The following is a 66,101-nucleotide window of genomic DNA, read 5'->3' as shown; positions in this document are numbered from 1 at the left end:
CCAAATCCAGATAGCTGATGTTCTGAAAGCGCTGCATAATCTGGACCCATACAAATCAGACAATCTGGACCCTCTCTTTCTAAAATTATCTGCCGAAAATGTTGCAACCCCTATAACTAGCCTGTTCAATCCCTCTTTAATATCGTTTGAGATTCCCATAGATTAGAAAGCTGCCGCGGTCATCCCCCTCTTCAAACGGGGAGACACTCTAGACACAAACCGCTATCTATCCTACCCTGTCTTTCTAAGGTCTTCGAAAGCCAAGTTAACAAACAGATTACCGACCATTTTGAATCCCACCGCACCTTCTCCGCTATGCAATCTTGTTTCAGAGCTGGTCATGGGTGTACCTCAGCCACGCTCAAGGTCCTAAATGACATCATAACCATCGTTAAGAGACATTACTGTGCAGCCGTATTCATCAACCTGGCCAAGGCTTTCGACTCTGTCAATCACAACATTCTTATTGGCAGACTCGACAGCCTTGGTTTCTCAAATAATTGCCTCGCCTGGTTTACCAACTACTTCTCTGATAGAGTTCAGTGTGTCAAATCGGAGGGCCTGTTGTTCACACCTCTGGCAGTCTCTTATGGGGGTGCCACAGGGTGCAATTCTCGGGCCGACTCTCTTTTCTGCATACATCAATGATGTTGCTCTTGCTGCTGGTGATTCTCTGATCCACCTCTACGCAGACGACACCATTCTGTATACTTCTGGCCCCTCTTTGGAGACTGTGTTAACTAACCTCTAGACGAGCTTCAATGCCAAACAATATGTTTACAAAAATATATATATATATTTGGCCGCAACTGTATGATTGAATTGTTGACAACACACTATATTATGCAACATAAATGGGTTAAACCCCATTTCATGCCCCATGGGGTTAATAATCAATATTCAGACTAAAGGTTGCCTAGAAAATAATCCCTGTACTAGTGATCAAAACTGCACTTGATGATTTATTATCTCAAAATGTGTTCGGAACATGTGGGAAACATGATGGAAAAACCTAGATCATTTGAAATTCAAGAGAAACATTTTGGGGGATACTGCACACTACACAACACCTGAATAAGCATTCATTTCAATGTAATTGAAAATGTATGTTTGGACACACAAAATTGCCATCGTTTTCTCAAATTCAATGTCAGTCCTCATTTAACAATGCTTACCTACCTATGAAAGCCATTGAAGCAGACCTAAAGTAATTTATGTAATATCATTTTTTACAAGCAAAAATGTTATGCAAATTGCAATTCTAATATGGCATTGCTAATGTGAACCTCTTGACTTCTCAACCGCCTGGTAGAGCTCTGTAATTTCCTGATTAAACATAAAGTTGAATTTGTTTTATATTGGAAGTTCTGATTAGAGTTTACAGTGAAATAATTTGTTCAACATGTTTTTCTAGAAGTGACAGTTAAGGGTTAAGATGTGGTTTTGTTTTTGTGCAAAAGCACAGGTGGATTGCCACTCTAACAGCTGTGTATGGGCTAAAAAACATCTTTGCCCTCCTTTCAACCCTGCCAGCTGTCTTTCTGGTAAACATCTTCAATGTATTGCCATTTCCAAGACACTGGAGAGTGTAACAGCTAGCTAGCTCCAGTCCTGCGTTTTGGGATGGATCTGTTGGAGCTCCCCACGCCGATGAATGATCATGCTGCTTCTCCCCCTTCGGAGCCCAAAGCCAAGAGCTGCGATCTGTCCCCCGCTATGAGAGCCAAGATCGAACGGAACAGACAGCGGGCTGTGATGCTGAGGCAAGCCCGCCTGGCCAACAGACCATCGGCAGGAGAAGGGGGTGGAACCTCGGCTAAAGTCGTCAAGACAGTCGACTCTGGTGGAGGGTTCTTCATTGAAGAAGAAGAGGAGAAGCAAAGGAAAGTGGTGCATCAACCAGGTATGTGGGTTTATAGTCAATGAAACATTTCCGGGGGCTTCAAGGTATCCATATCTGTTGCATTATGTCATCTCTCTCAACTGTCAATATGTCAGATGTGTAACAGAGAAAGATGCATTTGGTGGTTCATGTGCGCTCTCTTGTGGATTCATGTCATACCACATGCCAGTTGCTGAGTGAAGTCGGTTTCTTTCAATCATTTCTAACTACCTACTACTGTAAATAATGGCCATAATAAATTATTTACGGCACACGTGACGCAACCAACCACTATCCGAATGACTGGTGTTTGACGACTATAGCACCTTGGCTAAACTCTCCTCCTAGCACTCTTTCTAAACTGATTATAAGTTATATATACTGTGTGTGTGTGTGTGTGTGTGTGTGTGTGTGTGTGTGTGTGTGTGTGTGTGTGTGTGTGTGTGTGTGTGTGTGTGTGTGTGTGTGTGTGTGTGTACATTACCATTCAAAAGTTTGGGGTCACTTAGAAATGTCCTTGTTTTCCATGTACATGAAATGAGTAGCAAAATGAATAGGAAATATAGTCAAGATGTTGACAAGGTTATAAATAATGATTTTTAATTGGAAAAATAATTGTGTCCTTCAAACTTTTATTTCATCAAAGAATCCTCCATTTGCTGCAATTACAGCCTTGCAGACCTTTGGCATTCTAGTTGTCAATTTGTTGAGGTAATCTGAAGAAATTTCACATCGTGCTTCCTGAAGCACCTCCCACAAGTTGGATTGGCTTGATGGGCACTTCTTACGGTCAAGCTGCTCCCATAACAGCTTCAGTAGGGTTGAGATCCGGTGACTGTGCTGGCCACTTCATTATAGACAGAATACCAGCTGACTGCTTCTTCCCTAAATAGTTATTGCATGGTTTGGAGCTGTGCTTTGGGTCATTGTCCTGTTGTAGGAGGAAACTCCAATTAAGCGCCGTCCACAGGATATGGCATGGCATCGTAAAATGGAGTCATAGCCTTCCTTCTTCAAGATCCCTTTTACTCTGTAAAAATCTCCCACTTTACCACCACCAAAGCACCCCCAAACCGACATAACCTGAAAGGCCGCTCAGCAAGGAAGAAGCCACTGCTCCAGAACCTCCATAAAAATGCCAGACTACGGTGTGCAACTGCTCATGGGGACAAAGATTGTACTTTTTGGAGAAATGTCCTCTGGTCTGATGAAACTGTTTGGCCATAATGACCATCGTTATGTTTGGAGGAAAAAGGGGAAGGCTTGCAAGCCGAAGAACACCATCCCAACCCTTAAGCGCGGGGGTGGCAGAATCACGTTGTGGGGGTGCTTTGCTGCAGGAGGGACTGGTGCACCTCACAAAATAGACGGCATCAGGAGGAAGGGAAATTATGTTTATATATTGAAGCAACATCTTAAGACATCAGTCAGGAAGTTAAAGCTTGGTTGCAAATGGGTCTTCCAAATTAACAATGACCACAAGCATACTTCCAAAGTTGTGGCAAAAGGTATTGGAGTGGCCATCACAAAGCCTTGACCTCAATCCCATAGAAAATTTGTGGGCAGAACTGAAAAAGCATGTGTGAGCAAGGAGACCTACAACCTGACGCAGTTACACCAGCTCTGTCAGGAGAAATGAGCCACAATTCACCCAACTTATTGTGGGAAGCTTGTGGAAGGCTACCCGAAACTTTGACCCAAGTTAAACCATTTAAAGGCAATGCTACCAAATACTAATTGAGAGTATGTAAACTTCTGACACACTGGGAATGTGATGAAATAAATAAAAGCTGAAATAAATCATTCTCTCTACTATTATTCTGACATGTCACATTCTTTAAATAATGTGGTGATTCTAACTGACCTAAGACAGAGACATTTTTACTAAGATTAAATGTCAGGAATTGTGAAAAACTGAGTTTATATGTATTTGGCTAAGGTGCATGTAAACTTCCGACTCCAACTGTGTTTATATATATAAATAAGAGCGTCTGCTAGCCTGCTGTATGTGATGTAGACAGTGTTGAGCTTTTACTGCTCTCTCTGACTGTCTCTGACTAGCCCCTGTGATAAAGGCAGACTACCTGGTGTGTGATGACTGTGACAAGACGTTTATGGATTCCTACCTCAGCAACGGCTTCGATCTGGCAGTCTGTGACAACTGCAGGTAAAACCAGTGCTCTTCCTTCTTGTGTCAATGACATCAGAACACGCAACTATACAGATATTGTGTTACTTATATTAGCCTTGTATTTCAGCTTGAAGGATATAAGAATAATAGCCTGGTCCAGATTTGTTTGTGCTGTCTTGCTAACCGGTCATTGTCACGCACACCACTATTACCATAGGAGTTGGCAAGACAGCACAAACTGATCTGGGACCAGGTTATAAGAATAGAGGCTGCAAATGAGCTAGTATTCCATATGATCTCTTTCCACTATGAATGTTCCCCACCAGAGACTACGAGGTTAAACACAAGCTGGTATCCCGTACAGAGGCTAAGCAGCTCTACCTACTGAAGGACTGTGACCTGGACCAGAGGGAGCCAGTGCTGAGGTTTGTCCTGAGGAAGAACCCACACAACCCTCACTGGGGAGACATCAAACTCTACCTCAGGCTGCAGGTAGGATGAGCTCACAGCCATTATTAATGCTTTTAACTCGCTGCTTTTCCTCATCTTGGCTGTGTCTGATGCCTCCTCCAACGTGCTTATAGAGGAAGATGAGGAAGCAAGTCTTTGGTGGCTAGTGATGTTTTCAGACACAGCCCTTGCCTTCACTTGCCACTGTAGTGTTCCCCTACTATTGTTTACAGCCACCCCATAATGTGTTAGTGGGTCATGGTAATTAGGCAACAAACAGAAGAAAGCATACAGAGATAGGGAAGGAATACCTAAACTTGTCTATAAGACATTTTTATTATCGTTTTCCGTTTCTAAACTTTTTCCGTTGCATGCCCCAATGAACATGACCCAGGTGTATTTAGGTTAGATCAGTAGACATGATGTTGTGCTCTGTTCCCAGGTGGAGAAGCGCTCCTTAGAGGTGTGGGGCTCTGAGGAGGCCCTGGAGGAGGCCAAGGAAGCAAGAGAGGAGAACAGGGAGGTGCAGAAGCAGAAGCGCTTCAACAAAAAAGTCAAAGGTCAGTAACACAGTAATTGCTTTATTTATTAAACATGAATTAAATCGTGGGATTGAGACAGACAATAGGCTTTACAGGCAACGGAACGACTGTGTTCGGATCCTCCCTCGGACACGAAGTCCCCTTTTTCTCTTAAAAAAAAAACTCTGTTTTATTTCTTTATTATTGACTTAAAAGAAAAACCTGCACACTGAGCTTGCCAGTATCACTTGAGATTATTCAGTTTATGTATTTTAAGTCAATAATACTGAAACAAACTACGTTAAAAAATACAAATTTACCAAATAATTCCCACAGACCTGCAACAAGTAACCTCAAAATGTGCGACTGCTTTCCTTATTTCTGTATTTACAATTTATTGTATTACGATGGTCGCTGTGGTGGCCAGAGCTGCGTTGTGCGGTGAGGAGAAGCATGTGGACCAAGGGAACCAGTGCTCACCAGCACGAGTACAGCCCTGAGGAACTAGTGGATGAAGAGGAGGATCTCTACAGGAAGGTCTGTAACGCCTGTGGACACGAACTGACCTATGAGAAGATGTAGCCTTGTGTCCTTTAAACCTTATTCCCGGTGGCCCACAGGGGATTTTTTTGTGGACCACTGTACTTGACACAGGCCTTGAAGCAAGGAGGCCTACCTGAAATCATGTCTCAGCACATTCCATACACAACGCAGACATACATCAATATTTCTCTCTTACAATATGTTGTGCTCCAGAAGCTGGTGATTTGCTGTTATACTGTAAAATATGAACTGTTAAGCATATTAACTTCCCTTTTCTATATACCATTTGTAAAATCATGTAATGCCAAAGGATTTGCATGTCTGAAATTACTTTTGAAATTGTAATGAAAAATGCATATTTTTCCATAATGTGATCACTTTTTTTGCAATAACTAGAACATTTAGTTGGATTACTGTGGATGGATAAAGACGGGATTCATTCTGGACCGCAGAAGATCCGCGTTGTAGCGGTAAAATGAACTTGCCTCATTATTCTGAGGTTGGTGGTTCAAACCCCATTTCATATTTTTCACAATTCTAAATATTTAAAGAGAACATTTAAATGTCAGATACATTTGAGGGTCAGATAAGATCTGTGTTCTGTAAATCTGGGCCCATTTTTTCAGAAGTTATCTGATCGGATTTCAGCAATCGGATCGGATTAAATGCATAGAAATAGAATGACCCGATTGCTGAAATCCGATCACATAGCTTTTGAAAAACTGGGCCCAGATGAGTCAAAGCTCAACTGCTTAGCCTTCCCTGAGTATTAAGAAACAATGTGATGTTGGGTAAATGTGCAGGTGGCTCAGTGCTTAATTCAACTGTCTTAGTACCCGGAGGTTGTGGGTTCTAATATAATGTACAGTTAGTGCTTTTGACTGTACTTTACGATGTCAAATACACCAACCTGGTCTCAGAGCATTTCGTATTATTCTGTACGTAAACCCGAGACACTCCATTTACCATATGTTGTATGGTATGCATTAATTTGTTGATGTCCATCTATTTTGTATATGTTAAACCCTGTGATTCCAGAACAGTAACCAGCAGTGGTTATGGAGGGAAACCTTTGGGGAAAAAGTAGTCCCTAATATTTTAAAAGCACTTTAAAATAATACTTTTTAGAGAGAGGTTTCCCTTTATAAAACACTGCTTTTTACAGGAGGGCGAACCTCAGGACTTAACCCCCATTAGTGATCATGGTCCACCAGCCATCAGCGAGCGTCAATGCAACCACACTCACAGGCTCTGCCTGGGGTAGAACATCCAACCCTGTGCTTATACTCAGAAAGCCTCCTGAGTGGTCTAAGGCACTGCATCGCAGTGCTAGCTGTGCCACTAGAGATCCTGGTTTGGGTCCAGGCTCTGTCGCAGCTGACCGCGACCGGGAGACTCATGGGGCGGCGCACAATTGGCCCAGCGTCATCCGGGTTATGGGAGTTTTTGGCCGGCAGGGATGTTCCTGTCCCATTGTGCACTAGAGACTCCTGTGGCAGGCCAGACGCAATGCACGCTGACATGTCGCCAGGTGTACGGTGTTTCCTCTGACACATTGGTGCAGCTTGGCTGGGTTGTGTTTCGGAGGATGCACGGCTCTCCCGAGTCCATAAAGGAGTTGCATCGAAGGGACAAGACTAACTACCAACTGGATATCACAAAATTGGGGAGAAGTATCCTAAGAAGCTAATAAGTGGCAACATGGGAGCTGGAAATAGCAGTCTGTTAGTGACCTCTACTGGTCAGGGCTATAGTCCAAGAACACCTGGGGTGTATTCATTAAAAAACGTATTTTTTTTTGCAACAGAAACCATTTACTCAAACGTTTAGCAAATTCAGTTCGTTCCCTTTCTGTTTTAGTTACATTTGGTTCTTAAACAATTTCGCAAGACTTGAACACAACCCAGGTGTGGGAGCTTGAACAGACAACAGGCCCTAAGACAACCGACATGGGTGGAACTAGCTGGAGAAGACTACCCAGAACAGAGTGCTCTGTGGGGAGAGTCGTCGTCGCTAGCCTATGCAAGAGCTAGATTCTACCAGATGCGCTAGCCGACACCCGCGTAGCGGTTGTTTTGCAGATGTCGGAACTGTGTTAGACGTCAAATCCACAAGCGGCTCACGGCATTATACATATCACATTGCTATTGGCTGCATGGCAGTTTCGCGGGGTTCCTGACTCCTATTTTTACAGCTCACTTCCCACCTTGTGCGTGTGTATGTGGGGGCGCACATGCGAACACGAATGTGTGATGTCACCTACATTTCAGGCTGATAAATTGAGCAAAATAATGCAGAGTTCTATGCGTCATTATTTCTATAGTCTACACTTTCTTTATCGTTCTGAACTTTTAAAGTGAGTGGGACGGATGTGGCTTCGTGACAATGAATACACGAGCAGCGGCTCACCCATTTGACAGCTCCAACGCAGTTACACCTCCGACATACCGCGTAAATAAGTAATACGATCTGCTATGCAGGTTATCCCCGAATTGATTAACTCGAGCCCATAGTTGTCAACCAGCTTCAGGTCGAGGTTGGATACATGGCCTTTCTAGCCTAGTCGTATGGGCCAGACGGCTCTCCCTCAGACACGGGTTAGAATCAAATCAGAATGCAAAACACAGCCAAACTCTGGACAGGTCAACTAGACAAAAAGGCCACACTTCTGATCTTTACCACAACTCACATTTAGCTTTCATCTAAATTGTGCAGAGGGATATTAATGTCCGAAACTTCTAAAATTGTCATGAATAAGAGAACATGATCAAACACAATCCTCAATATCAATACATTATCAAAATAAGTTCTACAGTAAACATGTTTTGTTTGTTTTTAATACAAGAAAGAAAAGCATTATACATACGACCAGCTGAGAAATTCCACAGAGGTTGTCCTACAATTTTAAAACAGTAACAGGTGACTGTACTCGTATCAACACTGCCATTGAAGAACACATTCACAGCAGTCTGATAAACAAACCAGAAAAACATTTATACATCCTTCCTTCTGAAGGAATTTTAGAAATGACCTTATCAACTAAGCATCAAGGAAATGTGTGTTAAATTCAAAACAAGTTAAAAACCATTGAAACATTTGCAGTTTCAGGACACGGGTGGCCATACAGGTAAGATGGATCAACTGTTAGTCGATTACACATTCCTATCCCGCAGACACGGAACATTTAAGAGTTCTTGAGCAATTCATATTTTAAATACCAATCATTGTAATATTGACAATTCCACAGCAACCCTACCAAATTAAGTACAGACCACCTATGCTTGTCCCAGATCCCCGATGACATCACTTGGCTTTCTTCTGGCATCATGGAAAGCTGCCAATGGCCTCCTGCCCATCTTCCACATCTATCTTCTCTTGGTCCCTCCAAAGCCTGACAAAAAAAAGGAATCAGAAAGCCACCCTAAGAAAAACTCCCGTAGAGGCAGGACGTGGGACAGAGTAACTGTGTGGAACTGAGAATAACTTCATGAAGGAGTCATACAAACATATGATGTACTGTATCCACACAAACGTTTATATTTTAGACGTCTATGATTTTACAGTAATTCACAATTTGTCAAGATGACTTGACTGATTTCACTAAATTGGACAGTTTATAAAACCACACATCAGTAAGTACGTACATAGATGCTCTGGCTACATTAGTTATAGTAGTTGGGCAGCAGTACCTGAAGCAGCACGTGTTCCGGTGCTAGGGGCTGGGGTCGGTGGTGATCTGGGTGCAGAGTAGTTGGAGTGGGTGTTTGTGTACGGCGTCTGGCTTCTACAATAAACAAGGACATGAAAAAAAACACGACCAACAACTTTAGCTGAAAATCTGAGTAAAAATATATATTTTTTAAATGTCTAGTGATTGTCATGTTGGGCTCCCGAGTGGCACAGCGGTCTAAGGCAGTGCATCTCAGTGCAAGGGGCGTCACTGCAGTCCCTGGTTCGAATCCAGGCTGCATCACATCCGGCTGTAATTGTGAGTCCCATAGGGCGGCGCACAATTGGCCCAGCGTCGTCCGGGTTTGGCCGACAATGTAAATAAGAATTTGTTCTTAACTGACTTACCTAGTTAAAAAAACAAAATGTCCTACCCTTTCTCTAAGCCGACACTACCTGCCCATCCCTGTATAACCAATCCTTCCCCAAGATGGGTCAAAGACACCGTATCATGCCAAACCAAAAGATATGCACACACCAGTGTTTCCCAACTCCAGTCGAGTGCCCCAAACAGCACACATTTTTTGTAGCCCCAGACAAGCACACCTGATTCAACTAATCATCAAGCCCTCAATGAGTTGCGTCTGTCCAGGGCTACAACATAAATGTATGCTGTTGGGAGGACTGGAGTTCAGAAATACTGGATTACACCACTGACCTTTGGCTCCCAAACAGATAACCGAGGACTCCTCCAGTCCCCATCCCAGTCCAGAAACTATTCCCAGTTCCTCTAGCAGCACGGGCCCCTGCAAAGTGCTGCTGCTGCTGTCCACTGTAGTCACTGCGGAACCCGTACCCAGGGTTGGCACCGTAGCCAGCAGAACCAGCATATCCTCCGGCAGAACCGGGGAACCCAGAAGCACCGGGGAACCCGGAAGCACCTGGGTAACCTGAAGAGGAACCTAGGATAGAGAATGATACCATTTATGATCGGTGACAGCCTGGTCCCAGATCAGTTTGTGCCATCTTGCCAACTCCTATGGTCATGCCAATTGGCAATACAGCACAAACTGATCTAGGACCAGGCTACATACCTGAACCATAAATAAAAGCAAGGGTGTGTAAGCAGACGGCGTAGGTGTATAGACTTTAGCCTACCTGTGAAGTCTGGCTTGAATCCAGGAGGTGGTGGCCCATGGGGATTGTGGGTATTGGAGCCGTTATCAGGGAACTGCCCGTCTTGTCCTAGATTTGTCGGTCCACTCAGGAAAAGCTTGTACACACCATAGGCCAGAAACAAGAGCAGAGCGACTACCACTAACCCACTGGAATTTCCTTCCCCTGTTGAACTCTGTTGTCTGTTGTTGCTATGGTGATGCTGGTTGTTGTTGTCTGAAGAACCCTTGAAGAAGCTGGAAGCGAAGTCACTGAAGCCACCTGAGAAATCATGGTTTTGTTCAATGGTATCAAACGGAAGAAAACGTACAGAAACAGGGAGGGAACTTATCCAATAAGACAATCGTTATTGTTTTCCGTCCCATAACGTTGTGAAACATTTCACAACGCTGTGTACTAACCACCCACCTGTTGAGCCATGTGAGCCCCCCTTGTGCCTCCTCTTGCCTTCCTCAGTCAGCTCCAGTGAGTACTCCAGTCCACACGAGCCCTTCAGTATGTAGGCATCATCTGGATGGCTGAATCCCTCACAGCTGACCTCTATCCGACCAAATTTGTAGGCGTTGTCCATGTCTGTTTTGCACTCCCACTGAAAGTGAAACAACGATCTGTGCCATCTTGCCAACAGTAATTGGGCTAGATCTGGGAGCAGGCCTAATGTGTTACACCCTTTTCCTCTATCTGCAAGTGTTCAGTATTACCTGCGCGTCGACTCCGTCCCAGCCTTTGTTTTTGCATTGAACCACTTCAGGAATGAAGGATCCACAGCCGGCTGAGCCTCCAACACACTGCAGCTGAGGTACAGCATTACTGCGTCTGGCAGTGGTGTACTTGCCCTTGTACAGGGTGAGTACCTGCACGTCTCGGAGCAAAACACTACCTGGAGCTGTATAGAGAGGAATCATTATTCTCCATTCCAGGCATTATAAGGCTAAGCAAATAGGCTGATGAAAAACGTATGGCAAATTGGCAATCTTCAACAACTTAGGTGTAGAATATGTTCATAATATAATGTTGCCTGAGCCTCCCTTGTATGCATTCTGGATCTTTGATCTTTACGGCACAAAAGCAAAAGACCCGCAGCTATTCTTTATCATGAAAACTAATATCCACCTGCTTAGCTAGCCATTTCTGAAATTGGTACAATGAGCAAGAACCATAGATATTTTAGATATACTTTTGTAGCCTAAACGTTTTGCAAGAAAGAGAACTAGATTCTAGAAAGTGAAAAGCTATTATGCGGAAATAAACACTGGCCTTCATTCCAACTTCTGATGTGAGCTACAGAGAGGAAAAACAAAACGATTTGAAGCAATCCCTTCATCGTTGGTATTCTTCCACCAAATCCTTCAGGCGTCGTGGTGTGTAGTCAGTTGTAAATGCTAATTTGAACAATATCCTGGGAAGAAAAATTAGATAAATTTACTCGACTGATGAGACAACGTCCGGGTGTAACGTCATCTGTTTTGAGCAGGAATGAGCCAATCACGAGCAAGCACGACAGTGCTATTACGTTCATTGCTCCGTGGCGCCCTCTAGCGTACATATCTAGGTGGCTAATGATGGAAGAGAGGATTATAGTCATGTGATGTACTTTTAGGCCAGGCTAATGGAGATAGTTTTTATCCAGATTACTTTCCTTTTTTGTCCATATAGTCTTGCTCTATGGGTTCTTCAAAATTGGATTTGATATAAGCCCAATGTTCATATGATTGGAATTAATACCAAATATGTACTTGATAAATGTGAAATCAAAAATACTCTGACAAGGTTGTTTGTTTCAGTTATCAATATAATACATTGTCATGAATACAAAGTGTTACGTTTGGGGCAAATCCAATTAACACATTACTGAGTACCACACTCCATATTTTCGAGCTGCATCATGTTATGGGTATGCTTGTAATTGTTAAGGACTGGTAAGTTTTTCAGGATAAAAATTTAACAGAATTGAGCTAAGCACAGGCAAAATAGAACAAAAACGGGTTCAGTCTGCTTTCCACCAGACACTGGGAGATGTGTTTTAGGTAATACTTTAGTGCCCTGTTAGAAACAGGCTGCATGTTTTGGAATATTTGTATTCTGTACAGCAGTGGAGGCTGCTGAGGGGAGGGAGGAAGGTTCACAATAATGGCTGGAATGGCATCAAACACATCAGATATTTGGTTTCCATGTGGTTGATACCGCTCCATTCGAGCTATTATTATTTGGGGCGGCAGGCAGCCTAGTGGTTAGAGCGTTGGACCGAAAGGTTGCAAGATCGAATCCCCGAGCGGACAAGGTAAAAATCTGTTGTTCTGCCCCTGAACAGGCAGTTAACCCACTTTTCCTAGGCTGTCATTGAAAATAAGAATTTGTTCTTAACTGACTTGTCTAGTTAAATAAAGGTAAAAAAAAAAAAAAAAAGCCATCATGAGCCATCCTCCCAGCTTCCTTCTTTTCATTATGTCAATTAGGTTAGTATTGTTGTCCTATCACACATCCTACCATTAAACTCACCATTGGCCTCATGGTGAAATCCTTATGCGGTTTCCTTCCTCTCCGGCAACCAAGTTAGGCAAGACGCCAGTATCTTTGTAGTGACTGGGTGTATTGATACACCATCCAAAGGGTAATTAATAACTGCACCTTGCTCAAAGAGATATTCAATGTCTGCTTTTTGTTGTTGTAACCATCTACCAATAAGTGTCCTTCTTTGCGAGGCATTGGAAAACCTCCCAGGTCTCTGTGGTTGAATCGATGTTTGAAAATCACTGCTCGACTGAGGGACCTTACAGATAATTGTATGTGTGGGGTACAGAGATTAGGTAGTCATTCAACAATCATGTTAAATACTATTATTGCAAACAAAGTGAGTCCATGCAACTTGTGATTTATTAAGCACATACTCCTGAACTTATTTAGGCTTGCCATAACAAAAGGGGTTGAATACTTATTGACTCAAGACATATCAGCTTTTCATCTTTAATTAATTTGTAAAAAATAAATCGAAAAACATAATTCCACTTTGACATTATGGGGTATTGCGTGTAGGCCAGTGAAAAACAATCTATTTAATCAATTTTAAAATCTGGCTGTAACACAATCAAATGTGGAAAAAGTCAAGGGGTGTGAATTCTTTCTGAAGGCACTGTAGGTCAGTTGTATAAAACATATTTGATATCAGTGTGTCTCTAAACTAGCTGATCATCAGCAGGGAAACAGTGAGTTAACATTTGAACCATCCATACGTTGCTAATTAAAAAGGTTCGGAGGGGGGCATGTCTGTACAGAACCAAAACATAAATAATACAAACACAAAAAAATAAATAAAAACAGGAAAAATAAAGTCCAAACTTTTCCGCCTACCCACAATACAAATCCATGTTTATCTTCCTGGTTGATATTGTGAGGCAACATTGTATTGGTAAACTAAACGGACGTGAACACATTTGATTGGAAGTGCCATATATATGTTGAGTCCAGGTGTAGCTATGCAAACTAAGTACGATACCACAGATACTGTTTATGCTCACAGTTCAATCAGATGTTGGCTCCTGTTCAAGCGTTTCAGAGTAAGGGTGCTGACCTAGAATCAGGTCCCCCTTCTTATTCATTATGAATTAAAAGTCAAAACTGATCCTAGATCAGCACTCCTACTCTGAGAAGTGCTTTGAATAGCAGCCTGGTTGTTCCTTAGCTATTAGCTGTTAAAAAGGCAAAGTAAAAACAATACTGTTTGTTCTCTGGTTTACAGACACACAAACAAAACATTAGATACAAAATAAAGAGAAGAAACCACAAAGGTCAATCGTTGTCCTATGATTTAGAAAAATAGAGCAGGAGACTCCTTGGATAAATAATAAATATAATGAATTACTGGAGTACAACAACACATTATTATACAAAGAAACTGATGTATACTGAATATTATAGCTTTCGTGTCTATGATAAAATACAAAAAAAAGTATTGATTTAACTTTGTCTGAAATGCCACCCTGTTTTCTATATAGCCCATTGCTTTTGACCAGGGCCCATAGGGTTCTGTGCTTTTGACCAGGGCCCATAGGGCTCTGTGCTTTTGACCAAGGCCCACAGGGCTCTGTGCTTTTGACCAAGGCCCACAGGGCTCTGTGCTTTTGACCAAGGCCCATAGGGCTCTGTGCCTTTGACCAGGGCTCACAGGGCTCTGTGCTTTTGACCAAGGCCCACAGGGCTCTGTGCCTTTGACCAGGGCCCATAGGGCTCTGTGCCTTTGACCAGGGCTCATAGGGCTCTGTGCTTTTGACCAAGGCCCACAGGGCTCTGTGCTTTTGACCAAGGCCCACAGGGCTCTGTGCTTTTGACCAGGGCCCACAGGGCTCTGTGCTTTTGACCAGGGCCCACAGGGCTCTGTGCTTTTGACCAGGGCCCACAGGGCTCTGTGCTTTTGACCAAGGCCCATAGGGCTCTGTGCTTTTGACCAGGGCCCATAGGGCTCTGTGCTTTTGACCAGGGCCCATAGGGCTCTGTGCTTTTGACCAGGGCCCATAGGGCTCTGTGCTTTTGACCAAGGCCCCATAGGGCTCTGTGCTTTTGACCAAGGCCCCATAGGGCTCTGTGCTTTTGACCAAGGCCCATAGGGCTCTGTGCTTTTGACCAAGGCCCATAGGGCTCTGGGTCAAAAGTAGTGGACCACATAGAGAATAAGGTGCTATTTCGAACCCTTAAACACTGGAAGGCTGGAAATTACATGATTTGGGTCCAGTATGTTTCCTGCATTGTCTTTTCTCTAGTCCAGAGAACCTATCTGTAACAAAAGGCATTAACACAGAGGTTTTTATGTTCATCCTTTGAATAAATACTTCAACCGTTGGGAAACAGGTGGGAAAGGAAAACCAATCTCACAAATGAAGTTGCAGAGTGAATTACAAAATAGCCTGGTCCCAGATCAGTTTGTGCAAAAACATATCCTGGACCAGGCTAGTAACTGACAAAACATTGAACTATAAAATTGAGACTAGAGCCCAGTGAACGCAGTAATAATTAGCGTTGCGGCGGGTCGGTGTGAAAAGCATGAAGCCACAGAACAGTATCAGTGCAGTATATCAGAGATAGATAGAAGTAGAAAAGCGGTTACATTACATTCACAAGGTGTATGTTTGTTTTGTTCTGGTATGAGAGAGAGAAAAAAATAGCAGAGCACCAGCTTTGGACAGAAGACATTATATATGATATACTGTAGTAGGTCGCCTTCCCTCTCTCACATACGCACACTTAGCTAACACTGATGCCCAATAACAAATCAACCCCTAGCCCCTACCCACTATACACCTCTGGAGATCAGAGAGGATTGGATACATGGAAGAAATACAGTGAACATTCCATCTAGACTAGCAGAAGGCAGTGTCGTTATTACCATATAACTTACACCTATCCAATCCTGTTAGATCTCCATAAGTGTGTAGGGGATCGGGGTTGATTTGGGACTTAGACTCGCTCAATCAACCCCGCACCCTGCCCTGTGATGTAGTTCCACCACAGGACACCAGAGGGCGACAAACACACACACAAACACACACACACACTATAAAACTGTACAGAAAAATCACAAGCAGAATACAAGTACCAAAACAACTCTATTTTGGGTTTTCTCCTGATACAAGAAAGCCATTACTTAGTTTCTTTTTTCTTTTACAAGACATTATTCAATTACAACTTATTATACAAATGCATAAACTATAGTGTACAAACTATTCGATTGTTTTCATTCAAAGTAACTACACCATTAAAATACTCTGCTATAAAAAGTTTGAAAAATACTTCATTGTGTCACTATGTAATCATACATCGTCAGCCGGTAGGGATGGTATATTGATCTTAGCGCGAGTGAAGTAGGCCATCTTCTCCCTGCAAAGAGAGAAGAAATGGCTATCAAATCAAGCTAATGTATTTATAAAACCCTTTTTACACCAGCAGTTGTTCACAAAGTGCTTTTACAGTAACCTGACCATCAAGGCCTATCAGGATGGAGCATAACACGTTCAGAGACTATAGCCTGTTTATACCTGGTTCTAACATGATCTTGTTCACATTCTGATTTGTGCCCGCATTTTTTTTTGGACAGGTGTAGACGATTAAAAGACGTACTGGGATCAGATCTTAGAAGTGTAAATGAGATTGGGTCACGATCGGGATATGAACAGGACAAAGGACGCATGTTAACGGAAGGTATAAATGGGGCTTATATGACCAGTAGGATCAGTTAGCCAAGATGGCGAGAAAAGATACAAAACAGTTCAAACCCTATGGTCAAATAGTTGTCCATAAAGGCATAAGGGCTGGACGGAGGGATCTGTGTCACCTGAAAGACTGGACCTGCAGGGGGACCTTCTGGCTCTGCTCTCTCAGCCGACACACGTCTTTGGAGGCCCTCCTCATCAGCTTCTCAGCCCGCTGCTCCTGACGCTGCTGCTCCTTAGACTGCTCCGCCTGGGACGGAGGGAGACAAGAGAAAGTGTTCATTGAAGGAGACTGGAGAGAGAATTCCATAAAAGTGAGCGCAACAAAGTATTTCACTTCAGTTGCTCTGAAATGCAGGATACTGTGTCTTCCGACTGATGTGGATTCTGCAAATGAATGGTTTCATTCTTTATGCAAAATCTTACTCATCAAGTTGCGACCTGGGCAACGTTTTATTTATTTTAAAAGGGTCACTTCAGGTGGAAGCGAACGGCACCAGATTATACAGCCATTAAGTCTCTTCAGTGCCTAATCAAGCTTGAGAGAGAACCTGGGGCCAGAGGCCTGGCATTAACTGTCGTTAGCTGCTATTAGCGAGAGTGGCTGATGATGGCATGGTAGAGTGCCTGGAGGGGCATAAGGGGGTATAAGGTATCCTTACACAAGCCATCAGATCCCGAGTGCCATTCAGACCATTGCAAAACATTGTGATGTCGAGTGGCCTAATCATCTCACAGCTGGAAATGAGCTGTGTGCATGCATGTGCATACTGTATCTATCACACGTTTATCCAGCCACGTGCCTGTCTCTCGGCCTGCTCCAGCAGCCTGTGAAACCGGTGGTCGTGCAGAACGGACCCAGGCAGCGCCGTCTCTCCCCGGGCCTTCAGGGCCTCCAGGTGGGCCCTCAGGTCCCTCAGGGCCTGGAGCTCGTCGTTCAGACGGCTCTGGCGCGTTCGCGAAGCCTGGAGGGCCAGCTCCAAGTCCAGGGAGGTCCGGGTGTTTGTCTCCCCGGCTCCGCCACGCCTCCGCACCACCACCGGCTGGCACAGGGTCTGAGGGAGGGAGAGAGAATGAAAGAGCAATGCAGAAATATTTGGTTCCTTATACTGCACATTATTTTTTATAATACTTTTATTATTTTCCAATAAAAAAAAAAATAAGACAAAGATACATTGACATTCATTGTAGTGTTGAATGGAATGGCATATCTAGAGGAAATAACTAAACTTAACTCTTAAATACAAAAAATGAAAAATCCTACTAGGTGGTATTATAAGAAGACAGTATATAGTCATTACAAGCAGTGTAGTTAAACCCCAAATAAGTATTGAGTGGAGTACAACACAGAGCAGCAGCAGACCATCAACCCAGTTATGAAGCGGGACGAGACCATTTATCCAGCATCGGCTGACATTCTGTAAGACATTGGACTGGAATATACTGCACATTGTTGAAGAACATTCTCAACATTGCTCTTCAGATTATGATGAGTTTCATGCTACTTATTGCAACGATCTGGTGCTCCTTTGCCTGATGTAAATGTCCCCCTTTATTGGCCAAATCACCACCATGAAGTTAACTGAAACCGAATGCAAGATAAAGAGAGGACACATGTTAAACTCACCCTCTTAACCCTTAGGCTGCGTCTCTCCGAGGTGTTCCGGACAAACGGGCACTTTTTGGATAATGTGGAGCTGTCGCTATCGCTCCGGTTCAACTGTAAGAAGAAGGAGAGATGGAGAGAGAGGAAGAGAGAAGAAAGAGGGGGAAGAATGGAGAATAGGAACATCCACTGGTGTTAAGTCTGGGAAAGCTCTGTGGTAGTTTGGTCTGGGATTGGGGTGTGTGTGTGTGTATTACAACCCACTCACCCTGCAGATGTACTGGTTGCGCTCCCCAGGGGAGAAGGTTTGAGACCTCATGATCATACTGTTCCGTACGAAGCCTCTCTGAGCGCTGCGTGGTCCTGGTCCCAGGCTGGGTCTGTCTTTAGGCCTCACCGCCATACCACACATCTCTGTGTTCGTCTCCGCATCCACCTGGAGAAGGTTTGAGTATATTACAGCTACAGAGATGTGGGTTCACCAAATAAAAGTGGACTTTTTGAAGTGTGTGTGTGTCTAGATCTAACGGCTCTGGGTTCCACATTAAACACACCTCTCGAGGCCAGATTTCTCCATTCAGCCGGGTGTGTGTGTGTGTGTGTGTGTGTCAGAGCTCACGCAGCTTACCAGCGTTGGTCCTTCATTTGCCTGAGGGATTCTCTCTTTATATCTCCTCTCCTCCTCTTCCTCTCTGGTTGGCTCTTCTCGACACTCCTCCTCCGGCTCTTCCCCTCTGTACGCCTGCCCAGAGCCAGCAAACTTTGTCTCCGCCTTGACAGAATCTTTCCTCTCCTCCTCTTCTTCCTCCTCCTCCAGTCCGAGGACCAATTGAGCGCTGTCCTCTCCCAGCATGCTCAGCCTGTCATGAGAGGAGAGGTCAGGGTCAGCCATAGTCACATGCAATGCAACCTGTCCATTCAAAATGTTACGGTGTGTGCTCACAGCGAGCACATTTTTATGTTTGAGTAAAATGTTGATGTAGCCATGTTGCACGTCTTGAAAGCAAGAGTGACACGTCGTTTTGCGAGAGGAAAATGTCCCCCGAAGAGGTTAAAAAAGAGAATTCAATTCATTAAAAATGTTTAATTGAATGTTAAAACATACAATCTACCTGCAGTGAAGCCACTCAACATTTACATTCAATTCAGTCATCTTACCGTCTCCCATCCAGAGTGACCCGCAGGATCAACCAGGGCCAAGCGCCCTGCCCAAGGTCACGTCGACAGACCTCCCGCCAAGTCAAAAGGTGTTTGTAATGGTTATAAAGTGTCATCTGTGAGGGACAGGTCAGTACCATTGGTCTCTGTCCATCCCCAGGTGGCTCCACCTCTCCACCTGTGGTGTGTGTGTGTGTGTGTGTGTGTGTGTGTGTGTGTGTGTATATTGAAAATAATGGTGTTTGTAATGGTAGTAAAGAGTAGGCTGTGAGGGACAGTGGGTCAGTACCATTGGTCTCTGTCCATCCCCAGGTGGCTCCACCTCTCCACCTGTGGTGTGTGTGTGTGTGTGTGTGTGTGTGTGTGTGTGTGTGTGTGTGTGTGTGTGTGTGTGTGTATATTGAAAATAATGGTGTTTGTAATGGTAGTAAAGAGTAGGCTGTGAGGGACAGTGGGTCAGTACCATTGGTGTCCGTCCATGTCCAGCTGGCTCGTTCTCTCCTTCTCCTCCAAGGCCAGCTCCTGTTCCACAGCCTCCAACTCGCTGGAGGTCCTTTGCAGCAGGGCCGACACCGCATCCTGACAACATACACACAACACAATATTGGAACGAGGCACCACTACAGCCTGGGGTTCGATCCCATGCTGTGTCACAGCCAGCCGTGACCAGGAGCCCACTAGGTCGGCGCACAATTTGCCCAGCGGCGTGTGGGTTAGGGTAGTGTTTGGCCACGGGGGGGGGTTCCTTGGCTCATCGCACTTTAGCGACTCCTTGAGCCGGGCCCCTTGCAAGCTGACTTCAGTCGTCAGTTGAACGGTGTTTCCTCCGACACACTGGTGCGGCTGTGTTAAGTGAGCAGTGTGTTGAGAAGCAGCGTGGTTTGGCGGGTCCTGTTTCTGGGGACGCATGGCTCGACCGTCGCCTCTCCCGAGCCCGTTGGGGAGTTGCAGCGATGAGACCAGATCGTAACTACCAATTGGATATCACGAAATTAGGGAGAAAAAAAGGGGGGTAAAATTACAACAACAACTTTCCATTTGACTTTCGTGTGCTGCCATCTGAGGTCGATACAGCTATAGGTGCCTGAAGAGATTGAGGCCTCCACTAGTCATTTCCCCCTCAGTAGAATAGAATGCATATTCTGTATAACATAACCTGCATGCAGCAGTGAATTTGAACTGATCTCCAATCAGAGTGAAGTGGGCATATCCAGAAACATGTAGACTGAGGCAGGCAGAGTCAAGTGGTCTGAAGTGGTGGAGGAGGACTCACCATGTCCACGGGCCCTGCAGGGTGCTGCTCTGGCCCAGGGCCGGGTCTCTCCTGGCTGGCCTCTTCTATCTCTCTGGTCCTCTCACTGGTCAACAGGTTGTACCACACACGGGTCATATCCCCACTCACTGGAAGCTCTCCCAGACTCACATGGGCTCCAGCCTAGCGAGAGAGAGAGTGTCAGGAGAAAGATAATGACAAAAAGTGACAGACTGTCTTGTCAGTTCGTCTGCCCATCTTTGGTCACATTCTTGACCCTGTCCCAGTCGTAATGGTTGACGCTGTTATAAGCAAGCAATATGTTATTGTGCAGTAAATCTACAGTGGAGGTCCAGTATCAGCTCTGTATTTAGTTAACTGAGTGTTGGTAGGTGCTCAAAGCTTGTTGGTAAGTGTGTTTGTGCGGTGCGTTGTGTACGTACCAGGCAGTCCTCGGTGCCTCCGGGACCCACGGTGCAGGCGTCGACGCGGAGCGTCTTGTGCCGGAGGACGGCGTGCGGCGCGGCCGCCCTGAACACCTCGTTGAACGTCACGCTGTCGGGCAGCGCCACGGGCACCACGCGGGTCCTGAACAGACTGCTGACGTCACTGGAAGACGGGAGGAGCGCCACCCGGATGTATCTGTTGGGGGGAAGAGAGTTACACAAAAAATATATATTCAATGACATTTCAATGTTGTTGAGGTCATGTCGTCCAATAGCAACCTAATACTCCTAAACTCAGAGAGTTAATGTGGAGACCGAGGCAGTAAGTTGGAAAAGTGAACGTGGCCTGGGGACTGTTGGGATAAAGGCTAGTTACCTCTGGTGTGTTGTGTTATTGAGATGTGTGCTCTTCTCTTTCTGCCTGCTGTTCTGTAGCTTCCGGCCAGAGGCCCCAAGCATCTTTGAGGATTTCTCTCTCTGCTCCAGTTAACATTGACTCAAACACTTCCTGGGAAAAAAAACCTCTCTGCAAGACTCCTCTCCTCTCACCCGCAAACGAACCCCCACACAGCAGACTCATCTGCATATGCATATTTCACAAACTACAAAGGAGCCCAAATTTTCACTCAAATGAGTTGAATGATAATAAGATGAAGGAAGTTTGGTTGAAGAAAGAATAAAACAGTTTTTTTTAAACGCGTAGCTACCCCCTGCTAAGTTGCATCATATTTTGGGGGAGATATTCCAGCTGAATATTGAGCGAGGGATTCAAAGGCGTTTCCCCGCTGTTCGATTGGACACAAATGTCTTTTCAAGCCTGGGAACATGAGAGAATGGATTAACTTTTTAATTTTTGTCGGCCATAAAAGAAACAGGAAAAGGGGCTGCTGGTGGGAGAGAAAGCCGCGAGGGGTCTCAATAAATAATAACATGACAGAGCCCACCCACCCCTGCAGAGAGTAGACAAGACACACCTGTGTGATGTAAGGCCAAGTGTGTGTATGTCTGTGTGGGTATGGATGTGTGGGTGTGGATGTGTGTATGGACGTGTGTATGGATGTGTGTATGGATGGATGCGTGGGTGTGGATGTGTGTATGGATGTGTGTATGGATGGATGTGGGGGTGTGTGGATGGATGTGGGGGTGTGTGGATGGATGTATGGATGTGGATGTGTGTATGGATGTGTGTGGATGGATGTGTGTATGGATGGATGTGTGTATGGATGGATGTGTGTATGGATGTGTGTATGGATGGATGTGTGTATGGATGCGTGTATGGATGGATGTGTGTGTATGGATGCGTGTATGGATGCGTGTATGGATGCGTGTATGGATGCGTGTATGGATGCGTGTATGGATGCGTGTATGGATGCGTGTATGGATGCGTGGGTGTGGATGCGTGGGTGTGGATGCGTGGATTTGTGGATGGATGTGTGTATGGATGTGGATGTGTGTATGGATGTGGATGTGTGTATGGATGCGTGTGTGGATGCGTGGGTGTGGATGCGTGGGTGTGGATGCGTGGGTGTGGATGTGTGGATGGATGTGGATGTGTGTATGGATGTGTGTATGGATGGATGTGTGTATGTATGGATGTGTGTATGGATGGATGTGTGTGTATGTATGGATGTGTGTATGGATGGATGTGTGTATGGATGGATGTGTGTATGGATGAATGTGTGTATGGATGTGTGTATGGATGCGTGTATGGATGTGTGTATGGATGTGTGTATGGATGTGTGGGCGGATGTGGATGTGTGTATGAATGGATGTGTGTATGGATGGATGTATGGATGGATGTGTGTATGGATGGATGTATGGATGGATGTGTGTATGGATGCGTGGGTGTGGATGTGTGGGTGTGGATGCGTGGATTTGTGGATGGATGTGTGGATGGATGCGTGGGTGTGGATGTGTGTATGGATGTGTGGATGCGTGTGGATGTGTGTATGGATGTGTGGATGGATGTGTGGGTGTGTGGATGGATGTATGGATGTGGATGTGTGGATGGATGCGTGGGTGTGGGTGTGTGTGGATGGATGCGTGGGTGTGGATGTGTGTATGGATGGATGCGTGGGTGTGGATGTGTGTATGGATGGATGTGGGGGTGTGTGGATGGATGTGGATGTGTGGATGTGTGTATGGATGTGTGGGCGGATGTGGATGTGTGTATGGATGGATGTGTGTATGGATGTGTGGGCGGATGTGGATGTGTGTATGGATGGATGCGTGTATGGATGCGTGTATGGATGCGTGTATGGATGCGTGGGTGTGGATGCGTGGATGTGTGTATGCGTGGGTGTGGATGCGTGGGTGTGGATGCGTGGATTTGTGGATGGATGTGTGGATGGATGCGTGGGTGTGGATGTGTGTATGGATGTGTGGATGCGTGGATGTGTGTATGGATGTGTGTATGGATGTGTGTATGGATGGATGTGTGGATGTGTATGGATGTGTGGGTGTGGATGTGTGTATGGATGTGTGGGTGTGGATTTGTGTATGGATGTGTGGATGGATGCGTGGGTGTGGATGTGTGTATGGATGTGTGGATGGATGCGTGGGTGTGGATGTGTGTATGGATGTGTGTATGGATGTGTGGGTGTGGATGTGTGTATGGATGTGTGGGTGTGGATGTGTGTATGGATGTGTGGGTGTGGATGTGTGTATGGATGCGTGGATGTGGATATGGATGCGTGTATGGATGTGTGTATGGATGTGTGTGTGGATGTGTGTGTGGATGCGTGTATTTGTGTATGGGTGTGGATTTGTGTATGGATGTGTGGGTGTGGATTTGTGTATGGATGTGTGGGTGTGGATGTGTGTATGGGTGTGGATGTGTGTATGGGTGTGGATGTGTGGATGTGTATGGATGCGTGTCTGTGTGGATGCGTGTCTGTGTGGATGCGTGTCTGTGTGGATGCGTGTCTGTGTGGATGCGTGTCTGTGTGGATGCGTGTCTGTGTGGATGCGTGTCTGTGTGGATGCGTGTCTGTGTGGATGCGTGTCTGTGTGGATGCGTGTCTGTGTGGATGCGCGTCTGTGTGGATGCGTGTATGGATGTCTGTGTGGATGTCTGTGTGGATGTCTGTGTGGATGCGTGTATGGATGTCTGTGTGGATGCGTGTATGGATGTCTGTGTGGATGCGTGTATGGATGTCTGTGTGGATGCGTGTATGGATGTCTGTGTGGATGCGTGTATGGATGTCTGTGTGGATGCGTGTATGGGTGTCTGTGTGGATGCGTGTATGGGTGTCTGCGTGGATGCGTGTCTGTGTGGATGCGTGTCTGTGTGGATGCGTGTCTGTGTGGATGTCTGTGTGGATGCGTGTCTGTGTGGATGCGTGTCTGTGTGGATGTCTGTGTGGATGCGTGTCTGTGTGGATGTCTGTGTGGATGCGTGTCTGTGTGGATGTCTGTGTGGATGCGTGTCTGTGTGGATGCGTGTCTGTGTGGATGTCTGTGTGGATGCGTGTATGGATGTCTGTGTGGATGCGTGTATGGATGTCTGTGTGGATGCGTGTATGGATGTCTGTGTGGATGCGTGTCTGTGTGGATGCGTGTCTGTGTGGATGCGTGTATGGATGTCTGTGTGGATGCGTGTGTGGATGTCTGTGTGGATGCGTGTATGGATGTCTGTGTGGATGCGTGTATGGATGTGTCAACGCAACACTGACAGAGTCTAGTTAGTACACATATACGGATATACGAATGAATGAATGAATGAATAAGTGAGTGGGTGAAAACTCACACTCTGGTAGTGGAGGGGACTGACAGGGCAGCAGGGTTTTGCAGCTGCATGATTACCATGACAAAACTGGAGTTGGCAGCATCATACCTGTAAACAACAACACTATCTTTCAGTTGTCCGACAACAGGGCAGGATGGAGTAATAGACATTGCGTAGCTTAATGTGTGTGTGTGTGTGTGTGTACTCTTACTTCAGGCCTATCTGGACCTGGGCAGACTCAGGAAGGACAGGCTCGTCCTCCAGGTAGACCGCCGGTTCATCAGACTCCATTGACCTACTAACACAGCAGGTTCTTATTATTACCAATCAAAAATAACGTCTGGAATATAAAACATAGAACAGAGGTGGAGCAGAGGAGAGAGACAGGAGGGAGCAGAGGAGAGAGAGAGAGAGGATGGGGCAGAGGAGGGAGAGAGAGAGGAGGGAGCAGAGGAGAGAGAGAGAGAGAGAGGAGGGAGCAGAGGAGAGAGAGAGAGAGAGAGAGAGAGAGAGAGGAGGGAGCAGAGGAGAGAGAGAGAGAGAGAGAGAGAGAGGAGGGAGCAGAGGAGAGAGAGAGAGAGAGAGAGGAGGGAGCAGAGGAGAGAGAGAGAGAGAGAGAGAGAGAGAGAGAGGAGGGAGCAGAGGAGAGAGAGAGACAGGAGGGAGCAGAGGAGAGAGAGAGACAGGAGGGAGCAGAGGAGAGAGAGAGACAGGAGGGAACAGAGGAGAGAGACAGGAGGGAACAGAGGAGAGAGACAGGAGGGAGCAGAGGAGAGAGAGAGAGAGAGAGAGAGAGAGAGAGAGAGAGAGAGAGAGAGAGACAGGAGGGAGCAGAGGAGAGAGAGAGACAGGAGGGAGCAGAGGAGAGAGAGAGACAGGAGGGAGCAGAGGAGAGAGAGAGACAGGAGGGAACAGAGGAGAGAGACAGGAGGGAGCAGAGGAGAGAGACAGGAGGGAGCAGAGGAGAGAGACAGGAGGGAGCAGAGGAGAGAGACAGGAGGGAGCAGAGGAGAGAGACAGGAGGGAGCAGAGGAGAGACACAGGAGGGAGCAGAGGAGAGACACAGGAGGGAGCAGAGGAGAGACAGGAGGGGGAAGAGGAGAGACACAGGAGGGACACAAGCAGGAGGGAGCAGAGGAGAGAGACAGAAGAGACATTTCAGAGTGAGAGCAAGAAAGGGTGTCCTTGGCTCATCGTCTAATTTAAATCAAATCAAGGGGAGAGCAAGGGAGGACAGGAGGAGAAGAGGGTATGAAAGAGAGAGAAGGAAAGAGAAAAAAAGAGAGCAAGCAGAGAGAAAGCAAGTGACAGAGGAAGAAAGAAAGAGAAAAAGGGAGCGAGAGAAGGAGGGAGAACGCTAGCTGAGAGAGATAGAGTCCACACCACACTGGTTGAAGGGATCAGCATCAAACCCCCCCTTTAGGGGGCAAGAGATGATGAAAGAGTTTAACCATAGGAGCCGTTTTAGTGGGAAAAACAGACATCAATGAGGCCAGTCTAATCACGAAAAGCCAAACTGGGCAACCGAGCCCATGCACTAATTAGGAAGACAACTGGGCAACAGAACTCTGCGTGTCAGCATCTCAAACATCTCTCACGTTTGACAAACAGACAGGGCTTCTTCCATTCAGTCATTAAAGAGCAGATGCAGCTCTGTCTCCGACTGTGTGATACACGTGAGACGAAGCTAATTGTGTGTGTGTGTGTGTGTGTGTGTGTTGAGGAGCCTTCAGTTTGGTGGTCTGTTTTAATTGAGGTCTTGTGGTTCTCTCATCACAGCTTGCGCCAAACATCGCAGGCGTTGGGTTAAATGGAAGAAGGGGAGAGGAAGAGGAGGTTAAAAGACCCATCGTGACCCTTTGAGTGGACCAACACTATTGGGAACAGCAGTACCGCAAGATAAATGAGAGAGGGATGGAGAGAGGGGAAGAGGTTGAGAACGAAGGGGCAGAGGTTGAAAATGAAAGGCACGAGGGGAAGGGAGGGATGGAGAGTACTGAAGAGCGAGAGAGAGTGTGCGACCGATCGATCGAAATAATGAAAAGAGCGGGAAGTGAGTGTGACCCACCGTTTGACATTAGAGGCCTCGTACACCCCACTGTCCCCGGCCACAGACTCGTCTGACACGGCTGCTGACACACAGGTGGGCCTGTCCTCCCCGGGCCTCTGGAGGTCCACGTCTGACAACAACACAGACGAAGACATGAAGTACAACTGAAATAAGACACCACAGTTGATATGCCGGGGGGGGGGGGTTCATTAATCCAGAAAAGTGTTTTGGTATATCTACGAGACACATCCAAAGGTGCGATGGGAGCCTCCAGTCCCTCCACCAGTACACCTTTTAGCTGGAACTCTGGACAAGCACACCTGACGCAACTTGTCGACTAATCATCAAGCCCTTGAATTGAATGCAGAGTATTGGTTCGGGGCTACAATACAAATGTGTGCTGTTCGGGGGAACTGGAGGACTGTTTCAGTGCAGCTCCATTATGAGCTGCTAGGTGGCAGCGTTGCGCCATGCAGCGCAAGGCATTTCTAATCAGTGGTAAATTCCAATGAAGGGAGGAAGGAAGGAATCATTTCCCGTATGAATAAAGCCAGTCCTAGCTCTCTGGAAACACGGAAAGTAGCCACCTCAGAAATCTCTAAACTGATGGATATGATGTAGGTGTGTGATGTCAAATGTTTACTTGACGGTGTTGTATCAGCAAATGACTGTGTGAATATTCTAGTGTAGTACAGGTTGTTTATTCTAATTTGATTCAAATAAATATATATTATGGGTTGTCCAAGGTTCGGGATAGGGTGGGGCCGCCAGGGGTATGCTTGGAATTGTGTAAGTACAAAAAAAAGAGGGAGGGGGGTGTGTAATATGATTGATTATATTGCCCTTGTGACCCAATAAATGAACCATTGTTCACAAAAAAAAGAAGAAGAATTTGAACAGAGCAAACGTCTCACCTGTGATACTCTCTCTGAGGGTAGCCAGTGCCCCTCTCCCTTCCCTCCCCCCCTCCCCTCCTCTGTCCCTCTCCCCCGTCTCTGGCTCAAACATCCCCATCCCCTGGCCGTCGTAGAATCCCAGGCTGAGACCGCCAAAGTCCGACACCACCAGACCGACGTCGCCGTCCCCAAAGTCCTGTGGGCCCGCCGACGGGAACGCACCGACCCCCTCCTGCACCAGTGGCGAGCTCGGCGGCGAGAGAGAAGACAACGACGACCTCGAGGAAAGCGACGTCACCGACTTGGACGGCTCGGCCGGCTTCGAGGACACTGCAACCAGCGGCGCTAATGGGGCCAGGTCGGTGGTACCGGTTCCGACTGCGTGTGTGTGACGCGACGTGTTGTGTGGGTGTGGGTTCTCCACCTCGTGTTCGTGGATGGTGGTGATAGTTCCTGGGGGGTCTCCCCGTCTGTAGGTTATCCCAGAGGGGGTCAAGGGCTCCTGGAGGAGCAGGTCCAGTTTACACTGGTAGTCCAGGTCCAGGGGAGAGGGGGGTTCTGCAGGGGTGTAGTAGAGGTCTCCGGAGGAGAGGGAGTTGAGGGAGCCGCGGGAGGAGGATGCGTTGAGGGAGCCACGGCTGGAGGCCAGAGAACCCAGGCTGCTGCCTGATGAGACGGACAGGGTACTGGCCGACAAACTGTAAGGGAGAGAACACACATGACACACACAGCCAACACGCACCATGAACAAGCACCTCAACCAGCAACGTTTTACTTACTGTAGCTGTATGTATGTGTATTGGAGGAACACTTTGGCTGAGTTTAGACAGGCAGCCCAATTCTGATCTTTTTTTCCCACTAAATGGTCTTTGGACCAATCACATCAGATCTTTTCAAATCAGATATTTTTCAGAGCTGATATGATTAGTCAAAAGGCCAATTAGTGAAAAAATATCAGAATTGGGCTGCCTGTATAATCGTAGCCTTAGCGCAAGAGTGCGTTTGTGTATAGGTATACAAGCTTGAAGTGCACGGATACACAGGCACACACACACACACACACCTCTTGAGCTGAGAGTGGAGCTGTGTGGTCAGTCTGGTTGATTCCTCCAGTCTCTGCACCAGGACTCGTCTCCTCTCCTGCACCTTCAACCTAGAGAAACAAATCATTACTGGTACAACATGTCTGGGACAGAACACATGTCCATGGTCTGGGACAGAACACATGTCCATGGTCTGGGACAGAACACATGTCCATGGTCTGGGACAGAACACATGTCCATGGTCTGGGACAGAACACATACCCATGGTCTGGGACAGAACACATACCCATGTCTGGGACAGAACACATACCCATGTCTGGGACAGAACACATGTCCATGTCTGGGACAGAACACATGTCCATGTCTGGGACAGAACACATGTCCATGTCTGGGACAGAACACATGTCCATGTCTGGGACAGAACACATGTCCATGTCTGGGACAGAACACATGTCCATGTCTGGGACAGAACACATGTCCATGTCTGGGACAGAACACATGTCCATGTCTGGGACAGAACACATGTCCATGTCTGGGACAGAACACATGTCCATGTCTGGGACAGAACACATGTCCATGTCTGGGACAGAACACATGTCCATGTCTGGGACAGAACACATGTCCATGTCTGGGACAGAACACATGTCCATGTCTGGGACAGAACACATGTCCATGTCTGGGACAGAACACATGTCCATGTCTGGGACACATGTCCAACACATGTCCATGTCTGGGACAGAACACATGTCCATGTCTGGGACAGAACACATGTCCATGTCTGGGACAGAACACATGTCCATGTCTGGGACAGAACACATATCCATGTCTGGGACAGAACACATATCCATGTCTGGGACAGAACACATGTCCATGTCTGGGACAGAACACATATCCATGTCTGGGACAGAACACATGTCCATGTCTGGGACAGAACAGATATCCATGTCTCCTTTGGGAAAGTGTTCTTCTGACCTCAATGAGACTTCTTGGTCTAATAAATACAAAATAGACAACATGCCCCCTTCCCTCTGGTAGGAATCCCCTCTGTTCTGCTAACTAAGCTTCAAGAACACTAACCTTAATTACTGTCTTCATTGATCGAGCAATTACACAGAACCTAATTAGCTCAAGACACAATTATAGGGCTTCTTCAAATGTAGGGTGTGTGTGTGTGTGTGTGTGTCTGTGACAATATGTAATTACAATTACAACCCATACAAGCGCCATGTTTCCAATTACGGCTGTCGCTCTGCCGTCTAATGTGACGCGATGTTGCAGCGACACATTCTGCTTCCAAAACAAGACAATTACCACACAGTGTGTGTGTGTTCAGTGTGTGGGTGAGTAACAATTGGTATGCTAATGAACGGTAATTAAAGGCACCTTACAATGTTTACCCTTTGGAACGCTGGCGTCGTTCATTAGGAAAACAAAAGGCCGTAAACCGCGTGGGCGGGCAAATCAATTAGTTTGTTATCTGTTGGACGTCAACGAGGAACTCACGTAGGGAACTCACACAAACACGACATACACACAACCTCACGTATCGCCTACGTCCGGGGGACTTTTTAGACTTCCCTCTGTCTAAACGTCTGGAACTGCACGACTACGACTAGCTGCGAGGCAACCACAGGGTTTTTAAAGGGAAGGTGCCGGGGATTGTGGGTCACACCTCTGGGCCAGGGCGTGGCTGGGGGTGTTCCTGACGGCCTGCAGGTCCTGCTCCAGCTGCAGCCTCTGGGCCTCCAGTCGTTGGAGGTCCTGTGGGGTGCGTCGCCGTGGCGACACGAACTGCAGCTCCTTGAGGAGCTCCTCCTTCTCTGAGACCAGGAGGAGACGTTCCCGCTCCACGTCCACCGCCCCCGGCCACGCCTCGCTCTCCAGCTTGGCCAGCTCCACCTGCACGTTGGCCATACTGTGGGAGGAAAGAGAGAAACAGAAACAGAGGGTAGTGATGCTGTGGACACCCTTTCAAATGAGTGGATTTGTCTATTTCAGCCAAAGTGAATAAAATCGAGTACACAGCCATGCAATCTCCATAGACCACTTGAGTGGCCTGCACAAAGCCCTGACCTCAACCCCATCGGACACCTTTGGGATGAATTGGAACGCCGACTGTGAGCCAGGCCTAATCGCCTAACATCAGTGCCCGACCTCACTAATGCTCTTGTGGCTGAATGGAAGCAAGTCCCCGCAGCAATGTTCCAACATCTAGTGGAAAGCCTTCCCAGAAGAGTGGAGGCTGTTATAGCAGCAAAGGGGGAACCAACTCCATAGTAATGACCACGATTTTTCGAGAATGTAGTCTATTTGAACCCCTATATAAAAACCCACACGCGCTCATAAGGGAACGCAGTGAAAATGCTCGTCTTGAACTCCTTTCTCCTGGCACACACTCCTAGGAGTCTAAAGCCAGCAGCAGGCACACATCTCCGAAAGGAGGAGGGGTAACAGGGGAGTTGTCATGCTGCCACACTCTACCGCCGGCTCTCTGTAGAAACACCTGTTCTATACCGGCGGATTAGAAAACGTTTCAAAGCCCAAATGTCAGGGATTAACGTCCATAAGGGGAGGGGTTTACCTGCCTTTTATTCACTGAGCCTAAAACTGCCCACGGTGGTCCCAGATCACATCGCTAATGTGTGAAACTGACAGCCGTCCAGGTCACAGCCTGTGACTGATAATGTATAACCATTTAATGGCTGGACATGGACCCTTAATTGCTCTGATCTGAAGTCAGATCGGATGGGATCTAAGGCCCATGCTAACGTGACCCAAGGCCCATGCTAACGTGACCCAAGGCCCATGCTAACGTGACCCAAGGCCCATGCTAACGTGACCCAAGGCCCATGCTAACGTGACCCAAGGCCCATGCTAACGTGACCCAAGGCCCATGCTAACGTGACCCAAGGCCCATGCTAACGTGACCCAAGGCCCATGCTAACGTGACCCAAGGCCCATGCTAACGTGACCCAAGGCCCATGCTAACGTGACCCAAGGCCCATGCTTACGTGACCCAAGGCCCATGCTTACGTGACCCAAGGCCCATGCTAACGTGACCCAAGGCCCATGCTAACGTGACCCAAGGCCCATGCTAACGTGACCCAAGGCCCATGCTAACGTGACCCAAGGCCCATGCTAACGTGACCCAAGGCCCATGCTTTACGTGACCCAAGGCCCATGCTTTACGTGACGAAGGCCCATGCTTTACGTGACCGAAGGCCCATGCTAACGTGACCGAAGGCCCATGCTAAAACAGGCTTTCTGGTTAGTGCGCCCTCTATCCATCTCTATTGAGTTGAGTTTACTGTTGCAGTTCTGTGGTCAGGTGATATGCATATTCACATAAGGAATGTCTGCAGTAAAAAAAAACAGAGAGAGAGAGATGGAGAGAGAGATTACCTTCTTTTGGCCTCTTCATATTGGAGACTAAGTCTAACCTTCTCAACCAAGGACGATCTGCTCCTCAAACCAGCCTGAGAAACGGAGGGAGAACAAGCGAGCGAGAGAGAGAGCGAGAGCGAGAGAACAAAAAACATCACATGTACCTGTTTCAAGTTCAAGTGACTGGGTTTAATATCATTAGAGAGACCTCCACCTCTCCATCCCTCGTTCTGCCCTCCCTCCATGTAGCATTCCATCGGTGAAGGTCTCGCTGTGTGTGTGTGTGTGTGTGTGTGTGTGTGGAGGGAGGGAGGGAGAAAATCCCCAGTGTAGTAAGCAGCTTTGCCTCTCTACCTCTAACCCTGAGCCCAGTCTGCCTGGCTGGGCCCCTGGCAGCTATCATCTGCTCCGAGGAACCAGAGGAATCCTGTGTGTGTGTGTCTGTGCAGAGGAATCCAGTCCCACTAGGGAAGGCCCACAGACGGGGGGCGGGGACATTCCTCTCAGCAACACACAGGCATTTTATTAAGACAAAGGAGGGACATGGGAGAGAGAGAGAGTAGAGAAAGCTCTGATTTTTTTTGTTTTGTTACGCTTTGGCAGAATTTACAATTACCTGTCTTTTCCATTTGAATCTGTCTCAATCTGTTTATCGTTCTCTCTCTTAAGTAGAAGTAGAGGGGGGGGGGGGGTGACAAATTGTTGAGTGAGAGTGGGAGCAAGATAGAGTTGGAGAGAATAAGGGGAGAGAATGAGAGGTGGTGCTCACCTCTCCAGAGACGTCTGTCTGGGAGCCGGCTTCAAGCGTCTGTCTGGAGCCCACTGGGTTCCGGAGGTCTGGTTCCGAATGGCCCATGTTGTGTTCCGTGTGGAACCTCTCCTTTAGCTTAGCCAGAGACTATGGGAGAGAAGAGAACATGGAGTGGGTCTAGACTCTAGAGGGAAGTTCAGGGTTGAAAGGCACACCATACCAAAAACAGAAAACGGAAAATGAGCATTTCAAAATCGGATAAGTTCAGCCAGTCCCTTCCTGTTTCAGTCGGTTTCCTTCTTTTGGGTGCCTAATGAACATGACCTTGCCAGGAGCTCTCAAAAAGCAGATATTTGAACCCACACACAGACCAAAAATATTTCCCACACGTACCTGCATGAGGTCCTGTTTCTCCTTCTCTCCAGAGCTGATGGCCCTGCGGAGAGACTGGAGCTCCGTCACGATGGCCTTGGCCTCCTTCAGACGGTATCCACTCTGCTCGCCACACAGTTTTTGGTCGATCCTGCAAAAAGGGAGAGCACACACACATACAAATGAAATACAAAAATAAAAACACCAAAGAGAGCAAAGGTTTGTTCACAAATATCAGAATCTCCAATGATCTGGATTCTGCAAAGATCAATTTGAATGTGAAGACATCAATATCTATATGGGTGTTAAAGTCCAGATACACTCTACCGTTCAAAAGTTTGGAGTCACTTGTTTGTTTTTGAAAGAAAAGCAATTTTTTTGGTCCATTTTGGTCCAAATAACATCAAATTGATCAGAAATACAGTGTAGACATTGTTAATGTTGCTGGCCATCTTGGCAGAGTTCCTCTGTCCAGTGACTGTATTATTTTGCCCATCTTAATCTTTTCTTTTTATTGGCCAGTCTGAGATTTGGCTTTTTCTGCCTAGAAGGCCAGCATCCCGGAGTCGCCTCTTCACTGTTGACGTAGAGACGAGTGTTTTGCGGGTACTATTTAATGAAGCTGCCAGTTGAGGACTTGTGAGGCGTCTGTTTCTCAAACTAGACACTCTAATGTCTTCTTGCTCAGTTGTGCACCGGGGCCTCCCACTCCTCTTTCTAGTCTGGATAGAGCCAGTTTGCGCTGTTCTGTGAAGGGAGTAGTACACAGCGCTGTATGAGATCTTCACATTTCTTGGCAATTTCTCGCATGGAATAGCCTTAATTTCTCAGAACAAGAATAGACTGATGAGTTTCAGAAGAAAGTACTTGTTGGGACTTGTTTCTGGCCATTTTGAGCCTGTAATCAAACCCATAAATGCTGATGCTCCAGATACTCAACTAGTCTAAAGAAGGGCAGTTTTATTGCTTCTTTAAATCAGGAAAACAGTTTTCCGCTGTGCTAACATAATTGCAAAAGGGTTTTCTAATGATCAATTAGCCTTTTAAAATAAACTTGAATTAGCTAACACAACATGCCATTGGAACACAGGAGTGATGGTTGCTGATAATGGGCCTCTGTACGACTATGTAGATATTCCATTTGAAAAAATCAGCTGTTTCCAGCTACAATAGTAATTTACAATATTAACAATGTCTACACTCTAATTTCTGATCAATTGGATGTTATTTTAAATGGAGAAAAAAAATGTGCTTTTCTTTCAAAACAAGGACATTTCTAAGTGACCCCAAACTTTTGAACGGTAGTGCTAGCTCTGTTGAGTGTTTGTCTAACAGCATAGTACGACAAAATTACATAACAAGCAACCTTTGTTAAGCTGCCATGCGTGATTTTTGACCTTCCTAATGTGCAGTTTGTGTGTGTGTGTTCCTGCCCCCTTTTCGCTCTTTTCCTTTATTGTGTGTGCCTCCTGAGCGGATGGAGTGTGTGTGGAGGGTGAACGACAATGCTTCATTGTTTCAATTATTGAAATAAAAAGTGGCTGCTTTGGACAGGGCTTAATCCAGAGCCTGCCATGTGAGCAACATAACCCCTCTCTCTCACCTCTTACGTTCTGTCTCTCCTTCTATCATCCCTCTTCCCCCCTCATTCTCTCTCTTTACCTCCTATCTGATGGTCATTCTCTCTCTCTCTCTACCTCCTATCGCATGGTCATTCTCTCTCTCTCTTTACCTCCTATCGCATGGTCATTCTCTCTCTACCTCCTATCGCATGGTCATTCTCTCTCTCTCTTTACCTCCTATCGCATGGTCATTCTCTCTCTCTTTACCTCCTATCTCATGGTCATTCTCTCTCTCTTTACCTCCTATCTCATGGTCATTCTCTCTCTCTCTCTACCTCCTATCGCATGGTCATTCTCTCTCTCTCTACTTCCTATCGCATGGTCATTCTCTCTCTCTCTCTCTACCTCCTATCGCATGGTCATTCTCTCTCTCTTTACCTCCTATCGCATGGTCATTCTCTCTCTCTACCTCCTATCGCATGGTCATTCTCTCTCTCTACCTCCTATCGCATGGTCATTCTCTCTCTCTTTACCTCCTATCGCATGGTCATTCTCTCTCTCTCTACCTCCTATTGCATGGTCATTCTCTCTCTCTTTACCTCCTATCTCATGGTCATTCTCTCTCTCTACCTCCTATCTCATGGTCTCTCTCCCTCTCTCTTCCCCATCATGGTCATTCTCTCTTTACCACCTATCTCATGGTCATTCTCTCTCTCTCTTTACCTCCTATCTCATGGTCATTCTCTCTCTCTACCTCCTATCTCATGGTCTCTCTCCCTCTCTCTTCCCCATCATGGTCATTCTCTATTTACCTCCTATCTCATGGTCATTCTCTCTCTCTTTACCTCCTATCTCATGGTCATTCTCTCTCTCTCTCTCTCCCTCCTATCGCATGGTCATTCTCTCTCTCTCTCTCTCTACCTCCTATCGCATGGTCATTCTCTCTCTCTTTACCTCCTATCGCATGGTCATTCTCTCTCTCTACCTCCTATCGCATGGTCATTCTCTCTCTCTTTACCTCCTATCTCATGGTCATTCTCTCTCTCTCTACCTCCTATCTCATGGTCTCTCTCCCTATCATGGTCATTCTCTCTTTACCACCTATCTCATGGTCATTCTCTCTCTCTCTTTACCTCCTATCTCATGGTCATTCTCTCTCTCTACCTCCTATCTCATGGTCTCTCTCCCTCATCATGGTCATTCTCTCTTTACCACCTATCGCATGGTCATTCTCTCTCTCTCTTTACCTCCTATCGCATGGTCATTCTCTCTCTCTCTCTTTACCTCCTATCGCATGGTCATTCTCTCTCTCTCTCTTTACCTCCTATCTCATGGTCATTCTCTCTCTCTTTACCTCCCATCTCATGGTCATTCTCTCTCTCTTTACCTCCTATCGCATGGTCATTCTCTCTCTTTACCTCCTATCGCATGGTCATTCTCTCTCTCTCTCTACCTCCTATCTCATGGTCATTCTCTCTCTCTTTACCTCCTATCTCATGGTCATTCTCTCTCTCTCTCTCTACCTCCTATCGCATGGTCATTCTCTCTCTCTCTCTCTCTACCTCCTATCGCATGGTCATTCTCTCTCTCTCTTTACCTCCTATCTCATGGTCATTCTCTCTCTCTACCTCCTATCTCATGGTCTCTCTCCCTCTCTCTTCCCCATCATGGTCATTCTCTCTTTACCACCTATCGCATGGTCATTCTCTCTCTCTCTTTACCTCCTATCGCATGGTCATTCTCTCTCTCTCTCTTTACCTCCTATCGCATGGTCATTCTCTCTCTCTCTCTTTACCTCCTATCTCATGGTCATTCTCTCTCTCTTTACCTCCCATCTCATGGTCATTCTCTCTCTCTTTACCTCCTATCGCATGGTCATTCTCTCTCTTTACCTCCTATCGCATGGTCATTCTCTCTCTCTCTCTACCTCCTATCTCATGGTCATTCTCTCTCTCTTTACCTCCTATCTCATGGTCATTCTCTCTCTCTCTCTACCTCCTATCTCATGGTCATTCTCTCTCTCTACCTCCTATCTCATGGTCTCTCTCCCTCTCTCTTCCCCATCATGGTCATTCTCTCTTTACCACCTATCTCATGGTCATTCTCTCTCTCCCCCTCATGGTCATTCTCTCTCTCTCTCCCCCTCTCTTTTCCTCCGATCTCATTCTCTCTCTCTATGAATGTGAATTCCTATTAGTAGATTGTAGCGGCTCTCTCAAATAATCCTATACAGTGGTTCCTACACATGTCTGATCTTAATTTGAGCCAGTTTGCTACAGCAGGAAAATAATCCTGCAGTAACAGAATAGTGAATTATTATGTGGAATATAATTAATGGCAATTTTTGCAGTTTTAAATGTCCCGCATTGCAGGAAAGTGCTCCTGCACCAAAGTGATCAAATTAAGCTCCTTCATCTGTAATCAAACTGTTTTATGACCGCCCTCAGGCACTATCAAGTCCAATAGACACGTAACACTAAAGCTGTAAAATCACAACATTCACAGAGCAGCATACAATACACAGGTGTGTGTGTGTGTGTGTGTGTGTGTGTGTGTGTGCGTGTAATAGGCAGGTGTGTGACAGACCAGTGTGTGATCAATATGAAAAGGGGACTTACTGCTGCAAGGTTTCAAAGCCTTGTTCTTTGTAGATGAGCTCCTGTTTCATCTGGGAGAGCTCTCTCTTCAGCTTATTCACCTACAGTAGCGGACAGAGACAGAGGCATTAACAGAGACATAGAGGAATGCACTTTCATTGAGAAGAGGGGTGTTTTGTTTGTTTTTTTCACTTGCTTTGGCAATGTAAACATACGTTTCCCATGCCAATAAAGCCCCTTTGAATTGAATTGAGAGAAAGAGAGCGAGAGACAGAGAAAGAGAGCTAGAGAGAGCTAGAGAGAGCGCGCGAGAGAGAGAGAACGAGAAAAAGAAAGAAAAGTGAGAACGAGATAGACGGTCAAGAAGACACTAGTTGCCCTCCCGAGTGGCGCAGCGGTCTAAGGCACTGTATCTCAGTGCTTGAGGCATCACTACAGACCCAGATTCGATCCCAGTCTGTGTCACAACTGGCCGTGTTCGGGAGTCCCATAGTGTGGCGCACAATTGTTCCAGCGTCGTCTGGGTTAGGAGAGGGTTTGACCAGGGGAGGGTTTGGCCGGAAGGGGGGGGGGGCTCTAGTGACTCCTTGTGGCAGGCCGGGAGCCTGCAGGCCTCGAACGACTTCGTTCATCAGTTGAACATGTTTCATGTTGGTGCAGCTGGCTTCCGGGTTAAGCGGGCAGGTGTTAAGAAGCGCGGTTTGGCGGGTCACGTTTCGGAGGACGCATAACTCGAACTCGGCCTCCTGAGCCCGTTGGGGAGTTGCAGCGATGAGACCAGATCAAAATTGTGGAGAAAAAGTGGGTAAAATACAACAAAATAAGTTGAGAAGATGTGAGTGAGTGAGTTTTTTTTTTTTTTTTACCTTTATTTAACCAGGCAAGTCAGTTAAGAACACATTCTTATTTTCAATGACGGCCTGGGAACAGTGGGTTAACTGCCTGTTCAGGGGCAGAACGACAGATTTGTACCTTGTCAGCTCAGGGGTTTGAACTCGCAACCTTCCGGTTACTAGTCCAACGCTCTAACCACTAGGCTACGCTGCCGCCCCGTGTGAGTGAGTGAGTGAGTGAGTGAGTGAGTGAAAGAAAGATGCACCTTACCCTGACTTTGGTGGTGGAGATCTCAGCCTTGAGGATATCAGGGTCATACTTAGTGCTGGACGAAGACCCCGAGAACACTGGACGAGAGAGAGCCATCTGGACCGTTAGTGTGTGAAGGACAAAACACACGTGTGTAACAATTGGTTGAGAACTAGGTTCGGGTTAGGCTCACTACTCACGGCTGGTGCGTGAGCTGGACTTGTCCTTGTATGCGTCGTTGAGGCGTGTGTACTGATCCAGGGCCAAGGCCAGCCGCTGCTCTTTGACCTGGTATCGAAGATCACAACGGAAATAAGTCTTGTTCATTCATACGGTCCTTTGTTCATCCATTCCCTCATTCTATTTGTTCATTCATTCATTATTTCACCCACCCATCCATCCATTGTCATTTATTATTATCATAATCCATTATTATCCATTATCATTTTATTTACCCATCAATCCATCCATATATCCTTCCATGCATTCACTAATCCATCCATTTCACCTGGTACAGCTCTTTCTGGGTGACCAGGGCATCCTGGGCTACTGTCAGGTACTCCTTCAACATCCTCTCCTGCTCCTTCCTCCACTCCGCCCGGGGGTCCTCTAGCTGGGTACTCTCTAGAGAGGGGAGAATGTCATCAATGAGATCTACTCCCATAAACAAACGATGATGATGGCGACGACAATACTTTATTTGTAGCCTCCTTTTGTGTCATACAGCTACAGCACGCCAGAACCCTGATTCAGATATACAGGTAACTGCCAAAGTAATGGAAACACTTGAGTAAATGAGGGATACAAAGTATATTGAAAGCATGTAGTTCCACACAGGTGTGGTTCCTGAGTTAATTAAGCAATTAATATCCCATCATGCTTAGGGTCATGCATAAAAATGCTGTGCAGGCTATTATTTTGGCCCCATAGGATGACAATGCCCTCATCCACAGGGCACGAGTGGTCACTGAATGGTTGGATGAGCATAAAAAAAATATGTAAACCCTATGCCATGGCTATTAAAGTCACTAGATCTCAACACAATTGAACACTTATGGGAGATTCTGCACCATCAACAAAACACCAAATTATGGAATTTCTCATGGAAGAATGGTGTCGCATCCCTCCAATAGAGTTCCAGACACTTGTAGAATCTAAGCCAAGGCCCATTAAAACTGTTCTGGCGGCCCGTGGTGACCCAGCATCCTATTAAGGCACTATGTTGGTGTTCCTTTATTTTGTCAGTTACGTGAACATTTTCTCTTGGTTGACGTTTTCATCAGGTCAATCCTATCCAAAAAAAATCAACACTAACAGCATTGGCATTTTACTGTGTGTTTTACACAATGTTCCTATTCCTTTAATCTTCAGAATGTTGAAAAAGTCAAGGGGTGTGAACACTTTCTGAAGTCACTGTATACTGCAAATGAAGCAGGCCTACACCCACATCTAACAGTGGGTTGTTTTGAGGAAAGAGAAAGGCACAGTGGGAGAGCAGAGGAAGCAATCCATCTGAATCAATCACAACATTACTCTCTTCTTCCCTCACTCTCTCTCACTCCTTTTCTCTCTCTCTCTCTACCCTCTTTTTTGTTTGTCTCTGACCTGCTCTTCTGGGGTAGCCCTGTCCGGTGGCAGGGCAGGAAAGGGTCAATCCTTCATTCCTTACTGTGCTTTGTCTGTGTTCCAAATGCCACCCAATTCCCTATGTAGTTTAGGGCCCATAGGGCTTTGGTCAAAAGTAGTGCACTATATAGGGAATAGCATGCCATTTGGGAGACATACAGCCTTTGTGTGGAAAACAACAAGTCTCTCTACACTGAGAGTACGGCCCCCTCCATGCCACACTAAGTATGTCAGCAATGCAGAGACTGGCTGCTATGAGGAATAACCGGATTTCACTACATCAGGATTTGTGTGTGTGTGTACGATTTGTGTGCGTGCGTATACGTGCTTGTGACTGTGTCAGTGCCCGTCTCCACTCTCCCGCTCTCTCGGTCTCTCTCTATGGAACTCTCAGCCCTGTGTATTCTTCTGCTGAGGGTGTAGGCTACCCAGCAAACCAAAATTGGTTATGTGAAAGTTCCCAGAACATTTGTTAGCTTGCGCCGTATGTTCGAACACAAAAACAAATATTTTATACAAACATTGTATAACCATCAGCACGACTGGATCTGTGTTATGAAAATGTTTGACGCAACCTAGCGAATGTTCTGGGAACTTCCACAGACTCAATTTCGGTTTGCTGGAAAAACATCACTGGTACATTGTGGTATTACATTGCCTGGAAACCCAATGAGAACGTTTGGGGAATGTGGTTGTTACAGATGTTGTGCACAACATTTTAGTAAATGTTAGAACATTCCACATATATGTTTTAAATTAAATAAGAAAATATGACAATATTTGCTATCATCCTAATGTTATATAAAACCTTAACTAGAACTTAATGGGAATCTTCGCTAATGTTCTGGGAATGTTCCCAGGTTTGCTGGGTAGGATAATCCTCGGCTAGGCCCTAAGTAATGTTTTGTTTCTGATCTGCTATATAACTTGTGGTCAGTGTTGGGAGTTGCTCTTGCGCTCCGAGGTTGGTAACGGTTCCCTATTTATCGAACGATTAGCTTGTGAATCAATGTGTTGTTTCATGTTGGCTAGACACTGTATCAATGTCCTACAGAAGTCATTGCATGATATAATAAATTATTTGAGCCTCACACACACACACTTGCGAACACAAAGCCACATGCTGATGAGCAACCCTAAAAGGTATGAGGTAGTGGCTAGAGCACAATAGACAGTGTTGACACAGTCGGTCTGTTGTTTCGTCATTGGTATCTGACAGCACACTCCTGCCTGCATGGGTAGAACACACCCACCTCAACTTTCAGGATGTGACTGAATATCTGACCGAATGACCGACACACACGTGTCCACCTATAGCCTACAATGTCATTTTATGAGAGCCTATAAGAGTGTGAGGGAGAGCATGTGTCTGTCTACCTCTATGCATAATAAAACCAAAACTTCAACAGGACCTCCACTAAGACCAGGGGGGAACCCAAAGCAACTCGCTGAGTGGTTATGTGAAGTCAGGGAAGTTCCCACTAGGTTAGGCAACCCTTCTTCTCTGGGCCCATCTACGCCACATAAGAGAAGGCAAATCACCACACATAAAAGACCCTTATCAACCCCCGTCCCGTCCCTCCCTCCACTCCAACAATGCAGGGAGGCCACAGGGCAGCAGCAGGGTTTACGTAATAAGGAAGTGAGGCCTGTCGGGGCGGGGGACAGCCTGGGCAGGGAGGGAGAAGCTAGGACAGGACAGACAGGGCAAGGAGAAGTAGGTACCCACCCAGACTAAACCCCTAGCTACCCCTGCCCACCGTCTTGCCCCAACTAGGGCCAGGAGTTTTTGTTATCCAGACCACCTGACCTGCCGAGGATAGACTCTGGGCCCTTATCAATCAGTCCACATTCTCCACTCACCTCACAGGTATCTGGGATACAGCCTAGACAGGTGAAGGGAGGTTCAGCGTGAAGAGAGTTTGATGGCCTTGAGTTAGACATTAAATATGCATTGACAAACGGTCATTGGGGAGTTTGCGGAGAAAGGAAAGTGTATCACTTCTATAAAAGGAGGCTTTCAACCCAAATTGTTTTTTCCAGCTCTCGTGCATTCCTTAGTTCAGTGCTTTTTCTATACTAGAACATGAAAAACGGTTCAGTACTAGATAAAAAATAAAAAAAATAAAAAAACGTTCGTCCTGCTGTCGAATGCGTCTCCTGGATCAACTCTGTCAGCGCAGCCAACGTCCACCTTACAGAGCAAAAGTAGTGTATGTGCTCCACTTAGCCTGCTCTAAGCATCTGGGCTGCATCATGTTAGCTCCCCATCATGTTAGCTCCCCATCATGTTAGCTCCCCATCATGTTAGCTCCCCATCATGCTGCACAGAAGTGAACACACCTGAATAATGCGACACGGCATGTAAAAATGTTGAAACTGTTCATTACTGTTCGCAAAACAATGTCCATACAGGCTAGAACAATGCATGACGACACCAGCAGCTTCCAGCTTTGTTTGTTTTAATATGCAAACCATAACGCAAAATATGAAGATTTTAACGCTGATTGCCACCAAACTTTATTCATTCACTTAATTGGTCTCTCACGTCTCAACCCAAAGATGGTCTATTGCCTCAGTGAACTAACTCCGGGCTGCCCCCTTCTTGCCTCTGAATTACTTCATTACTGGTTAAAGAGACAGCGCACACTTTTAGCAAATAAGCTACTCCTATGTGAATGTTGTTTATCAGTACACTCAAATAAAAATGGAAGGGAAACAAGACTTTTCATGGGAATACAGATGAACATCAGCCAAAACGAGCTCAATAACTCAATGCACGCACACACTCCTATTGATTATATGCATCCGTGTGAATAGGCCAAGGCTACGTTAATGCATGCACGGCTGTCTCTGAAAAATGTTGACGCAAAAAAAAATGGCAAATGTCATGATATTGAACTCAAAGGATGCCCAACGAGCAGTAGCTTTGTTCATCTGTCTGGATCAAGTGCCATTCTGTGACTCAGGTTCATATGCCTTCTCTTTTTTGCAGTGGTGTCGTTTGGGAATTGTGATGGTATCGAGAATCGTGATACTTAACCTGGTATCGAAGCCCAGATTCTGGTATCGTGACAACACTCATAGGCTACTGAATATAGCCTATTCACCTTGCGGTTAGAGGGGATATTGCGCTGTTTCCTCCCGCATGTTGTTGGAAGACCAAAGCAAAGGTAAAATGAAGTTTGGGACACACAAGTTATGCTTCTTCATAATCATAGATGGATTTGACATACGCATTTATCTCCAATAAACAAATTATTTGTGGTTTTGTTTAGGCATTTTAGCTCGTTTGACATTCGCCAATGTGAAACCAACCAGACAAAATGAAAAAATAAAATAAAATACATTGCAACAAGCCAAACTCTGATTCAAACTACAGCTCAGAAGTGCAGAAATACACCGTGTCCAACCACCCACAGGAGGGCCATCCTTAACACACCGAAGCTAAGCCCTGAGTCTCCACACAATCATCCACTCCTGACTGACAGCTGACTGCGTTTGTTTACCCACCGGTGTTAGACAAAAACAACAAACAATCGCAGTAGAAATGTGTTGTGAGTGCAACACATAAATAGAATCCCTAGCCCACACAACAGCAGCAGCAGCTAGCTCACACCTCAACCCTGCGGGCTACAGCCAGGCAGCACAATGAAAAACATTTGGGAAATGGATTCCAATCTGCATTGGGAGAAAACAAGTCTCTGATTGAATTGAATGGAGTTAATAGAAGTAGGTTTATTTAATCCCAGGTAATGCAGGTGTTTTCCTAAGGGATGAGCAGAAGACAGGCTGTGGAATTTAGAAATGAATTTAGAAATGAATGTGACTAATCACAAACGCATTTCATTTAGTGGAGATTCTCACTCACTCACTATATCAATATGTACAATTAATTTGAAAAAATCCCGTGACAATATTAATATCAACATCAATCTGCTGACAATATTGACAAATTCAACATAAATTATTGTCTTGGCCTGATACTTGTCCAAGAATGACATCTGTGAGTTTGCTAAATGTTTAGCTTACTCAATGTCACTGATAAGACTGCTGGCAGTCAACATCCTTGCCATCACACTCATAATATCTCTGGATATCATCAGATTAGGGTTATTTAGCCCATATCAGTTGAAAACAGTTTGACAAATGAAAAGCATAAAACTCAGATAAAGACTTGCGAGCAAAGACTAACTCATTTCTCAAAGTTCAGTCAATACAAATAATAGATTCCTCATTCGATGGAGATACTTGGCGAATGATCATACGACTCATCAATATCAAACACCATGGCGCTCTGACTAGAAATAATACAATAAGTTCCAGTGGTTTTCAGCTTCTAAATAACGATACTGTAATGAACACGGGGGAGACAGAGAGCTGGTGTTTAATGTAAAGGACCACAGGAGGAGGAGGAGACAGGTAGCTGGGTCCAGGGGCAGGCAGAAGGTCATACACAGGGGGTCCAAAAGGGCAACAGTACAGAAAGGGAAAAGGCTAGTAACATCGCCCGGGAGATCAGGCAATAGGTAGATAACAGGAAATCTGACAGGCTAAAGTACAGGCAGGGAATAGGCAAAAGGCGTCGTTAGTGAGGCGGGAGGAGTAAATCACGGGATAAACAGAGCTCTGAATAGAAGTGTGTCAAAAACAAACAATACCTCACAGTGATGAGGTGCAAAGAACTGAACTAAATAGTGTGTGATAATGACACACGGGTGTGTGAACAGGTGATCAGAATTCAGGTGATTGGGATCCGGAGAGTGAGCTGCGTTCAGGGGATCTACGTGTATGAGAGTGTGAGCTGGAAGCAGACGTTACAGACATCATTCAGAGAAAGAAACCCAAACAAAATCTACATCATTACAGTTTCTGCCGTTCTACCAATTTCTCTGTGTTGTGTTTGGGAAATTCAAATCCAGTGTTGGAATACCCCTGCCAAAACATCTGAGATGTAATCTTGGATGAAATAGCCTGGGGTCCTTTGTTTAGGATGGACAGATCAATGATTGCCCAGGTGGATCGCCCAGATGGTTTGGGCATAGACATGATGTTAATGAGTGGGGTAACATCGAGGTAAACCTGTCAACTTACTGTTGATGTGGTCGATGTAGTAGATGCCAATCTGAGGGTCGTATGAGGCCTCCCATCCCCACGGTAACTCGTCTCCCACACAGTCCGCAAACGACAGGGGCTTCGTCAACCTGAGAGAGAGAGAGAGAAAAACATACAGTATCTGTACACAGAAACACATGACACGTAGAGCTAGTGCATATCGTAACCAATCTATAAACTACATCAGGTGGTTCATTCATATAAAAAGACGAGTAAAAATAATTACTACAGGGCTGGTTAGACTGTCATAGTGACCTTAGGAACTAGAGTTCAGAAAGACAAGCCACTAAACGACAACACTGGAGCATCCAGCAGTAACAGTGACACATTCCTGAGGGACCAAAGTCTAAAACTGGCATCGTGGTACCACTCACTCAGCTCAGTGTGGCTGGCTGTGGGCTGGGGGAAGTCTGGCTAGACAGGGAGAGAGAAGGGACACTAAACCACTGTGCCTTCTATTTGGGATGCGTTGCCCAAGGACTGGCTGGGTGGCTGCCTGTACATTGTTCCCACTCTCCTTTCCACTGGTAGCTTGGATGACTTGGCCCATGTAGACAGTAGATGAGAGACAGCCAAGTTCACTGGCGGGGTCATGACAAGATGGGGGTGGAGAACTGGTGGAGGAGTGAGAGGGAGAGAGCGGTTTTGGAAGAATGTGTTGTATCTTTGAAACTCCAAAATCTGTTTGAGGAACTGGGACATAGTCTATATTGGATAAGTCTAAGAATGTGGGCAAAGGGTATTAACTTGCAGTTTAAGCCAAGCCAGCATGCCGCCCGGCGTACTTCACTGTGTTTATTCAGTGCACTCTTACTCGAAGACACACAAACGCTAATGCTAACAAACAGGTGCACACACACACACAGGCCATCTCTCCTGGCCTGGGCGGCTGTCAGTCTGGTATGCACGCTCCCTCTTGGCTGTAAAAGTTAAAAATTAGACAGGCGGTATTCCTGGTATGTCCCCTCGGCTGGGTCGGCCGACTATCGCACTCCGTACACCACCGACGACCTTTGAACTCAGAAGCCAGTCTCTGGACTGGTCTGCTGTCCTCCTACTACAGGTATTGGCCTACTATGACTATCTACAGTTACTGTGCTACTAGTTTAGCATCAGAGTGGCTGTTCAACTGAAGAATGAATGCATACAAAACTCATACAAAACTCAGTGGAGGTCAGCAACGACACTAAGCAATGTCAAAATAGAGGCCGTACTGAAGTGACGGGATAGGGAGGGACCGCCCTCCTCCACTATTTAATTTGGATTTATTTTATTTAACCTTTATTTAACTTGGCAAGTCAGTTATGAACAAATTCTTATTTACAATGACGGACTAGTAACAGTGGGTTAACTGCCTTGTTCAGGGCAGATCTAGCAACCTTTGTTACTGGCCCAACGCTCTAACCACTAGACTACAGTTGAAGTCAGAAGTTTACATACACTTAGGTTGGAGTCATTAAAACTAGTTTTTCAACCACTCCACAAATTTCTTGATAACGAACTATAGTTTTGGCAAGTCGGTAAGGACATCTACTTTGTGCATGACACAAGTAGTTTTTCCAACAATTGTTTACAGACAGATTATTTCACTTATAATTCAATGTATCACAAGTCCATTGGGTCAGAAGTTTACATACACTAAGTTGACTGTGCCTTTAAACAACTTGGAAAATTCCAGAAAATGATGTCATGGCTTTAGAAGCTTCTGATAGGCTAATTGACATAATTTGAGTCAATTGGAGGTGTACCTGTAGATGTATTTCAAGGCCTATCTTCAAACCTCTTTGCTTGACATCACGGGAAAATCAAAAGAAATCAGCCAAGACTTTAGAAGAAAATTGTAGACCTCCACAAGTCTGGTTCATCCTTGGGAGAAATTTCCAAACGCCTGAAGGTACCACGTTCATCTGTACAAACAATAGTATGCAAGTATAAACACCATGGGACCACGCAGCAGTCATACCGCTCAGGAAGGAGACGCGTTCTGTCTCCTAGAGATGAACGTACTTTGATGTAAAAAGTGCAAATCAGTCCCAGAACAGCAGCTAAGGACCTTGTGAAGATGATGGAGGAAACAGGTACAAAAGTATCTATATCCACAGTAACACGAGTCCTATATCGACATAACCTGAAAGGCCGCTCAGCAAGGAAGAAGCCACTGCTCCAAACCCGCCATAAAAAAGCCAGAATATGGTTTGCAACTGCACATGGGGACAAAGATTGTACTTTTTGGAGAAATGTCCTCTGGTCTGATGAAACAAAAATAGAACTGTTTGGCCATAATGACCATCATTATGTTTGGAAGAAAAAGGGGGTGCTTGCAAGCCGAAGAACACCATCCCAACCGTGAAGCACAGGGGAGGCAGCATCATGTTGTGGGGGTGCTTTGCTGCAGGAGGGACTGATGCACTTCACAAAATAGGTGACATCATGAGGCAGGAAAATTATGTGGCTATAATGAAGCAACATCTCAAGACATCAGTCAGGAAGTTAAAGCTTAGTCGCAAATGGGTCTTCCAAATGCACAATGTCCCCAAGCATACTTCCAAAGTTGTGGCAAAATGGCTTAAGGACAACAAAGTCAAGGTATTGGAGTGGCCATCACGAAGCCCTGACCTCAATCCTATAGAAAATGTGTGGGCAGAACTGAAAAAGCGTGTGCAAGCAAGGAGGCCTACAAACCTGACTCAGTTACACCAGCTCTGTCAGGAGCAATGAGACAAAATTCACCCAACTTATTGTGGGAAGCTTGTGGAAGGCTACCCGAAACGTTTGATCCAAGTTAAACAATTTAAAGGCAATGCTACCAAATACTAATTGAGTGTATGTAAACTTCTGACACACTGGGAATGTGATGAAATAAATAAAAGCTGAAATCACTCTACTATTATTCTGACATTTCACATTCTTAAAATAAAGTGATCCTAACTGACCTAAGACAGGGATTTGTGAAAAACTGAACTTAAATGTATTCAACTGTTCCTGCCGCCTCAATAGTCACACTATGGTGTCACACTATGGTGTGACTATTGAGACATCTTCTGACAGGTAGTCTGCCCCTCAGTGTGTGTACCACATTCCAGAAATTGATAACTCACTCACACCTTGGTTATCCACCCCGCACCCCACAATGAGATATCCTCACCTCACCCAACTGCCATGTCACACATTCTGTATCACCATACACACATCGTTGTGCTCTGAACCCGCACACACACACACACACACACAATGGCTAGCCCAACATCTCCATCAGCCCCATACATCACCTCTGGGCACCTCCTTCCCTTGCACAATAACCAAGACTGCTACAAATGACATGTCCAAAAGAGAGAGAAGTGTTCATCTGGCCCTTCACACGTCAAAGGACACATCACTGAGGTTGCCAGCCACACAGTCAGCAGTGGGACACAAAGACCTGGACTGGAGCTTGTTGCTGTGGCTGAGATAAGATGTCTGACTGACTAGCACCTTTTGATGCGTCCCGACCAACAGAAGAGGAGCCAAACATCACCACTACAGAGAGGAGTGGGTGTGCGAGTGTGTGAAGAGGAGGTATGTGAGGGAGAGATAAGAGGAAGACAACAGGAAAGGTGGGGTGGGACGATTGGACTGTACACTGTCGTCATGGTAACAATGATCCAAGGTCTCTAGGCCTGGGACTATTTCTCACCACAACGGTCGGCTGAGGGGACATAGAGACTAAAAGAGACTCCCATTAGTCACGGCCTCTGACAGTATCTCCAGAACAGAACAGGCTGATTGTTGAATGGATGTGAGAAACAACCTGTAACTATCCTGACAACGGAAACCCCCAAATGTGAGTTAGTGCTTCGTTTCTGGCCAAAGCTAATTTTGCACATAAGCAATTAGCCTATCAGACCACAACAAAAACAAGCTAGCTGCCAAGTCTCCAGATGGGCCTACTTTGTGGAAATTCACTTTCACACTAGAATGTTGACCCCTGTGTCAAGAGATGCTCTACGGAAGAGGTCAGTAACAGGCGTGCAGGCTTTTGTTCCAGCCCAGCACTAACACCTAATTCAACTGAACGTTACAACCTTGGTTAGCTGAATACAAGCGAAAACATACAGTGGCAGGCTACTAGATAGACACACATTGAAAGCATTCAGCCTAGTCCCTAGGAATATGTTGGCCGGCCAGCGGAGGAGCAGAAAACCGTGGCCTATGGACGGCCATGTGTCGCACATTACAGGACGCGGCCATGTTTTCTGGTCTCCAAGGCTACCACACACTCTTGTTTGTGTCTCTCTACCCTCTTCCCTCCCTTCCTCTCTCTTCTCCCTCTCGTTCAGACTCAAGCACAGACGCCAGCAGCTGTGAAAAGCCAGGATTTACATCACTTCTTTTATTATCGCCCCCCACCACCACCGTGCCAACAAAGTCATACAGAGCGCCAAAAAAATGAAGAAGAAAAAGGAGAGAGAGGGAAGACTTTTGTGGCAGAGGGCGTGCTTGTACAAATTCGCCCCAATTAAACGGGTCAAGCTCCAAGCAAAGAGGGCCAAGATAATTTGTGTGTGTCTGCGTGCGTACGCACGCCTGTGTGTTCATGGGAGGGGAGAAACTTGGGCTGGAGTCTTATCTCTGCCTCCTCTTCTGGAAATAAACATTTTTGGGGCTGGAACAGTGAGGAGGGAGGCACGTTCCTCTCTTTTCTGGGGGATTTAGACAGGGAGGGAGGGAGGGCACAGGAATGTGGTGCAGCACTCTGACACTGCCTCTTATTCTCCGCCACTCTCTCATAAATGCGAGATCTGGATGGCGGGGCCTTTCAGACGTCAGGGGGAGGAGAGAGAAAGAATGAGGGGAAAAGATAGAGGAAGGAGGATGTCTGAGGGAGAGTTGAAAGTGAAATAGAAAAAGGGGGAGGCAGAGGGGGAAGAGGGGGGGTGAGAAAGAAGAGAAGGATGGAGTGCGAGAGAGATTGAAATAATTTGTCAACCACTGTAGAATTTGTGAAATACTGTAGAACTTACATTGTTTGCACAACGTTAAATCACTCCTGTCAGTAGTTAGGCCTCGGCCAATGAAGCTCATTTAAATGTGAATTTGAGAGACGAGGGAAAGCAAGGGAGAAAGGTGGGGAAAAAAAGAGAGGGATTCCTTTTTCCTGCCAAAAATGTGTATTCCTTCACTGGCCAGCCAGGGTCCCCTCTGCTTGACTGAACAGAACAGATCTAGTCTCTGGCCTGCCTGTAACCATGGGGATGAGAGGGTATGACTTGCAGGTGAAGCATGAGACAGTCTTGGCGCGGCGCTATGCTAAAGGTGGGAGGGTCCACTTGGATTCCAAGTATAACACACACGCACCAAAATCTTTTCAAAACGCATCATTTTGGGATTAATCGGGGGATATTGCGTTGACAGGGTTTGTGCTCTCCAACTTCACTTCATAATATCAGAGTATAGAGGCATTTGTAAATATGAAACACCTGTTGCTATCTGGCAATGGGACTTTCCCCCAGTTCCCATACATGAATCCATCTTATGATGAAAAGTTCCATCCTATGTCAATGGATAATAATTTCTGGACAAATTATACAGGTGAGATGAGTTATTCTTTGTGGCACACTATGCATGTCTCTGTTCCATCTATCCATCACTCCATCGCAACCAAACAAAACAATATGATGGCGACATTCACAAGTCATAGAACATGTCAGCAAAATGCATCAAGTCGCCTTCCTTGCGTTTCCAAGCCGTCTCCAAGCTGTCAACAAGCGGCCGCAATTAACACCATAGGCCTACAACGGCATTGGATTACGACAAGCCAGTAGTGGTGTGGGGGGGTTGATACAGTTACACATTACAATATTATTTTTGGATGATATTATATTATTTGACTCCAAGCCGTCTGTACCTGTAGCTTGTTCTCCAGCTTCTTTTTAAATAGTGAACCAACGTGTTTTCAGCACTTTTATTTCCCCGACTGATCACAACTCGTTTTCTCATGGTCTCTCGTCTCTCTGCAGCAGACATCTAGTGAGCAACTCTGTCCATGTAATCTTATTGATTATGATCTAAAAGGCTAAACTGATCCTAGTTCAGCACTGCTACCCTGAAAATATGTTTTAATACAGGCCCTGAATTATCTTTGTGACAGACAGAATGCCTAGAAAGAAATGATCTGTAGCATATCAGGCTGAAATAACTGGAGGGAGTAATAATAATAATTTATTTAAACTTGTATAACACTTTTCTTTAAAGTAAAGAATATCAAAGTGCATAGTAGGCCGGATGAGTAAGCTGATCCTAGATCTGCAACATCTCTCCTGAACAGGACGGTGAGGTGTGGCAGAGGTGGAAAGAAACAGGGCACGCCGCCAAAGCTACGGCCGCCGGTAACACAGAGGATATATTAGTCAGGCGAACCCTCTTATCACAGTACACACCATCTTTATAACCGTTATGTTCTTCACAACAATGTATCGACAGACAATACAGGGACAGAACCAATAGCAGCCTAATAGTAAACCTACATAACATGCGTTTACAGAATATATGATTTCTTCCCCTCAACATATCACGGCAAGGTCCTTAGGGTCGTGAATACCATTAGGATTTCTGAGCCTGGGCCAAGATTGAGATTGTGAAAAGGCGTTGAGTATGATTCCCTTCCACCCTGACACGGCATCTTAGCATTCTTGCCCAATTAACACCGTTCTAGAATTAGAGGAATTAGTCTATCATTCTAGAAGGTTCATATTCTAGAATGTGTAGAATCTAGACACGGTTCAGGTGGAGGGAGGGAACCGTGGATAATGATGATTTGGCTGGTTTCTGAGTGGGAGCAACTTGATGTATATCATTCACAATGCCTGGTGGTGTTGGTGGTGGCCTCATAGGAATGACTGGCATGCCACCTATTATAGGCTAGCAGTTTTCTAACAATATAAGGCATTAAGACACACTATAGCAGCATTTGGCTTCAATTACCCTCGCTCGTTAAGCTTAGGGGGGTCTGAGTGAGAGCAGACTGGAACATCCCGTTTTCAGCACAGTGTCACATGGCCTTCTCTTCAGACTCTTTAGGTTTCAATCAGCAACACACATCTGACATACATATGAGGCGTCAATATGACAACAATATAGGACTACTGTTGCGATTGATATGAAGCAAATTGAATTAAATAATAGAACAGGCTAATGACTAGAATGGTTCAGTCATTGAGCGTTTTAATCAAGTGTTTAATCATGTTCTATCATGTTCTATTCATCATCTATGCATGACTTGACACTAACGTACAACTAAATTAGCATTAACGAATCTCACATTTCCATAGGGCAGTCAGGCATCATCTTTCCATTACGGCCGTACTTTCTGACCAATTATCCTCATAATTAGAGCTTAATGGTTTGTCATAAGTGGCTTGTGTCGTGTGGTGAACCCAATGTAATAAAACCCTGGTAAGAAAGACCTCAATTGAATGAAGTGTGCGTGTCAATACTGGCTAATGTACAGAATTAGCCTATTATTGAAAGCAATGGGCTGTTAGGTTTCTTCCTCCCCATGAAATTAGCCTATAATAATATGCCAATCAAATATGCTACAGTTTAAGATGATTGTGTTTTGCATGTTAAATGTTTTTTTTTTTTATCGAACCAGGGTCTGTAGTGACGCCTCTAGCACCGAGATACAGTGCCTTAGAACGCTGCGCCACTCGGGAGCCCCTAAATTTGGGGGATCTCAGATTACCATATTTTTCATTACAATTTAATCAAACATTTACAAAAGCCAAAACGATAATTTAGGGAAGCTGGAGCTTTTTAAAAAAAAAAGAAGTGGCATAGATTATCAGAGTCCTTTCAGAGAGTGCAGGAGACTCCACTTTCTTCCTAGCATTGTAATTGCCTTTTCATAGATAGTAAGTATAGCCATCTGTAATGAAATAGCTTATTTTACTGTAATAACTTTAGTATTGCTTTTATTTTGTACCTATTTGCGTCTCTGATCAAATGGAATCATACGCAGTAGAAGTTCTAGAATCTCAGCAACACGTTGGTTTGATATGCTTGCTAGCTCACAAGAATAATGGTGCTAGCTATGGCTTGTTGAATCCTCATTGAAATTGTGAAACTAGCTAACGTTAGCATCGTAAGGAATTTATTCCAAACCATGGCATCAGAAAGTTAGCTATCCAGTTAGCAAACTATAGCTAGCTGCAAGCTACATCCGGCATAGCCAGCTGAAATTCAATTTCTCTAAACTATGCAACTAGCTATCAGTTAGAGTTTTTGCAATAGCTAAGGTTAGATATGCTCAAATATCCTGCACGTTCTCGCAATAACATTATGCTATGCTAGCTAATTTAGCAAAGGCGTGTTGATAGTTTCACACTATAAAAATACAACTAGCCACTGTAACCGTTAACGTTACTGTTCAAGGCATTTGCTTGTTCGAAACCCTTTTGTGTCGTAAAAGTGTGTAATCAACTGTTCATAAACTGTTTACAAACGCTGCCCGTGTCAACTTCGCAAAATTTCGCAAACAGACGCTCTCTGCTTACCTGTCCCTCGGGTCTATCCAGCTTGTTTGTTTAGTGTTGTGGTCGATATAAAACACTTTGCCGTCAAAGTCCCTCGCTTCTTCCCAGCCGTCGGGTAACGGCAGCTGGCCATTCCCCTTCCTAGGCATGTTCATCTTCTAAAAGTTCCGCCATAAGTACGGTTAAAAAAAAAACTCCAGTGGAATACTAAAAAGCGACGGAAAAAACTCAGTAAAGATCCATGTTTTGCGTTCCCCTGTCCTCCATCTTGGGTTCCTAGCTGAACACATAGGCCGGGACAGACCAGGACAGACAGACTTGACTCCGTTCCCAGCCAACGGGACATTAGCATGTCATTAGCATAAATCTATTTGCATGCGCATTCCTGAGCGTTGCATTCCTGCGGCTTAACCCTTTCCAAGACATCACCAGTGGAAAATGTGTGTTGTCAGGACAACTTGTTCCACTGGTCCCATCGAAGTATTTGGTCTCATCCCCACGTTCCCGTTCCCCATACCAGACAAGCGGGACACATTACACCGCCGCGTTAAATCGTTTTGTTATCGGCCGCTGTCGCTCTATGCAAGAACTGGGAGAAAAGGTTTTGGAATGGTGAAATATGCAGCATTGCAAAATATAGGCAGATAGGATGATGGGACAGTGACAGGGATAAAATATGATATGTCCCCAGATAATTAAATATCTACATAATCTTGGGGAAATAATTATCGAACATAATAATAGAGAAAGTTTAACAACACTGCATAACTTTTAAGGGACAATCTGTGATTGCTGTAATACAAAAAAAAGTATTTTATTGGTGTCTATATTGAAGTGGTAAAAGGTCATTGTGATACGAATAAGGGAGGGAAATTACTCCATTAGGGTGTGGCTCCTTAACTTTTTGTAAAGGGCATCCTATAAGCCTACACACATTATGAACACCTGCTCTTTCCCATGACATAATCTGACCTGGTCAATATTAGGAAGGTGTTCTTAATGTTTTGTAATGTTCTTAATGTTTCTCAGTGTATATCAGTGTTATAGCTTATGTTATAGAATTATATTGTCTATTTCTGACTGTTATGGGTGAATCAGTGCATATTTCAGCTTTGTATATAGCCCTGACAGATATACACGTGATTATCTAGAGACCTGCTGATTCTCACGCATAGATCAATAATAAAAGTAACAGACTAACAGCATTGTTTTTGTGGCTAGTGAAATAATCACATTGCTCTTCACTCCTGCGGTTAAACATCAGCTGTAATCCTGCAAGGCATTATGGAGTCACACTACAGGGTACGTAGGATACAAGACATTGCCTTGAGTGAACTCTGGGCCAGGGGGAAAAACACCAGTTTTATTCATACAATTTCAATTGCTTGTCTGTTCTCTTTGGGCTAGGATGCAATTTGACGCATTTTCTGTACAGATATTTGGAAAAGGTTTATCTCCCCTTCAAAAAGAACTATAGTGAGACAATCTATTTCTAGGAATACACAGACTGCGGATGTTTTTTGTTTTTCTCAAACTTTTCCCAACCATTCTCAACCAATTGTTACCTTTTTGTTAACTTCTGTCCATGGCAATATTAATCCTTTTTTACTTTATGAGAGAACCTTTGATCCCCCTGTAGGTGGGCCTTTTCAGAATAAAATGTCACTCTCTGATCAGAGCTGGGATATGTCTTTATCTCAGAGTCTGTGTGATGTCATTTTCGGGTGTGAGGTACACAGCACCTTTCTCTTTCCTTTCCTTTCCTCATCTCATCAGCCTCGCAGGCTGCTCATTCAGACCTGCATCGCAGGCTGCTCATTCAGACCATGGAGGAGACGGAGAGGGCAGTCAGGTCAGAAGGGCAAGGCTGGAAATATTGTTTGAAATTCAAGGGAGCAATGGAGTAATACAGAGGGGTAGATAGAGAGACGGGCAGAAGGGAGGAGAATACATAGAAGACAGGTCAGTGTAGGGCATAGCCGGAGATATTGTTGATATGACATTCAAGAGAGAAGTTGGGAGACAGGTAGAGACAGTGCGGGAGGAGATGCATGAGAGGTCCCAGTGGGCACAAACTGTTTGAATCAATGTTGTTTCAATGTCATTTGTCAACGTATTGTGACTTGGAATCGATGTGAATAATACATTGGATTTGCAAAAAGTCATCAATGTAAACTGTTGTTTTGAGGGTGAAATTTCAACCACAGAATTACATCATCATGGTCATCTCAATTATAGACAAACCCTTATATAATATGTTGAATTTGTACCTTTGAAATAATGTTAGATCTTCAATGTCATATCCACTATCAGAAAAAAAACAATAGGCTAGGCAGCACCTCCTACTGGAGAGTTAATCTATCTACAGCTATCCATTTGGTCTCTCATCCAGGGTGTTAACCAGTCCGGCTTGACTTTGATATTTGTCACTGACTACTAGCAATGTGCAATCATGAGAAGTATTATTGAGAGATCTCTTTCATAACGAACAGATTATAGATTCACTGTTGCTATCGAAGTCATTCCAAAGGGTAGGCTCAATAAAGAAAATGAAATCGAAGTCATTCCAAAGGGTAGGCTCAATAAAGAAAATGAAATCTAAGTCATTCAGGCCTATGTCACATTTGCGAAGTCAGTCAACAGCTATTGTTTCAATTCAACCCAGGGTTCAACTCAAAATCGACGATACATATAGATAGGCCTTGGACTCCAAGCTTTGGTTGATGTCAAATGTAATCTTAACTTGCCTATTAACTTAACAAATTATATGTTGGATTCACGTCTCCCAACTAAACCAAAAATAAAAAAAAGTTTAAGAATAGGAATAATACAGTGGTTAAGATGGAACTATCAAAGCATTAGATACATCTCCTTTAACGTTGATATTTGGTCGCGCTGTCAACCAAACACAATTCGATGTGACTTGTAATACAGTAAATTAAGGCTATCTTACAAACTAACGTAACAGTTTTTTTTTTGTTAAATCTTAAAACGAGTAACTAAACCATGGCCACATTTTGAGGTTACTGTAACTATAAAAGTCTCATTGTGTAATCATAGAAAGTATGTATGTTCAAGCTAGCATGCAAAGTTCGCAGGTCTGTGGAGATCTTCACAATATAAACATCTGTCACAGAATCGAGAACCGCATTGATCACTTGCAAATGCACTTTCAGTGTATTCTCAACTGCAATCCAGGTCATTTGGTTGTGCTATTAGATGAAGCACAGTGATAAGACATTAAGTTGCTGTATAAATGCAAAATATCTGACATTGTTTTCCCATTTGAACTTTGTCGTGCTTTTAAATTGTCGAGAGCGCGGCGATAACACATTTAGATGACAACGAAGCAAAAAATCTGACATTGTTTTTCTATTGGAATTTGGTTGTGCTTTTAAATAGTTGAAAGCATTAGTGATAACACATTGGGAATTCAGCAAACTTATGGCAGTCTTTTCGAGGGGGTGGATAAAGGCTCGTTGATCAACGTCTCAACCAGAAATGTCCACGTTAAAATGACGTGGTGAGCCCAGTGGGGTGGTAAATAAGACAGGAAGTTTGATAGATGTTGAAAGCAATACATAGATCAAGAAGAGTTGGAGAAGAAAGAGGGAGGAAGAGAGAATAGCTCAGGAAAGGGTGCCATTTCTGCAGTGCTGCTGACTACGCAATATGATGAAATAAATCATTCTCACATCGCTGCGGGTAAACATCTTTTGTCTTTTTGTTTTTTACCCACTATCTCCAAACTCAATTTGGCAGATCGGGGACATTCCCGACCTTTTGATCAGATTTTCTGAACGTGCAGGAATCAAATTAGTAGAAAACCAAAAGCTTCTACTTTCCTTCCATATCGTCTGTCACATTTGATAAATGAATACCAGTGGATGCTGCTGAGAGGAGGATGGCTCATTCCAGACATTATTATGAGCTGTCCTCCCCTCGCCAGCCTCCACTGATGGATACTTTAGGGATGGTGACTGGCTGCCATCTTAGTTTTGGTTGGAATAGCAAGGCCCTACAAGTAAATCAAGTAAACACTTGAGTAAATGAGTGATACAAAGTAAATTAAACGCAGGTGCTTCCACACAGGTGTGGTTCCTGAGTTAATTAAACAATCAACATTCCGTCATGCTTAGGACCATGTATAAAAATGCCTAGTTGCTCATTATTTTGGCTACCCTGGCTGGAAGAAGAGGTATCAGTGACTTTGAAAAAGGGGTCTCAAAGGAGCATGTGTGTCTTAGTCACCAGATCTCCCAATTAAACACTGCTCTTTGACCTGGTAATGAAAACCGAAATGGAAATAAGTCTCGTTCATTTATTCATTCATGCGTTCCTTTGTTCATCCATCCACTCATCCTATTTGTTAATTCATCCATCCTTTCACCCACCCATCCATTCAGTCATTATTTTGTTTACCCATCAATTCATCCATATATCCTTCTATGCATTCCCTCATCCATCCATTTCACCGGGTACAGCTCTTTCTGGGTGACCAGGGCATCCCGAGCTACTGTCAGGTACTCCTTCAACATCCTCTCCTGCTCCTTCCTCCACTCTGCCCGGGGGTCCTCTATTTGTAGCCTCCTTTTGTGTCATACAGCTACAGCACGCCAGAACACTGATTCAGATATACAGGTAACTGCCAAAGTAATGGAAACACTTGAGTAAATGAGGGATACAAAGTATATTGAAAGCATGTAGTTCCACACAGGTGTGGTTCCTGAGTTAATTAAGCAATGAATATCCCATCATGCTTATGGTCATGTATAAAAATGCTGTGCGGGCTATTATTTGGGCCATTATTTTGGCTACCATGGCTATGCCCCCATAGGATTAAATATTCCCCCATCCACAGGGCACAAGTGGTTGGATGAGCTGAATGGTTGGATGAGCAAAAAAATATGTAAACCCTATGCCATGGCCGTCTCAGTCACCAGATCTCAACACAATTGAACACTTATGGGAGATTCTGGAGCGGCACCTGAGACAGAGTTTTCCAGCACCAACAAAACACCAAATTATGGAATTTCTCATGGAAGAATGGCGTCGCATCCCTCCAATAGAGTTACAGACACTTGTAGAATCTAAGCCAAGGCCCATTAAAGCTGTTCTAAAGGCCCGTGGTGGCCCAACGTCCTATTAAGACACTTTATGTTGGTGTTTCCCTTAATTTGGCAATTACCTGTGCATTCTAACGAACCAATAGAAGCTTCTTTAAAGGTCACACAAAACCCTTTCAAGAATGTCATTTCAAACCACCAAGACAGAGATATACAGTATCTTCCATTCATTTCAATATTTTCAGGAAAATACAGATAAACACTTGTTCATCAGTTTTCTCGGAGTTCTCCATAGACTTCATTGTGTGGTGGTGGTGAAGCTTTAGCTGCTAAGCACATTTCTGGAGAGTTAGGTCAGTGGGCTCTCCGCTCTACTTGTGGTTTAGCACGAGAATTCCGCAGCATTCTTGTCGTCGGTAGTCATGTGCTACATCCCAAACAGAACCCTATTCCGTTCATAGTGAGATAATGTATGGGCCCCTGGTCAAAAGTAGTGCACTATATAGGGAATAGGGTGCCATTTGACACTCAGACATGGCTTTCTTCAGATGCTACCTCTGGTTCAATCCTCTACCACTATTAGCTAAGCTGCTAAAATTGCTCTAATGGTAAGTAGAGCTTTGATGTTGCTGAGAGCAGTTCCACCCGTCTTTCCCCACTTAAATCATCCCCCCCCCCCTCCGCCCCGCCACCCCTTCAAAGCCAAAGTCATCTGAAAGTTACCTGTTTAATCCCCTAAACTCACTGTATCTGCAAAAACATTCCATTGATCAATTCTACTACAGCAGAATTGGCTAGATCGTACTCAGACGGACTAGAATGCAACAGTAAGTTGCATAATGATGACGTCTATTTTAGCAGTAATCTGTCACACTATACATTGACATAAGATATCGCTCGAGCACTTTTACAGATACGGACACCTATGGTACGGCGCTAGGGCATGACGTCAGGGGTTAAGGTATGATGTAATTGGACTGATGTTGATACCTTTGTTACCCTTCTGGAAGTCTCGTTCCCATCCGATGCCTGTGTGTAAGTCTGGTCAAGTGAGACTACCTTTTCGGACCAGTCAGTCAAACACCATTTTGGCTGTGACTCTTGAGAAGGGCACCATTGTGAGTTTGTGACATGGTCAACACAAGGCAGAGGGAAACATCTTTGGTGAAAATAGAGCCTGCATCAAAGAGAGAGAGAGGAGAGAGGTGAGAGAGAAAAAGTTAGTTGTCAATACTCTCCCTATTCAACTCAAACAAACACCTAAACAAACTGCTGAAATACATATTTACGTAATCAACAACAGCATGACTGATGCATTCCTTAGGAAAAAGCCATTTTAATCTTAATCGGTTTAGCAACAGTGGAATTCAATGCATCTGGCCAATATCTCTTGGAGATCCATTCCTCCTGAAAGTGGTAGAAGGGGGAGGGAGAGGGGCAGAGAGAGAGAGAGGCAGAGAGAGAGAGAGAGGGGCAGAGAGAGAGAGGGGGGCAGAGAGAGAGAGAGGGGCAGAGAGAGAGAGAGGGAGTGTGCGTACTACAGCAGGAAGATTTGTGACCTGTTGCCACAAGAAAAGAGCAACCAGTGAAGAACAAACACCATTGTAAATACAACCCATATTTATGTTTATTTATTTTCCCTTTAGACATAATATTGACATTTTAAATGTCTTTATTCTTTTGTAACTTCTGTGAGTGTAATTGTCACGGTCGTCCTCCTCTTCATCTGAAGAGGAGAGGCGAGAAGGATCAGAGGACCAAAATGCGGCGTGATGTGTTCATGTTGAATGTTTAATTAAAGAAAGAACTGAACACTGAAACACAATACAAAAACAGTAAACAAAATAACAACCATGAAGCTAATGCGAGCTGCGCTAAAACAAGCCATCAACATAGACAATCACCCACAAACAAACAGTGCAACCCAGGCTACCTAAGTATGATTCTCAATCAGAGACAACTAATGACACCTGCCTCTGATTGAGAACCATACTAGGCCGAAACATAGAAATAGACAAACTAGACATGTAACATAGAATGCCCACCCAGCTCACACCCTGACCAACCAAAACATAGAAACATACAAAGCAAACTATGGTCAGGGTGTGACAGTAATGTTTACTGTTCATTTTTATTGTTTATTTCACTTTTGTTTATTATCTACTTCACTTTCTTTGGCAATGTTAACATATGTTTCCCATGCCAATAAAGTCCTTGAATTGAATTGAGAGACAGGCCCATACCATATGCCAGACCACATGAGCATCGGGCCTATTACCCACAATACAGTAGTTCATTTCCATAAAAGGACCCATGAGCACCAACATGAGAAGTTCATAGGAAAGAATTTCAAGGGAAATTTTCTTGTTACTTACAACGTCATGCTAATCACATTAGCGCACATTAGCTCAACCGTTCCACAGGGAGGGTCACCGCTCCCGTAGAGGTTAAAGGTATTAGAAATACATCTAAACACAATAATGTTGAAGTAAAGTCCCCCTGCCAACTAATATCAACCCATATTTAATTTGGGATGAATTATTTGCCGTCTGCAAGTTTAAGAATCAATGCCTTGTGCTTCGGAATTCCTTTACCAAAAACCCACATGCTGTATCTTTAAGATGTTTTCTAATTTCAAGGCACAAGGCAAAGTTCCCAGAAATAACAAGTAAAGATAGACATACCAATTAGCTAGTGTATTTACTGATATACATTTTTGTTCATGAATTATAAAGGGATTAAAACTCGTAATTCTGTTACCAAATCTGTAACGGAATTATTGCAATTGAATTGGCTACAATGGGAAATCATAGTAGCCACAAACCATAGCTAGGTGACTGGCTACTGTCTTCCCTTCCACTGGCATACTGTTGTGTACAGATCCAGTTCATTTGACCTCTCCTGGAATTTACCGACACCCATCCTCGCTTTCCATTTACTGTGACCAGCTTCTGCACACACTGAGCACCAACCGACACCGGAAGCCCATGGACATTGAAAAGTCGGTGAAATTTGGTCAGTTCGCCCTGGCTTTAATTTTATCGTCCACAGACATCGTTTTTTTTAGTCCGGACCGGACTTGATTTCAACATCCACAGACCAAATCTGAACCAACCATAGACGTCTATGTTTGGAAAGCACAGTACAGTACAGTACAGTGAAGCACAGTAGAGTACAGTAGAGTGCAGTACAGTAAAGTAAAGAAAAGTATAGTGTAGTTCAGTACAGTAGCCCTACAGTAAAGTAGTTCAGTACAGTAGCCCTACAGTAAAGTAGTTCAGTACAGTAGCCCTACAGTAAAGTAGTTCAGTACAGTAGCCCTACAGTAAAGTAGTTCAGTACAGTAGCCCTACAGTAAAGTAGTTCAGTACAGTAGCCCTACAGTAAAGTAGTTCAGTACAGTAGCCCTACAGTAAAGTAGTTCAGTACAGTAGCCCTACAGTAAAGTAGTTCAGTACAGTAGCCCTACAGTAAAGTAGTTCAGTACAGTAGCCCTACAGTAAAGTAGTTCAGTACAGTAGCCCTACAGTAAAGTAGTTCAGTACAGTAGCCCTACAGTAAAGTAGTTCAGTACAGTAGCCCTACAGTAAAGTAGTTCAGTACAGTAGCCCTACAGTAAAGTAGTTCAGTACAGTAGCCCTACAGTAAAGTAGTTCAGTACAGTAGCCCTACAGTAAAGTAGTTCAGTACAGTAGCCCTACAGTAAAGTAGTTCAGTACAGTAGCCCTACAGTAAAGTACAGTACAGTAAATGTACTGTACTATCCTGTACTGAACTATACTCTACTGAACTATACTCTACTCCAGTGGTTCCCAACCAGGGGTACTAGGACCCCTGGAGGTATTTGGCCTATCCACAGGTGGCACATGAGAAGACTCATGAGACCATAGGCCTAGTGGTAAAATGCACATGAGGTGGTAAATCAGGGTTATTCCGGGCAGAGAAAAATTGTTGGTGGTACAGTAACCTAAGAGGTTGGGAACAACTGCTCTACTCTACTGTCCTGTACTGAATTCTACTATACTGTACTCTGGTGTACAAACTTGTGAAACATTAGACGTCTATGATTGGTTCAGATTTGGTCTGGTCCGGACCAACCAAATCTGTAGGCCGTCATTGTAAATAAGAATTTGTTCTTAACTGACTTGCCTAGTTAAATAAAGGTTAATTAAAAGAAAATAAAAAAAATGTGGTCTTGTTTGGGGGCGGAAATCATTAGAATAATAGTCAGTTTGTATAATAATAGTCATATATGCAAATGAAGATATTGTATATTTCTCCCTTCGTGTACCTATTCAGGATAAATCACCATGCAGAATGACATTCATATCTATAATTATGTATTTCTGTGTAGTACAGATCAGGGACCCATGATGTAATTATGTTACCATATTTCAGTTACCAGTGGAAATCCACTTCACTTACTGTAGTTCAATAACCAAAATATATTATTTCAAACTCAAGGTGTCATGTCACAGCTGACACCCCATTCTTTCTGCAGACATATTTGAATCTTAATTCAGAGCAGATATTTAACATAGTTTTTGGAAAACTTAGCAGCATAAAAAAAGAAGGGAGATTCTACCATAATTCTGTTCCCAAACACATCTGCATTAGGGAAGAACAGTTTTTAAATATATATATATTTTTTTCATAATACAAAAATGAACTTACATTGCTACATCAAACATGTCTAGCATACTAAACACAGGTATTAACAATGCTCAAACATACAAAAAATATCAATAAAATAATACATTAAACAATTTAAGTGCAATTATATTCACTCTGAAAATATCTTATTATAATGATTCATGAAGATGATATTCTTGTTGTTATTCACTAGGGTTAATGTTTTAATAAGAACATTAAATTCAATCAGAAAAATTTGTAATTTTGGTATAGAATTTTGTAATTTTTGTTTGTGTATAAAGTATTTTGGCAACAAGAATAAAAAAAATGAACAAGCATTTCAGTGGTTTTGTTATCATTGCAATAGTAACATATCTATCATGTCAAAAATATAGGCAGTGTTCATAATGGTAAATAAGTACTTTGCAAGGTTTTCCCAAAATTCTGACACAAATTTTTATTCAAAGAACAAGTGAGACAGATTCTCACCTTCTTTTTCACAGAAAACGCAGATATCATCAATAGCCACACATTTGGAAATCATAGAATTACATGGATATATTTTATGTACAATTTTGAAGTGCACTTCCTTAACTTTGTTTGGTATACAGTATTTGTAAGGCCTTAACCGTGCATTTTTCCAGACAATGTCAGGAATAAGCATGTTCCAGAAAAACTTTCCTCTCGGTGTAAGTTGGTTTTGTGAATTAAGAATTTGTCTTATATATTTATTACAACAAGATCTCTCAAGTAAGCCCACGCCTTCCAATCTGAGTTCTGGATAAACTTTGTGATCATTCCCAAAATTAAGATGAGTTTTCATAAGTGTAGTTAGACCACTGGGTACGGCTTTGATCACAGAAATAAACTCTCTGAAAGGTATTGGAAACTCTTTCAATGTTATAAATTGTTCATGTGTGAGAATATTACCCTTGTTGTTGAAAATATCAAGAACAAAGTCAATATTCCTCTCATGCCAGCTGGGGTAGAATAATGACTTATTCCTTACAGTTATGTCTGAATTATTCCACAAAAGAGCTTTATGAGGGGGAAAATTGTGCAGGAAACATATTTTCCAGGCCATTAAAGCAGGTAATCTTTCAGGAATATCATTACATTTCAGTAAAAATTGAAGACCTCCCAATGTATTACAGTTACAATAACACCTCTGACTCTCTGTGACGACACACAAAGCCACACAGCTAACTCCTGGTTTTGTCTGTGGTTTTAATAAGACACATGACTGCCACGTAGTGGCCGGGGAGGATATATTATGTCCCTCGCTTTACTGTTTTTTTTGGTCGTATGCAGCAATTTCTTCAGTTTACAGTGGCAGAGAGCACACATTTCGCAGGTTATACATATTGTTCACGGAAGTCCACCTTGGAAGACTAACTGTAGTTTGGTGAGCTCTACAGATGTTTGTTCAACAAGACAACCACACATTCACTAATATAGGCTGGGGGTTGGACCTTATTACAATTTCCAGCGTGGGAGATGTTCATGCTTGTGCTGTGTCCTACGTCCGCGTCTTTCTTTCCCCCAACGCAGTTATTAAGCCAAAACCAACGCTCCCGGTGTTCTACTACGCTCCCATTGACTAGCTGGCGTCGTCTCACTCATAGGCGATCAGCGCAGAGACAGTGACCTTCCAAGGTGTGGATGGAAAGTGTCATTTAACAATAAACTGCCTACCGTTATCATGTTTGGTAACATTTGCCCATGTATTTATTTTCAGAGTTTCAGTGATTTGTAAAAATGTCTCCGAGAACTCTGCTGAACTCCCTCAATTGAAGGTCCGCCAACCTCGGCTACTTAACGTTACAAGCTCGGTATTTGAAGTTGCTATATTATCAGTAGTAGCCTATTATCAGGTAAAAGACTATGCGTATTATTCTCAATTTCTCAAATGTTTATTAGCTAATCATTCAGTTGAATGCACTCTGCTATTGAATCTGTCTTTGAACGTTTAAGGGACGTCAAGGGCTCACTCGGTCCACGACATTATGTTATTATATTGTCAATCTTGAAACACGGGGAAATGTTATTAATCAGTGGCTGATATTTCGCGCTAGGTGATATTGACTTCCAGACTTGGAGAGCGCTCAACGCCTTGTGGAACGCCCCTCGGAATAACAAGGCGTGGTTTTGGCTTGATTGTGTTGTGGGGGAAAAGAAAGGCGCCCTACGCCTCATCTGTACAGTATCAGCTTGGCAACACAGAAGCAAAGATGAGCCAAGAAATGAAGAACGAGGCAACCCAACTGAATGGGTAACTTTTATGTGTTCCCGTTGAAGTTCGCAGCGAATTGTCAGTTGTTTGGTCGCATGCGTTTTTCAGTAGTACCAGCTAGCTAGGCTAAGGAGTAGTAGCTAGCTAGCTCCTTCAGTTCTCTGATAGCAACACACAACTTCAAGAAATACACATAGATCGCGTTTGTTGTTAGCAGCATATTCAGAAAGTCATTAGCAATGTAGCTAGCTAGTAAGATGGATAAATATATATATATATATATATATATATATATATATATATATATATATATATGTTACAGTACAGTATATTGGAATAAAGTCACATACAAGCTAGGCACATAGTTTATCGGTAGGTATACATTAAAGTTAACTTCATTGGGATCAAGGCATTTAGTGA

At 44.6% G+C, this 66,101-nt stretch overlaps 4 protein-coding genes across 6 annotated transcripts in view; 2 read left to right on the top strand and 2 right to left on the bottom strand.

The window, feature by feature from the left end:
* The first annotated feature begins 1,623 nt into the window (after window positions 1-1,623).
* LOC139374737 (DNA repair protein complementing XP-A cells homolog) lies at window positions 1,624-5,661 on the top strand. The gene is made up of 5 exons (XM_071115862.1): window positions 1,624-1,903; window positions 3,944-4,049; window positions 4,340-4,505; window positions 4,906-5,023; window positions 5,412-5,661. The coding sequence occupies exons 1-5, from the start codon at window positions 1,624-1,626 to the stop codon at window positions 5,564-5,566; spliced, it is 825 nt and encodes a 274-aa protein (XP_070971963.1). The 3' UTR covers window positions 5,567-5,661.
* Window positions 5,662-8,346: 2,685 nt separating this feature from the next.
* LOC139374736 (store-operated calcium entry-associated regulatory factor) lies at window positions 8,347-11,861 on the bottom strand. Its single transcript, XM_071115861.1, has 7 exons — window positions 11,630-11,861; window positions 11,074-11,258; window positions 10,781-10,961; window positions 10,355-10,633; window positions 9,915-10,158; window positions 9,217-9,311; window positions 8,347-8,918 (listed from the first exon to the last, which is right to left on the bottom strand). The coding sequence occupies exons 1-7, from the start codon at window positions 11,694-11,696 to the stop codon at window positions 8,893-8,895; spliced, it is 1,077 nt and encodes a 358-aa protein (XP_070971962.1). The 5' UTR covers window positions 11,697-11,861; the 3' UTR covers window positions 8,347-8,892.
* A 1,367-nt stretch (window positions 11,862-13,228) lies between these two features.
* Window positions 13,229-54,108, bottom strand: LOC139374735 (protein WWC2-like). Of its 2 annotated transcripts, none has more exons than XM_071115859.1 (25): window positions 53,772-54,108; window positions 45,220-45,329; window positions 39,008-39,123; window positions 38,700-38,787; window positions 38,521-38,597; window positions 37,438-37,517; window positions 33,279-33,408; window positions 32,904-33,032; window positions 32,153-32,226; window positions 30,423-30,665; window positions 28,771-28,860; window positions 27,726-28,405; window positions 26,830-26,941; window positions 24,973-25,059; window positions 24,783-24,869; window positions 21,032-21,230; window positions 20,610-20,771; window positions 19,800-19,915; window positions 18,807-19,038; window positions 18,447-18,614; window positions 18,200-18,292; window positions 17,376-17,627; window positions 16,695-16,822; window positions 14,634-16,240; window positions 13,229-14,575 (listed from the first exon to the last, which is right to left on the bottom strand). In XM_071115859.1, the coding sequence occupies exons 1-24, from the start codon at window positions 53,903-53,905 to the stop codon at window positions 16,174-16,176; spliced, it is 3,654 nt and encodes a 1,217-aa protein (XP_070971960.1). In that variant the 5' UTR covers window positions 53,906-54,108; the 3' UTR covers window positions 13,229-14,575; window positions 14,634-16,173. The 2 variants fall into 2 exon arrangements, with proteins under 2 accessions (XP_070971960.1, XP_070971961.1); XM_071115860.1 differs by having other exon boundaries at window positions 24,973-25,056; window positions 53,772-54,054.
* An 11,485-nt stretch (window positions 54,109-65,593) lies between these two features.
* LOC139374131 (deoxycytidylate deaminase-like) overlaps window positions 65,594-66,101 on the top strand; it is a 46,623-nt gene continuing 46,115 nt past the window's right edge. For both annotated transcript variants that reach the window (XM_071115132.1, XM_071115131.1), the window contains exon 1: window positions 65,594-65,720. In XM_071115132.1, coding sequence (XP_070971233.1) covers window positions 65,680-65,720 — 41 coding nt within the window. In that variant the 5' untranslated portion in view covers window positions 65,594-65,679. The remainder of the gene's footprint in view (window positions 65,721-66,101) is intronic.

This window comes from Oncorhynchus clarkii, chromosome 19 (genome assembly GCF_045791955.1).
Source record: "Oncorhynchus clarkii lewisi isolate Uvic-CL-2024 chromosome 19, UVic_Ocla_1.0, whole genome shotgun sequence".
NCBI classification, from domain to species: Eukaryota; Metazoa; Chordata; class Actinopteri; order Salmoniformes; family Salmonidae; genus Oncorhynchus; species Oncorhynchus clarkii.
The sequence above is the reverse complement of the archived record's forward strand: the minus strand, read 5'-3'. Positions and strand labels throughout refer to the sequence as shown.

Coding starts and splice junctions, on each gene's coding strand:
- LOC139374736 (XM_071115861.1), bottom strand. CDS start 11,696: ATGAAGGGATTGCTTCAAATCGTTTTGTTTTTCCTCTCTGTAGCTCAC. Junction 11,259..11,629: donor CATCAGAAGTTGGAATGAAG/GCCAGTGTTTAT, acceptor CTCTCTATACAG/CTCCAGGTAGTGTTTTGCTC. Junction 10,962..11,073: donor GGGACGGAGTCGACGCGCAG/GTAATACTGAAC, acceptor TTTCACTTTCAG/TGGGAGTGCAAAACAGACAT.
- LOC139374735 (XM_071115859.1), bottom strand. CDS start 53,905: ATGAACATGCCTAGGAAGGGGAATGGCCAGCTGCCGTTACCCGACGGC. Junction 25,060..26,829: donor GAGGCCTCTAATGTCAAACG/GTGGGTCACACT, acceptor CTGCTGTGTTAG/TAGGTCAATGGAGTCTGATG. Junction 19,916..20,609: donor CTGCAGGGCCCGTGGACATG/GTGAGTCCTCCT, acceptor GTATGTTGTCAG/GATGCGGTGTCGGCCCTGCT.
- LOC139374737 (XM_071115862.1), top strand. CDS start 1,624: ATGGATCTGTTGGAGCTCCCCACGCCGATGAATGATCATGCTGCTTCT. Junction 4,506..4,905: donor AACTCTACCTCAGGCTGCAG/GTAGGATGAGCT, acceptor CTCTGTTCCCAG/GTGGAGAAGCGCTCCTTAGA. Junction 5,024..5,411: donor CTTCAACAAAAAAGTCAAAG/GTCAGTAACACA, acceptor TGTGGTGGCCAG/AGCTGCGTTGTGCGGTGAGG.